Genomic DNA, 62,505 nt, shown 5'->3' with positions numbered 1-62,505 from the left:
CCTCCGACATCTCCTCCACGTTGCTGAACACCTCCTGGACCTGTAAGAGCAAAGAGACATGCACTAAGCCACCTAGCAGCGCTCGGCTGATATTAGGATTGTACCCGAGACTCACCCTGTCCCTTTTTGCTCCGCAGATCATTCCACAATTCCTCTCACTGTATATATTCGGGACACTTGTAAATAAACTGCACTTACCTTCAGCTGTTGTCTCTGTGTCTGGTTTTGGTCTCGTTCATGGACAAATTACCTTGCAATCTTGACAGAAACGGGCAAACGCATCACCACCCACCTTCACCTTTTGGTGGCGGGTGATAATAAATAGTGAAGCTGTTCTGGCATGAGACGCATGTAAGCCTTCTGATTAATAGATGTATTCCTCATAATGGACTCATAATTTATGACTCACTCGTACCTTTGGCAACACCCTTTAAGATTCCTGCTTAGTTCAGGACTTATTACTGAATTATTCCAAATAAATACAACCGTACTGACTCAGATTTTCACAGCGGTTATTAAGCTACATACCAAAGTATTTTTTAAAGGTCTGGAAACCTGGTTGCAGTGTTTTAACAAACAGGGACAGGATCAAAACCAGGACTCAGCGTGCAAACAGGCCCAAAGTTTAATCTGATTGTTTGGATCACTTCATTTGAAAGGCTGAAGTAATCTCTTACTGCATGAGAGAACTCTTAAAGCGAGGAAGAAATGTTGACCTGAAAAGCTTTTTAAAACACAACTATTACATTTTAAAAATAGGCTTCATTACCTTCCAGAACTTTTCACTTTTACCTGTAACGACTCACTGACTTCCCTTCTGTGTCATTCATAAAAGCAATAGTCCAGACCTTTTGAAGTGGAGTTCTGTAGAAGATTATGGATAATTAATATCTTATCTGTTGTTTATAGCTTTTTGAACGACCTCAGCTCGGTGAAATAAGGTTTTATTCTGACAAAATGATAAGCTAGAGGCCAAGACCGAAGTAGGTTGTCAGAAAACAGATCCAGCCTCAGAAATTTCAAAGCATTCGATGCCATCAGTTTGACATGACTTGGTTATTTCTGCAGAGATATTTTAAAAATCCTGCCAGAAGTGACTCCAGGCTGCGACAGAACTGCTACAGCTAACTGCTGCTACCTTATCTTTAAGACTGAGCCCGACCGCTCCTATAATGGAAGCTCATTTCAGCCGCTTGTATCCAGGAGCTCGTTCTTTCAGGTCATGATCCAAACCTCGTGATCAAAGGTGAGAGTTGGATCCGGGGTGTAAACTCCAGGCCTGGAGGGCCGTCCTGGGAGGTTTTCTGCTCCAACACACCTGATTCAAATGGTTTAATTACCTCCTCATCAAATCATCAAGTTCTCCAGGAGCATGTCCACAAGTAATCTATTTAAACCAGGTGTTTTAAAGCAAGAACACACCTAAAACATGCAGGAGAGCGGCCTCCGAGGAATGGAGTTTGACACCCCTGGGTTGGAACATAGACTGGCCAGTAAATGGAGAGCTTTGCCTTTCGACTCAACTCTTTCTTCACCACGACTGTTCGAAGCATTACTGCAGATGAAGGCCCCGATCCGTTGATCCATCTCCGTTCCATCCTGCCATCCCTCGAGAACAACACTCCCAGATACTTGAACTCCTCCGCATGAGGCAGAGACTCATCCCTGACCTGAAAGGGAGCATTCCACTTTTTTTTTTTTTTCCAATTGAGAGCCATGACTTCGGACTCAGAAGAGCTGACTCATCCCAGCTGCAAACAATCCCAGTCATGGCCCAAAGACTCCAACAGAACCACATCATCTGCAAAAAGCAGAGACGAGACGCCCTCCTCTCCACGACTGCGACTGATCCTGTCCATGAACATCACAAACAGGATCAGATGGTTCCGACCTGCACTGGGACCGAGGATGGAGGCGCAGCTCCTGCTCTGGACCGGAAAGCCCCTTAAAGCACCCCAGACTCCTGCAGGAAGTAAAAACAATAAGCTGCACACAACAAGATGTGTTAAAAGATGTGCTTCTTCTTTAACATGAAGAGCTGCAGCACTGAAAAATAAACTGTGGAGGTGATTTTTTCCAAAGGCGCCACTGACAAAATATGGTTTGATCAATTCTTAATTACTATAAACAATCAGGGTTCCAGCTGAGGTTTTCAACTTTATTTGAATTTCATGGTTTAATCTTTTAAACACCCATAGCTGCAGACAGAGGAAGTGAATTTGTGTGTGTTTGTTTGTGTAGACGACAGTTTCCAGGATGTAACGGAGCACTCGCATGTTTACTTCAGGTCCCAACTCTGGAATTAAAGCCACTCGGCCACATTATAAGCAAATCCAGGTGGAAATCCAAACATCCTGGCTCTATAAAAATCATAAACAAAACTTTTGTCGTCCAGTTAAACAACAGGCTTTAATAAATTCAGTTTAAGACTTTATTTTGCCACAAATGCAATCTCAGGAAAGAACAGATCAGGAGAAATAAAGAGGAAAATTGCTTTTTTTTTTGTTTTTTTTTCTGTTGACAATTAGTGAGCAACGTCCAACTCTAAACCCAGCTCAGTGTTTATCAGGATAAATAAATAAAAGTTCAAAAAACAAAAATAAATAGACTTAAATACAGAAGGCAAAAAGACAAGCAAGAAAATGTAGGCGGCTTTAGATGTGAACATAGAAAAAGAATCAGCTTGGAAACATGATTAATACTGAAGAAATATACAAAATTTACAGAATGAAACTCCAACCAAAAAACCAGAATAATAATTTTAAAAAATTATATAAATCCCTTTTCAAAAGTTGGGTCTCTCCGCTACAACAGACTCAAACATTTAACAAGACAATCAAAATTCAAGTAAAGGAAGGTGTTCGTCAGTAACACGAAGATTTGCAGTCATCAGTTAAGAGCACAGGGGGGTCGGCGCGGGAGAGCCGGCTTATTTAACGAGAGTCCCGCTCGAAGAGGCACTTTAAAACGGGTCAATGTCCAGAATGAGTCGAGCTCTTCAGCTGTAAAGCATCTAGATAAACCTGTCAATAGATGAACCCAAGCAGGACTAAATATTTCTAAAAAAAAAAAACAGTGAACAAGAAGTTGAAATAGCAAACCAGATGATTATTACTAGAAATCTGAGCAACTATTTTATTTTTTTTGTATTTGTGGGGTTTATGTGCTTTTTTCCCCCCCTCTTTTATTTCCAACAAACATACAACTCAAATCATCTTTAGCTTGGAATTCTCAAACAAACAAACAATAAAAAGTTATTTTTGAGCCAAGTGCTACATTACACAGCATCTTTTTTTTTAATCTCAGTGTGTTTTTGTTTTTTTTGGTAACAGGCAAAACACAAGAAAAAAAAAAGTGAATCTGTACACAGAGTACCTCTAACATGTCCTCTTTGTTTCCCCCCCACCCCTCCATATGAACATCATAGCTTAATTTCTGCTCAGAGCCAGCAGGAGGCCAGAAACAACACCAGGTCCAGTCCTGTTTTCTTTTCTCTTTTTGTTTCGTTCCTGGATGAGCTCAAGCTCATTTCAGCTCCCCGAGGCTCCGTCCTGACAGGAAGTGGAGCCAAGTGCCTTTTAACGAGAAATTCTTTGACATCAGCACCAACAAACTGAATCATGATTTGATTTATCACGTTTATACAGTTCTTCTACATGGTTTGTAAAGCTGAAGTAGATTATTGTTCAAAAATGGACAAAAAAAATATATATGCAAGCGCAATAAACTGTATCTTGTAAAGAAAGAAAGTAGACTTAAAAAAATAGATATTTAAATAGTAAATGTCTACGGATACATTTATTTTTGTGTATTTGCTCAATTCCCTGATTAAAAAAAAAGAAGAAATCAAACAATGTACAGTAAGTTAGTCTGATTCATTTGGCCCAAAAGATGGCACATTTCTCTCGGTTCTGTCGATCCAAAGCCGTCCCTGCAGTCCTGCTCCAGCTCAGTTTCAGAGTTCAAAGAGTCCGCCTGCCGGAGTTTCAGTTCCCTTCATGGCGAGGATCACACTGAAAACACGCTCAGAGTGCTGGTCTGGTCCTTTAAGCCCAAGATGCTGTAAGCTATTCGCTTCAAATGGCCGGGCAATCTCACCCCAATGTTCTTAATATCCCTGTGAAAGACAGACACAACAGTGTTTTCACTCTGGACTCGCTCCAAACCGTTCCACATGCATCCTTCCTGCCTTGAAGCAATCACTGACTCATTCCGTGTGATGAAACTCCAACCCGCTCAGCTAGGTGGGGTGCATTCCTCGTTCGTTATCTGCTGCTAAGTTTTTAATTCATCTTCCACAATAAGAAGTAGTACAGGGATTTTTAAAAACTTTTTTATAAACTCTGCATCAGCATGTGATGCAAACCTGCGAAAGCTCTGCATAAACACCAGCCCTCAGTCGAAGCCTTAATTATAGCCTTAATTGCTTAACGAGGATTCTCCCTGTTGACCATGAATCACTTGTCTGGCGAGCAGAGGGTGGATCGTAAATGGCTGGTGGTTTTTCGGAGAGTGCTACCAGATGCCCCGAGATGGAAACATGGGGCCCTGAAATCACACCATACGGTATGACAAACACTTCAAAAGAGTTTCCTCAGCTTTAAAAAGGTGCTCATCTTCTCAGGATCGACTGACAGACGTATACAATGACAAAGTAAGGTGGGGCTACGTCTCGGCTGGTCATGCGTGGTTAGAAAATGTTCCTATTCCTTAAAAGTAACCTTAAATTATGAGCTTCACAAAGGCGTTTTTTCCCCCCCAAAGGTTGAGTCTGTTTGGTTAAATTGCCTCCTGTAGCTCTCCTACACATCAGGGAAGATGTAATTGTCTTAAACTACCTTTTTGATGTCTTCAGGGGGTGCATGCTAAGCACACTTCTGTCTTTTAGAACTTATAATGATGTCCACCTATTTTAGGGCCTTGATTTCCTTAAATGCAGCTTTCTGTACAGGATAATCTCTCCTTCTGGGTCATCGTTGAGGCAGCTACAAGGAACTGTTTCTGAAACTCTTAGTTTTAAGGATTGAGCATGAATGCTACCCTATGTGTGTGTGGATGAAAGGGCAAAATAAAAGGAATTTAAATAAAAGCCTAGCATTCCTTGAAGGAATGAATATCGCATGCTTGGGCAAAAACATTATTGCTTCGCTTATAAAGGGAAAATTAGAATAAAAGCAACAAGCCCAGTTTTGGTTTGAAACATTTTTCAATTTGCAGCCATGTCGATGCAAAAAAGTTCTGTTTTGACAAGAAAAATTGGTTTGATCTTTTGCCAAATTATGCAACCAGATCAGTTACATTTTGTTTCATTGTGCGGTCCCAAAAAGTGACACTTACTCTGTCTTCATCTGCATGACCTGGTCCATGGTGATGATCCCGGCCCGGGTGAAGTTCTCGCTGTACTGGCTCATCTTGATGGACTCCAGCCACTCAGACACCGACCTGAAGGGAGAACCGTCTGAACCGCTGGTGCTGGGCAGCCGGATGGAAACACTAGCAAAAAAAATAAAAAGAAAAGATTATTGACAAGCTTTCCCACAACTGACAAAAAAAAACTAAACAAAGCAGATAACCAAGGTTTGTAATTACAGAGCAGGAAACCAGTTGGTGGTAAAACCCGTTTAGAGTCTGGGTGAAGCCTGACGGAGGCTTGAACATGACATCCTTTTGTTCTTTCTCAATACTTTCTCACAGGAGGAAAATTAAAGTATTCATTCACAGAATCACAAACAAAAAAAACATTTAACGCCAAGCTGACACCTCTCTTTATAAGCTTGGCTTTAAATGTTACTGTGTTCACTGCGGTTACCCTTTTGTTTCGCTTAACTCTAAACATTGAAGGATTAAAATAAGAATAAGTTTAATAAAACCATTAACTTTTGTCTTCTGCATGAATCCAGGTCAAAGCTCAAAACATTTCAAACAAAACCAAATGTAAAAAAATGTTTTAAACTGGGAGAAAAAAGTCAGTCAAGCCACAAAATACTGTATGTTACCCTATATTATATAAATATGTGTCTGTTTTCTGGTAAATGTCTTTTATAAGGAATAAATAAATAGGAATTATGTCTTCAGACAAAACTCCTTTTATTATTAACCAACGTTATGATGACCTTAGTTATAAAAGAATTAAAATACTTTTTGATTTAAAAGTTGTATTTTTCTTTTTTACGTTTTGACATAAAAAATAATTGTTTAATGTCATTATATTTAACTTCAGCTCTTCAATCACTTCTCCCAGCAGTAAATTCATCATTTTATTCCATTTGTGTAACAAAAGTCGACAACACTCCCTGCTACAAAAAGTATGTGATTATATTTTCTAATTCTCCCTTTAAGGGAGTATTTTTAGAGTAGTCTAAATAAATTAATAACAGACATGAATGTTAAACAGGCCAAAAGTAGTAGACAAAATTGAATTTATATTAGCTTAACTCCAAAGGTTTTGGGTTTTGGTTCCAGGTTTGTTTCCAAGAACTGGGTGTTGACAGTGGCAGATTCTCTGGAGTTGGAGTCAGCTCCAGAACAAATATGCTTTATGAGCCGTTTGCGTGACACATAAATAAATAAATCTTACCGTGGGTCAAAGTCTGCGATGGTCTTCAGCGAGTCCGGGCTGCGCAGGAGCTTGTCCAGCAGGCTGACAATGTCTCCGAAGCGCGGCCTCTTGGAGCGATCCTGAAGCCAACACTGAAGCATCAGCTGGTAGACGGCGGACGGACAGTCCATGGGTGCAGGCAGCCTGAACGCCTCGTTGATGGCCTTCATCACCTGCAAACGCACAGTCAGATCACTTAGATCTCTTTGCATATGCTAGCTTTCTTAAAACATGCCTAAAATTTGGCAGAAAGGTTTTCATTTAGGCTGGAAAAAGAAAAGCGCAAAATGTAAACGTGGAAACTTGCCTCGTGATTGCTCATGTCCCAGTAAGGCCTTTCACCAAATGCCATGACCTCCCACATCACGATGCCGAAACTCCACACGTCACTTGCTGAGGTGAACTTCCTGTAGGCTATCGCCTCTGGTGCCGTCCACCGGATGGGAATCTTACCTCCCTGCTCAAGAAAAATTGAGTTTGAATAAAAAAAATAAAACTTAGAATCCATAAAAATGTTTGCAAAAGCCCTGCTATGAGACTGAAGTCAGTCTTACACTTGTGGTGTACGTCCCCTCAGGTTCGTCCTCCAGCACTCGGGACAGGCCAAAGTCAGACACTTTACACTCCAGAGTGGTGTTCACCAGGATGTTGCGGGCAGCCAGGTCCCGGTGGACGTAGCTCATTTCAGAGAGGTACTTCATGCCTGCAGCGATGCCTCGCAGCATTCCCACCAGCTGGAACGACAAGAACTCTCCATCGTGGTCCTGCTGGGACAACAAAAGAATAGATTAGCTGTGACCAAAAATACAGCAAGCTCTGACTAAATTTTAAAAATAGGTTGTGGTGGACTTACCCTCAAGTATCTATCCAGAGCTCCATTCTCCATGTATTCAGTTATTATCATTGCATGCTTAACTACACAAAAAAAACAGAATAAATTATATAAGACCACACTTGCACAAAAAGGTAAGATTTAAAAAGAGAAAGATTTCGGAATGCAAAGACGTTCTTACATTTGGTGACCACCCCCTCCAGACGTATGATGTTCTGGTGGCAGAACTGGCCCATGATGGAGGCCTCGCTCAGAAAGTCCTGCCTCTGCTTCTCCGTGTAGCCAGGCTTCAGTGTCTTGATCGCCACCGCTACCTCCTTCTTCCCGGGCGCTTTCAGAATGCCCCGGTACACCTCTCCAAACTCCCCTGCAGGAGAAGCATCATCATCAGGATCAGGACAGTTGATTTAGAAAACAGCCATGAAATAAATGCTCGTGTCATCTTAAGTTTTTTAGCTGTAGGGGGCTTGGCAGCACAACAAAAAGAAAATGAGGAAGTCTCTGCGTCTGTTTTGCTTGAGGCGCTCTCACAGAGGTGTGTTCTCGTTCCGCGTCGAGAGAGAGGCAACATTGTGCAAATGGTTGATGGCCTGTTGTGTGGGAGCATGGGAATCAGCTGTCACATGAGAAGAAAAGAGGGCATACGGTCGTGGGAGCTGGGGGGGCTGAAATAAAGCTTTTGGTTCAAAGGGTAAAGGTGGTCACACTTGAATAAACGTATCCTCAATAAAAAATAAAACCCCTGCGAAGCCCGGGAAGGTGCTCTGATATCCTTCCAAAAACAATGTTTCTGCAGCAGTTTCTTTTGTGTAATTTTCGTATCAGCTTCAGCCAAAAACACAAAAGGTGCCGCAGCCAAGAGTTGCCACACAACAAAAAAAATATTTCGACTTGTTCTGTGAGATAGATGCAGATAGATGCTAATCTCACTGGAGTAACTACTGTCAGCCGGACTCTTTAAGCTGTTGAAAATGCACAATATAAACAGAGAATTTTGGGGGGATTGGAAAGATCTTTCAACATCTCGGAGTTAAGCCTCGCAGCAGATTATCTCAGCAGGGCTGTCACTCACCAGCTCCAATAACTTTCTGTTTGGTTACGTGGCTTGGGTGGATTTCAGTGGCAAACTTGAGGACAGCTATGTTGGGGTCCTCATATGTATGCGGATCCACGTAGGTCTTCAGAGGTTTTAATTGCTCTGCAGGCCACAGGGGAAAAAAAAGTAAGAAAACAAATCAATGAAATAAATAAATTAAAGATCAGACATGGAGATTTAAGAGTTTATTTTTGTAATACCTGGGCTTGAAAAGTAGGCGTCTTCTGGTCCTTGCCGGATGTGAGAGTTGCTTTTTCTGAGTGATACAAAAACATCAGCAGGTTAGTAGGGGTGGGAGTTAGAATTAATCACATTTACAATTTTAAATCAATTTTAAAATGTCAAAATCAATTATTTCATGTTAATCACGTCATGAGAAATGCAAAAGGAGGAATCCGTGTGTTTATGGCGTGCACACAATAAAGACATGACATACAAGCAGCATTTTCTGCATTAAAAGCCAGTGTTGGGAAATACTTCGGCATCTATGATTTGATTTGATTTATTTATTTGAACAGGGACAGTGCAATTAAATAAAAGTTAAAGGGAAAAATTATGTTCATAAGAGTCTTATTGTGTACGAGTTTCCACGCAGAGGAGGAGAAAAATGCTGGTCTAAAAAGGTTGCAACTGCTGGCTACTTGTTGGCAAACAGCATTCACAAGAGAAACTGGTCTGAATCTGCCGATGTTCACGTGTAATCCAGCAGATTAAATCGTAAACAAGGGAGCGACTGCCAAGGTGGGGTCAAAGCAGGCTGAGGCAGGTACAGTGAGGGAGGATGAGGATGTGATTTTAAAAAACTGGCTGCACAAAACGTGGCCGCACGGCTCACTGGTCACAAACATTCAGAAAACAGTGAGACTGCAACAGAAAATCCACCCGTGTTCTCACAAGAACAATGAGATACTACGTGCCATGATTGAATTTAGGATTTTATTGATAATTCAACTCCATCTTAAAACACCATCCTTCGTCTAGAACATTAGGGTCAAACAACCAGACGTTGTGAGATTTATAGTGCTTTAATTGAATGATTCTAGCACTTTGTTTTTAAAATTTCTTCATTTTTTGAGAGTTTTAGCGTTGACCTTAGAGCAAAATATTTAGTTTATTTTATGTCTGATGCATCAATATTTGTTTTATTATTAGATAGCAGCCCTCTGAATTGTAATGTGAGGTGCCTATAGATTCCCACCTTACATAATTTATAAAAAAAAGAATAAAATGGTCCATCTTTAAATCAGTTGACTGCTTTTATATCACTAGCACATACCACCCCCTGTAACCATTTCTCTCCATGTTCTGAGCTTTCAAAAGCATCCAGACACTGGCGCAATGCATCCATTCAGACAGAAGCGTCCCTTTGATAAAGCCTGGCTATAGACCGTGTTTGCCAAGCCAATTTAAACACAGAGAAGGAGGTGGCTACACAGCCTACAGTCTGCTACAGTACAGGCCCAGGTCAACTTCACAAAACGCCTGTGACCTCGTACAGAAAGAACCAAAAGCCTCTTATCAACAACAATGTGCCACTCTGGGCTAATTTCCTTTCAAAGGCCCGAACGCTCAGTTGAATGTAACCATTGCGCAAGGACAAGACACATTCAACACAAATTCCTCCCTGGTGAGTGCCGGGACACAGATCCAGATAAAGAGAAAGAGACAGTTGGCTAAAGGAGGACAGAAAAAACGGGGTGAGGAAGGAGTGAATGCAACGGGCATTTGGAAGCCCCACAAAGGAAAAGCAGAAGAATGAGACAGGAAGGCACTGAAGGATGGTGTTCTGTGACAGATTACCAGAACAGGCAAGACAAGACGGGCCAACGGAGCGGGCCGGGCACTCACTGTCTGCGCAGGAACAGAATCACGATCACCAGGATCAACATGATCGCTCCTCCAACTGCTGCAGCGAGGATAACTGCAGTTTTGTTAACTTGTCCTGCAAGAAATGTAAACCATACATAAGAGAGATTCTCTTCTAAAAAAACCAAACCCAAAGACTTCTGCTGTGGATCTACTCTGTACCTTCGGGAGACGTCTCAAACTGTTCCTCCACGCTGGGGACTCCAGACCTGCCGTCACTGCTGAAGGCCTGAACCTTGACCAGGTAGGCAGTGTCTGGAGCCAGGTCGTTGATCTGAACAGAGTTCTTCTCCAGCTTGAGCACAACATACGTAGTCACATCGTGTTTGTTGTCCTGGGTGGTAAGAAACAAACTCAGTCAATAAATCCAGTGTTACTGCTGAAGACAGAGGCCACAGTTAGTTTATGCTTCTGAATTAGTGGTATAAATTCATCACGACTGGTGCTTTAGTGTGATAACGACAGAGCGTGGAGCCTGTTCCTAGGTGGCATCCATCAAGAACTCAAGCTTATTTAAATTACAGTTTTAATCCCACATAACTACACAGTCCATATCCGTTTTATGTTATTTTACATTCACCACAGTTCATGTTTAAAGGTGGTGATAAAGTCATTACTATCGAGGCTCTAACAGGAAACATAAAAGTTGTGCTCACCCTTTTCCGGTAAGCGAGTTCATAGCGAACGGACGGCGACGAAACACGCGGCTGGGGAGAAACGTCCCAGGAAATGGACAAACTTGTGGAGTCCCGTTCAACGAGCCGCATGGAGGTGATTTTGGGTGGTTCTGGGGACAAAGAGAAAAGAACATTTGAGGTTTTTAAATTGGTTAGCTGTGGTGGCCATATTTAATTTAGTTGACCGCAAAAGATATCAGCTGTAGATGTACATCTAATGATTACATTCTGAAAGTTTCATTAAAATCTGTTATTTTGTTCATAAGATATTCCACTAAGAGAGTCACAGAAACACACACTCACCATTATCTGCCTTTTGAAGGCAATGAAGGTGAGAAAAAAATGGAAAATACACCTATACCCTTGTTCATGTCATTCCTGTGGCACAATTTGATTTGCAGAGCTGTCACTGAATCTCAGATAGCATCTGTCATTCCAGCAGAACAGATAGCATCGCAGGCCTGCCTCCTATCAGCGCCGCTCACCTGTGTAGTGCAGAGATGTAGTCAGAGTGGTGGAGGACGGCGGCCTGGCAGCCCGGGGTGCTGCCTGACTACCAAAACTAGACACACCACTGTGCGTCTCCACGGTGAAGGTGTAGTTGAAGTGAGCATCCAGCTCACTCACTGACACCTTGGTGTGAGTCAGGTCTGTGCTGGCTGGATCGTAGCGAATTTTCTCTCCGCAGGGTTGGCATCCAAAGCTCTCACATCGCTGGCACACAACACTGTAAGTGATGTCGGTTCGACCTCCGGTGTCTTCGGGAGGCCTCCAGGAGAGGAGGAGCTTTCCCGTAGAGTGGGGACTGGGGATGGCCACAAGATCTCGAGGGGCTGAGGGGAGGCCTGATGAGGACAGATGAAAAAAAGCTGTAATAAAAGCCTAGCATTCCTCGAGTTATAGCTATTTTTGTGTTTATTTAAAAGGTCATATGGCTGCAGTGGCAGTCTTAAATTGGGTTAACTTCAAAACTTAATCACTTATATATGTAAATCCAATGATTACTTTCGGAAAGTTTCAATAAAATCTGTCTAGTGGTTTAAGAGGTATTGAGGTTACAGGGCAGACAAACATGCACACACACACAAGGGTAAAAACATTAATGATTATGAAGCCCTTAACATCTGTTTTCTTGCACAATAAAGAAAAAAAAAATCAGAAAGGATAAAGTAATTTTCTTTTACAAATCAAAACTTATTGCACATATTTTATTTTCTGTTTAATCTTCACCTGAACATGGTCCAGTGATGGGGTCTTCGGGGGCCCGGAAGAAGCCAATCATACAGGAACAAAAGGATTCTCCTGATGTCAGCCCCTGGGTGTTTGCAGGACACGGCTCACACTTGTCGCTCTTGGAACTCTCAACTTTGAAGAAGCCAGGTTGACATTCTGCAAATTCAAAACAACATTTGTAACCGATAATCAGCCAAGGAAAGACAAAAACGACTTCCGGCAGCATCCCAAATGACACCAAGCAGAGCCAGTTCCTCCAGATCAATCAATCCTCTTTGAAAGACCAGCAATGGTTTGAACTTTTCACCTTCCAGTGCAACCCTCAGAGGTCGAGGGGGACACGTTATTATGTCAAGACCACATTTAGACAAGTGAGAGAGACGGGAGGAAAATCCTGTGCAGGACTCTGCACAGTGTTGACTTTACTCATTAAAACTCCGTCCAGTCCAAATAAAATGCTGCTCACATGAGCCCAACCCTGAAACAAAATCGCAGACTCCCTGTCTTGCTTGTACTCCTACTCTTTACTTTTTCAACCACCAACCCCCCACTGCTGCTGCTTTCATGCAGTCTCAGGAAACACAACCAGTATTCCTACATTCCACAACAATAAGTCAGTTTTCATTTCTGAAGTAGAAAAAAATAGCTAAACAGTCACTGAAGCACCAGAGAAGCATCTGTTGGAGCTCAATAGTGTGTTATACTTTTATTTCAGACACTTGTGTGGCTTCTTTGAAAGATAAGCGGATGCCTAATTTCACACGTCTACGGTAACGCTAAATAAAGAAATGCAGGTAGATTGTCCCGCTGTGAGTAGAAATGGTGAAATGTGATCTTAAAACAGTGTGAAATTTGGTTGAGAGTGCACCATAAAGGAGAGCGAAAATGAGACGGCTGCCCTTTAACTCTGCAAGAGCATTCCAGTGACTGCTGCTCACATCCTCACACATTCACACACACACACACACACACACGCCTATGTAGGCACTGCACACAAGCACCCATAGCCACATGTATGCACAAAATACACATACATGCATGCAAAGCACTCTTGGACACATGGGTATTCTGACATCAGGAGGGGGATTATGTCGACTGCCTGTCACCTGTTCATGTCCCTCTGCTGCACACGCACACACACACACATATATTTCCTTCCTTCGTTCTAAGTCATTTTGCTTGGGGAGTTTAAATAGCTCATGACAGATGTTAAAAGATGTTGACAATGTAAATGAGTTCCAATATCTGGGCCAAAGGACATCAGCAGATAACGCAACATGAACCAAAAGAAACAGACACAGGAAGTCAAGAAACTGTGGTAAGGAAGAGATTAGGTATATCATGCTAGCCAAATGAAACGAGGCATTCAAAGTGAGAGATTCAAGTTACAGCGATGCTGCTGTCTGGGAAAAAGCAATAAAACATTTAGTCAAAGGCAAACATGGTTTGAAAGGCCAGATTCCAACAGAGGCTAATTGAAAAGCAGCGCCAAGGACAAAGACAATATCAGACCCACTCAGGAGATACTGTCTGGGTCTGCAGTTGCCTTTCAGCGAGGCTCAGTTGAGCGGAGCTCATTTGGAAGCCACAAGTGACCACACACATGACAGAAAGCACAAGCTCCATTTAGGTCTTATAAAGGGGATTTACTCAATTGAATATGAGCCTCATTTCAACTTTGTTTGGCTTTTTATATAATTGCGGTTCACTGAGCTGATGCAGAGCATATGTGGGGAGGTGTGTATGAGAAAAGCATGACAACAATGGTGTCAAGAAACAAAAACCACTCTGCCAAGTAAAAGTTTGAATGTTTCTCCAATAGGATTGCATTAAATTCAGTCCTTCTACACACCATCTCTATTGGTTCTTGGCCAGCTGTTTCACTTATAACTACTGCTACTCATTAACGCAAGCGGGGGAGAAGACGGGCGAGGCAGAAGAGAGGTGGGGTGAAAGAACAGAAGGTTTAAGAAAGGAAGAGAGGAATACTGTATCCTGCTGAGGACTGAAGAAAGAAAAGAGACAGGCCGGGGCAAACTCCTGCTTTGAGAAGAGGGAACAGCTGTTGCCTCAAACCCTGATTCATTCCCCTACCTCTCCTCCTCGTAATCCCCAAATTCCTCGCTTCCTTGCTTTCTCCCCTCCCAGTCATCCCTAAAAGGGCTCCCAGCTAACCCATTAACATTGCTATTCACCACTGACCAGCAGGCAAGAAGAATGCTCTGCCATTCAAATGCTGAAAGGGAAAAAAACATACACACACAAGCGTTGCAGATGGGAATAGCTGAAATGCCACATGGCAACTGAATAGAAGAGGACGACCCTCCTTTTGGTGCTACAGTGCTGGCTGCAATGCATCATGGTCAGGCCTGTGGAGATGACGGCCTTAAAACTGTGTGTTGCCTCTATAATCAAGATGCATTCCAGTGCACACCACCCAACAGGACAGCCTGGAGCTGAGTGCCTCCAGTGCAGCTCCAGGCTCGTCCACATGGGAACAGCGTTTTTGTGGATATACAGAGGGCTTTTTTGATCGTTTCGGCCTTGTTTCCACATGGAAACAAATGTTTTAGGAGCCTCAAAACAGTATGTTTTTAAACTGGGTTCCAGAGTGAAAAAAATATTGAACCCTTGCGTTTTTTGTAGACAGCTAAAATGCAACTCTTTGAAAATGTTGATGTCATAGACTGCTTAGACCCCTAGTTTTAAAAGACTGACATTTAATTTGAACAGTGAGGACAATCCTTCTCTCCAGCTGTCCCTCGGTGGATACTGGGCCTAAAATCATTCATTGTGTCTGCCTGTTTGGACTGACGCAACCAGTTAGTAGGAGTTTAACGACACAAAGGAGAGAGTTCCACTTTGTCATCAGTACACAAAAAGGATTTGGTTTTTGCTCTTGTAATTACCTTCCTTGTCTTTTTCTTCATGTGTTTCCAGTCCGAAGCATCTGCTCCGCGCCTTGTTTCCAGTTTTTTGGTGTATTTCCATGGCGGGTTTACATCGCCACATACAGGCTTGGTATAGTTGCTACAACATTTCAGGTCATTTTCTTTGTTTCTGTGTGGATGAAGACATTTCCAGAAACAGGTGCCATGTTTGCCAGAATATCTTTTAGAAATGAAAAATAAAAAGATAAATAAAGAAAGGAAAGACGGTGTTTTAGTGTGAACAAGGCCTCAGCTACAGCCAACTTCTCCGTTTTTGCTATAAACAAGTTTGTTACTCTCAAATACGGGCCACAATAACAGTAAATGGAATTAGAGAACTCGTTGAGGGATTTAACAAGAGGATTCCTCGACAAAAAAGAAAAGTCCGGAGAAAGCAACCTCCCTTGTTCCATAGAGAAGGGGGGCTTGGATTGTTGTTGGACACAACAGGAAGCAGGAAGCATGCGGCTGACGCAGCCTTCCTTCCTAAAACAGCCAATCAAAGCATGGACGCACAGGGGAGCACGACCAACAGAAAAACCAGCACAGAAACTAAGAGTTCTGAGACAGAATAATAACCAAAAAGGAAGCTAAAATATGTTGACCCAACATGAACACAAGCACTGAGCACATGAAGGGGGTCCTGTGAGGAGTGAGTCTACAAAAAAAGGAAAAATTCAGTCTGAAAAAATCAGAATGGCCATTTTTTTTCCCTCCCACTTGCTACAAAGCAAGGAATTGTTTGTCATTTGAGAGGCCCCCTGTGCCTTGAGTGGTTCTGTGTTTGTTTATAGAGAATGAGTGCCAGGGCCTGTTACATTCAGGGAGCCCGAGTGGCTCTAGAGCCTCCGAGGGCTCCCCAGTTCGTCAGCGAACGTTAAGATGGATGAGACGGTGACAGTGATGAATGCCTGCTCGTATAGATGGAATAATGGGTAACATGGTGGCTTGACAGCAGAAATCACCCCCAGGACACAAGGAAGAAGTGGAAGGGGGCCCCCACACACCCCCAGACAATCGAGCCCTGGCTGGGCTTTTAAAAGGCAGAAAGGTCATGTCTGCCTCAGGGTAGCTGTGAGTTAAACTGTGCATGGCTTTACACAGAGTCACCGGCCAAGTAAAACAAACACATGCTCACACTGACGAGAAGGAAAAAGGAGAAAGGGTCAATTCAGAGGTACGACCAGAGAGTAAAAAAGATCTTGGAAAAATAAAACCAAGCAAGAAATAAACACAATGTCAGATCTATATCGGAGCAGGCCTCGGTCATTTCTGGAGGCCAGAAAGGCCTTCCTTTGTCTCAGTTATTTCACTTCCCCTCTTTTCATCTCTGAACTGGACAAGCCTGGCTGTAATTGCAGTATGTCATGTCGTGTTGTTTATATGAAGGGTGACAACACGTAATTAGCGATTCGGGGTACCTGGATTTGGGGAACAGAGGGGGTCTCTGATGGGGGAGGTGAACCTGGTAACATGAGCCACGGGGTAGAGGAGAGGAGGGGAGAGGGGAGCAATAAAGGTGCAGGGGCTGATGGAAGTGTGTGCATGCGGTTAGAGAGAGGGGGGTTTGGGGACATTAGTCAAAAAGATTAGCTGACCAGCGGAGCAGCTGTAAGGGCATTACATCTGTTTTACAATTACACCCAGGCTTTCATCTGGATTTGTTAACAAACACAATAAATTCCCCTGATCCCCTTTCTCCTCTCGCTCCCCATGTTGCCTTACATTCAGTGACAGGAGGAGGTATGCAGGGATGAAAAGTGGAGACGAGGGGATACAAACCCTGCTCGAAAAGCTCTAAAGTCATGCAGATCTTCTGAAAAAAAGAAAAAGAAAAAAAAAACAATGTTCACACAGCTTCCCAGAAGTCTCAGCCTGCTGGTTTGTTTTTTCCATGTTTCGTTGTCAGTTCCAGACAATCAGGTGGCAAACACAACACCATCACACTTCTGCAAGCCAACAGGTCACACACCTGATGCTAACGACTGCCAGCTTCCTGCCTGGGAGGAGGAAGTGACCAAAATGCACCAATAAACAAAACCCAAAAAAGAAGGACTTATCAGGCAGGACGACAAAAATTAAAAACAGCTGAGCTGAAGCCGCACAGCACCGAGCGACAATGAAAAGCCCTGAGCCAACGGGTCGGAGAGTCACCGGGGGATTAGGTGACCTCCGGTTTCCGCTGTGGGCTCGTCCTGTTAGCAGTGAAGCCTGGGTGGGTGGGTGTTGAGCTGCGCTGGGGGTGGAGGGTGGTGGATAACTGACTGATTGCAGGGAAGGAAAGTGCTGACCTCACACACCACCAGCAGTACAATACAATGCACTTCACATTGCTCTGCACCCCCTACCACAACACACACACACACATACATAAACATAGCCTGTAGGATCAGGAATGTCACTAAGAGGAAATATGTCCCAGCTTCCACAGCACAACAACAGGCACGCTCAAAAACTAAAAATCCCTGACGCTCCACGGTGGAACAAACACAAGACACATGGAACGGAATAAAGAGGCTGAAAATGCAGTTTTTTTTTTTTTTTACATTTAACCCGATTGGAGTTAAAATTCAAAAAGGCAAACACCACAATAAAGCTGCTCCAACCATCATTACCTACATTTACACCTTAGAAATTAAACTAGCATTTTATAAAACGCTGGTTTCATTCAGGAGATCCACCTAAGAACGATGTGCATTAAGAAAACAAACTCCTCTCTACGAACACTTTTAACCACCTATTTTTCTTCCAAAAACATTACCACTTAAGCTTGAAACCCAAATGTTTTCGGTTTAGGTGTGTAGTCATAAAAACCATCATGGTTTTCACACATTTCAAGCCACTGCTGCACTCGTCTCTGTGATCTGCAATAAATCATCAAAGGGCCCATCAGATCTCCTCTGTGCTACATTTTCTGTTATTGTTTGCAGTTATTGCAGCTTAACAAGACAGTGCATGACACCACTTGAAAGCGCCTTCAGAGGCCCCCCTAATCTAACCACCTCCCTTAAGTTCAGCCTGCTGAGCAGACGCCGCCTTGGCATGACTTCTGAGAAATCCACAAATTAAAAGTAATCACAGAGGTTTTCTAGAGGCAATGGAAATAAAAAGGGGATATATATATATATATATATATATAGATATATATATATATATATATATATATAAACATACATACATAGCTTATGCAGCGTTGTCCAATAAGACAGTGAGTCAGCTTGTTTTAGACCAGCTATGAGGACCAAGAGTCAAGGGAAATAGGTGGAGCAGAAAATTTCTGTGTGGGGATTATCCTGCTGGAGTGAACTGATTCCATTATGTGAAATCCACCTTAAGCCTGCTCAATCAAATCTGGGAGATCTCGAGGAGTGGTGCCGCATCACTTTGCACACCCAACATGAGATAAGCTGCCAAGACACTGATTTAATTATGATGAACTATTGCTGGCTGTAGATACAAGACGATTAAAAAAAAATCTCTACTCCAGTAATAAAAAAATCTTAAGTTTCCGAGTAAACAATTAGCCCTCAAAATCCTAACATCAATTATCAAGCTCCAAAAGACAAACAAGTGGCTAAATCCAGTATCTAATAGGGCTGTGACTGCTGGCGACACTTGTTGGCTTAAAATTGAAAAAAAAAAAGAGAATAGGCAAATGTTCAAGAAGTATCCAACTGAACCCTGAGGTTCATCCACTCTCAAGATTACGGAAACAAATTCAAGGAAGGTTCGAGACACTTGCAACAACTCTGTTACTATTTTGAGAGAAAGTTTGGAACATCAATTGTTTTGAAAGTGTTCAAAATTCAAGCGACGAGGCTGCGAACCTCTGAAGTGAGAAAACTGAGAACGCCCGAGAATGTTTTGAAACATTTTGGAGACTCTCTGGTGAATGTAGTTCGCCAACTAATCGCAATTCAGTGAAAAACTACCTGCATGTTTTAATTTTATCTTTAGCAAACGTTTATGCTTTAACCACTGTGCGAACTGTATTTGTCTCTCAGATTGGCAGCATTGCTCTGATTCAGCCTCTATTTATCTTTATGAGTCAGTCGGGGAGAAATACCTAAAGTGTACACAGTCTAAATAATCCCATCAGGGCCATGTGAAACGGGATGTTTAAACTCTTTTGGTGTCATATTCATGCCCTGCACATTAGCCAAAAATAACAGCCCTCGTGTGATTTTGTGGGCAACATGAACACAAAACAAGAAGGAAAAAAAAAGTTTCTGTTTGTGTCTTAGTTTGTTGTAGTTGAGGCAGCTTGCACAACAGTGTGTATCTCTCGAGTAAACAGCAGAGAGAGCTGAAAAATAATCACGGGAATAATGTGTTGAGATAAGAAATGACCAAATAAATAGTAGATGAGAGGCAGAAAATTGAGGCTAAACAGAGAGACGGGGAGGACGTGGGGTGAGGGGCAGAAAGAGATTACACAAATGCAGAAAAGGTAGCAGAACCAGTAGTTACTTCAATCAAAAAGCCCAAACACACCCAAGTCAATTACTACCCGTACAAATCACTCACCATAGTGTGCTGTTACACTACAGCTTAGTCACCAACCGTTTGTTACATCAGCTGAGTTTGGAGACACGGACACAGAAGGAAAGAGTGGGAGAGAGAGAGAGAGAGAGAGAAAATAGTTTACTGGAACCTCCTTTGGCGAGTAATAACTTTACTGGAATCCAGTGGACAGTTGTTCCACCGGGATGACATTTTCTTCAAGCGTCAAACTGTCCCCCTGCGCTCCAAAATGTTCCACGCCGTGTCTCCGTTTATATACAGAGCCTTGTGCAACCATAACGTTGGATTAGGTCCTGTTTGCCGAGGCTTTATGGGTAGCTGGTGAGGTGTTTACCGGGACAGTCCAACACAAACCCAAGGATCAGCTGAGGCAGGTCAGGATGAGGAGTGACACACGCTCATTAAATTGTACCAGTGAGAATTATGGCAAAAAAAAGAACATGGAGTCACATTTAGAAACTACAGAGCTTTAAAAAGAAAAAAAAAAAAAACTGGTTCAGTTATATGCAGGTACGCTTTTCCATACATGAAGAAAAAAAAACAATTGAAGTTGTGCAACTGATGTGAAGCAGTTGCCACATGAGCATAAGTCATCAAAAGAACAAAGTAATGTTTTTGTACACATAAAATACTGCAAAAAGGTTTAAACCACCCCTACTTCAAAGAGCCAGTTTTTCTTGAAACCTTTTAAAGTGGTCCTAATTCCAAGTCCTCTACTATTTCTGAAGCTCTTTTAACCCTCTCAGGCTCAAATTAAGTTTTAGTAACAGGAAAAATCAGATATTTGGGGAAATTATCATCTGAGTAAAATAAGGCTCATAAAATATGAATGTGGAGTAATTAGGTATATGCAATTCGCTGTTGCAAATCTGCAACGCCTGCCTTGGGTTAAAGTTTGGGGTTTTGGGGGATTTTGTTCATTTTTTTACTCATTTTCTGCTCAGTACTTTTACCTGACAATGACAGACATGTAATTTTTGCTTAACAATATATATCAGTAATTGCTTTAAGTAAATATGCATGTACTCAAGAACTCTTAGAAAAACTTTTACATGTAAAAACTATAAATAAAAGAGCATTTTATGCTTTAAAAAAACACAACTAAATTGTGGGATACAGTGAGCTGGCTGTAGCAGCTGCTGCTGCATTTTCATTTTCCTACTTGATAACTGATTAGGTACAGGCATGGTTGATTAATCGGTCTATTTGAAAGTCACGATTCTAAGAAACATTCAGCAAAACCTCGACACTAAAGCTTTAGTTGATAATCTACTGTAGGTCAAGTTTTCAGCCTTAAAGCTCTTTAGGAATCATTTGTTGGTGCAAAAAACACTGTTTTAAAGTCAAAATGTGTTATTGTCTGCATTTTTCATAGATTCAACTAAAAACGGAAACAAATTATATCTTTGTGCTGGGGGAAAAAAAATGTCTAAAATCAAACTTAACCTTTTTTTGCCAAGTTTTCTTATGTGCAGACACTACTGGTTCATGCCTTGAGTTAAAAAAAAAAGTTAAAACATTTCTCTGAAATAATCAGGTGCTGGAAAGAAAAAAAATGAGTCTAAAAGCAGTCAAAATTCTAATAAAACCTTTGAAATATCAACTGAATATATATTGTTCTTGACCAGCTTAAAAGATTACAAGAAAGTCTGGCTCCTTGAAAGTAAAATATAAAGACACATTGTCTGAATCATGTACTGTTATAGAAAGAAACATTAATTTAAAATGTTCAAACAAAAGGTAATTAACTGTATGAAAAGAAAAAGATTCAAGTTACACTCAGTAGTCCTTCAGTATTCTTTTGAGGATTGTGGTTGTGTATAAACACCATCGTGAGGCTCTGTAATGCTTTCACTAATAACAAAGCCCTTTTTGTGTTCTGCCACTGCCTCTAGTTATAATTTATAACCTTTGAGACTTTTATACGTCTTTGCAGCACAGGAAGTTTTCTTATCTTTAGTTTGTTCATCCAATATCAAAAGTTACTGAATGCTACAGAGAGAGGAGACAGACACGTTCAGAACCCTCAACAAAAAAGTTTAGGAGAGGGGAAAAAGAAAACTATAAGGTTTGAGAGACAAGCCAAAAATACTGCCGTGGTGAGAGCAGATGAAGAGTCGGAGACGAAAACCAGAACTCAGATCTCTACTTCAACACGTCCCGTGGGGTTGAGAAGCTATAAAACTGAGTGAATACATCGCAGAACATGGAAAATGTCAACCTAAATAAGAAAAAAAGCACCACAGTTGAAGTTTTTGTGGGTTTTCCCCTGAGCAGCTATCCATACAGGAAAGAAGTGGGGAGAATGATTAACTGTGCGTCTGTCGGAGATTCCTTTTAGAGCCCTCCTTACCATTTGTCTTGGCTCGATGCTGCAGCCCCGTGATTCATTTCCATCTTCATCTACAACTGCCCCCATGCATCTCAGACCTGTCATTGGACTTCATCCTGGTAATTCTCGTGAGGTGGTGGTGGTGGTGAGGGGAGGGTTCTTTGTTTAGTAGTTTTAATGTGAGGGCTTGACCCGGACTTGTTGCCCCCCCACCCACCTATCTCACCACCTCCTGGGAATTCCACAGGTTTGCAGTAATGTTGGGAGGATCTTTCTCAGCAAACTGGATAGGAATTTACAAACTGGGACGGAGGGGGGGGAATGGGTAGGTGGAGGGCTACATCTCTCTCTCCCTCTCTCTCTCTCAGGGAAAACACAGCACTTCATTGTTCTGCTACCTTTGCATTCCAGTCCTCACCTCCGTCCGTTAAAAAAAAAAAGAAAAATTACACCACTCCTCTAAACACAACCTCTCACTCTTGGATGCCTTCTCTGTCATCCCTCGCCTCCTCCCCAGTCATCTCACCTGGTGCTTTTCTGCAGCTAAAACCAATTCACTGACAGAAAACTTCAGCTCTTTTAGCTCCCCGTTCGCCAATGGGAGGGGAAACCAAGTGGGGAGGCGCGTCTATTATAACCGGGGCCCGTTTGTGAATTTATAGTCGCAGTTTGACGCGTGTGTGTGTGTTTCGGGTAATTCTTTGAGAGCGTTTCAAAGTTGTGCAAGTGTCAGTGTGCAAACAAAGGAGGTGAAGAAGGAATATCACTTGGGGCAGATGGGAGTCTTTAGGTGTTTTGTCATGGAGCAGATCTCAACAGGCCCTCACATGCCACCCGGTGCTCCATGTTCACATGAAGACACACACACACCTGAGGTTCAGTGTGTACAAAACAGGGGGATGGATGTGAAGACATGCGGGGGGTGAACATGCCTGATCACAGGAGAGATGGGTGGGGGGGCTTTCTGCTGTCTGTGATGCATGATATGAACAAAGTCAGCGAGGCTCAGGAGCTTCATCCTTTCTCCTCCCTTTTCCTCCCATCTGCCTCGAAAACACCAATCCATCAAATACAGTAACCCCTCTGCCTCTTTGATCAGCCTCACAACAATAAAGGCCTTCTCTACAGTGAGTTAAAGCACAACTATGACAGGACTACAAAGTCTAAGGCCTGAGTTATGACTCAAACTCAGACCGAGATAAGACAGCAGATGATAATGAGCGAACAGGAAATCACCTGGTGAAATGTGGTGCGGGTTATGAACCAGGCGAGGTGCTGTAAAAGCTGAAGTGTTTGAATAAAGCATTCATTAAACAGGGTTTAGAAGATATCATTTAAAATGTTGTCATGGCTAGGACCAAAATAAAGCACAATAAAGTTTGTAGGGCTAAACAGGTGTTTTTTAAGACCGTATATAGAATTTTTTTTGCATCAGGATGGAAAACAAGCAACAGCTTTTAACACTTTTTGAAACTTTACTTGCGTCCGACTTATTCAAAAGTGTTTAGGTTTAAAAACGCACAAAAACGGACCTCTCAGAATCTCAAAAAACAAGAAAAAGAAAAAAAAACCATTTCAATGATTTATAAAAAAATGTTAGAAAAGAAAAATGTTTTCAATGTGTTATCTCTGAATTATTCCAGCGGTTTCAGTGTGTTTTTAAAAAATGTAATATATATATTTATTGTGTTTTCTGCTTCGTGGCATGTGATTGTGTAACTTTTTTCCCCCTGGTGACACAAAACATGAAGCAACCTATAACCAAATTAGGATGCGCTTTCACAAACTGTTCCACAAATCTGCAATAATTACGACTGAAAATTTAAAGCATGTTTCCCACTTTTATCCATTTGCGGTCAGGGATTATGCCAGGACATGTATGAGAAGGGCTCGGCATTCTTCCCACTGCAGAGGAGTCGCGATAGCCAGGGGCAGAATTCCACCGAGAAACGATAATAGCACCTATGATAAATATTTGTCGTACAGACCTGTTTTATTATCTAGGGCAATTAGAACAAGGATAAAGCGTGTTTGTAAAACACACCATGAAGGAAGCTGCGTCCTTCAGGATAGAGTGCCTGAGGGAAAGAAGATGCCCTTACCTTGACACGAGTCTTCAACCTCTTCAAAGCCAGCTTTGCATTGGCACTGTTTCGCCGGTACCACCCACTCTCCGTGTAAAGTACAGTAGATCTGAGGTAGCTTCTCACTCTCGGCATTCTCCGTGCACGTCCCGCTCACCTCCCTGAGTGCCTGGTTCTCACTTCCGGCTACAGTCTCAGGGAACATTGCGAGGCTCTTCACGGTGGCCGGGCAGGTCTTGTAGTACACTCTGACCGTAACAAGAGCAATGCAGGCTCCGATGTCTTGGAAGGCCACGTAGAAACCTTTTCGAGACAGGTTCTCCACAACCTTCGTCTCTGTGTTGATGTACATTTCATTTTTCTTGGTGATCTCATCGGGAGCTATGGTGGCCACCTTCTTGAACTGGCCCTTGTGGAAGGTCGTGCCCACGTCTGAGTCCGACTCCAGCACGTAGAGGTTGAAGGTTTCCTTGCAGGTTAACGACAACTCGTCAAACGAGTTGCAGTCGCGGACGATGAAGGTAATCTCCACGAAAACCCGCGAGGCCGAGGAGTGCCGCTGGATGAAGGTGGAGCGCACCCAGTTGTCCTGCTCGCGCTCCTCAATGTTGCAGACGGAGTAGGTGTAGAACTGAGAGCCGTTCAGGGTTCTCTGCTGGACCTCCCACTGAAACAAAACCCCACAAACCAAAAAGGTTAGAGGTAGGAAAACTAAGGAGCTTCAAACCATTCCGGCTGAACCAACACTCAAAGGATCACCAAATAAAGGAGCAACCATTTAACCATGAGGGTTCAGCCACTGAAATCTGAGCCTGGAAACGAAAACAGCGAGTGTGTGCATTGTTAACTACTCCCCGTGAAGACTTTTATGGTCCATCACAGTAATAACACATTTTCTACTAACAGAACTCCACTTTTTGAGCCTCACAACACTACCGACCCCAAGCATTTTAACTGACAATGGACTTCTGACATTATAAAGAAACTAAATTATTTCCCCATTTAGATCTCTTTTTTTTTTGCATTCGTTGGCTTCTTCCCTCAAATAGCACTGCTGCTTGCATACTAACTATGTGCTGCCACAAAAATGCTTGGAAAAAAGTGACAACAACTTCTAACCTTGGCTCAGGAGGAACAACTGGCCTCCACAGAGGCAGAAGCTGTGGTTTGCTTTCTGTATGTAGCCACTGTGCTATTAATTAAAGGAATGTGCTTTGCTGGCGGAGTGTGTGGCGCTGCATATAAACTTTGATGAACAACAGCAAAATCTACAAATCCATTAAAACAGCTGGTGGTCATTTTTATTACCTAAAGCTCAGGAGGAAAAAAAAAACCAAAAAACGGAAAGTCGTGTAGTTACACACCGAAAAACGCAGTTAAAGAATAATCCAGCAGACCATAAAAAAGTGAAACTGAACTTTTAGAAAGGCACATTTAAGTGGTGACACATCTTTGAGAAAGTTAGGTGAACCACCGAGCAGCATGCCTGCACATGCCTTTGAATCATCAGCACATGAAATGAGGCTGTTTACAGTGAATCTGCATGAGCCTGACTGATCAATTACCCTAACCGCACCATGGAGGAAGGCACACATGTCTTTAGTACACTGGCAACCAGACAACCACAGCATTTGGGATGCATCACCAAAATGTAGACATTTTCCCCTGGTGTAAAGGAAAAGGTAGCCGTGACTGACTCGACTGGCTCCGTCCGAAGCCCCTCCTATCCGAAAGAGAGCTACCACATGCTGCAAACTTTAAAAGTTAATTGCTCTCTAACATACAATTCTGGAGCTGGAGCCTCGAAACCACAAGAAGCCACAAGTATTCCCAGTTCAGAGCAAGCAGCTACTCTATCTGCCTACATGTGCTTTTGGTGCAGCCCAGACATGCTCCTCGTGTGACACCATGACTCCCTTTTATATCCACACTCAAACAGGCTTTAAAATGTCAGGTTTTTACAGAAAACTCACATGTGCTAACACAAACACACACAGGGCCCACTCTGAGGAGAATTATGCAAGGAGCACCTTCCTGTAAAATTGCTCCACAGTAATTTCTCCTGAGGCGAATTCCAATCGGAGACGTGGGAGTTGAAGGAGCAGCCAGGGAGCGAAACTCACCCCAGTTCTCTCTTTCTGAGAGCTGTCTCCCTCACTTGGGGACCATGTCAACCAGCCCAGTTCTCGTCCCGCTGCCCTCATGTCCAAAAGCACCTCTGTGGAGACAACAAGAAGGTCAGGAGGTTAGAAACTGAATGAACTCACCTCATTTCTAAAAACAAATGACCACAAAAAAGTTACAGAACTAATGGGCATTTCTACCATTCACAGGTTCAACTTACTGACAAACTCTGATATGAGTTATCATAATGGTGACATAAAGAGAACAAACTTTTGACATAAGTAATTTAGAGGAAAATAAGATCCCAGATTGATCTGAAACTGTCCAGAAGCTGCTCACCTGCTGGGGTTGTAAAGTTTAGAGAAGCAAACTTTCAGCTTCATTAAAAGTGTTGAGAAATGAAAACACTTATGTGTTTCTTTTTTATTATTTATTTTTCTTACTGAATAAAAGCTCAGTGATCATTAAGAGTGTTAAAAAGTGAAATGTTTCCTGGTTTTAAAGTTCCTCCAAGCAGCTTCCCCGCATGGCACGCGTGTTTCCCTTCAGCCAGACGCAGAAAGGGTTTCACGCCAGCAGCTTCTGGTGCAAAAAAAAAAAAGAGTTCCGTTTCCACAGACGAACACTCACCTTCTCTGGCTTCCAGCGTCATGAAAACGCCGGTGAGGAGTACGTAAGAGAAGAAGAAGCGTCCGATTCCGCCGGAGAAATCCATCTGGAGAAGTTTTCCTTCGCTCTCCGTCTCTCCGCTCCTGGGGCTTCGGCTCTGGGACTCTGAGCGCTGCGCTCTCTGCGGCCCATTCACACAAACGGCTCAGCGCGAGCGCCTCACTGGCTCCGCCCATTGGAATGTGCGCGTGCGCGTCCGTGCGTGCGCGTGCATGTGTGTGTGTATGCTTTTAATAGATATATAGATAGATAGATAGATAGATAGATAGATAGATAGATAGATAGATAGATAGATAGATAGTAGTAGTAGCTGAGAGTCATCTCCAACACATACTCCAAGCACTACCTGACTGCATGAAATCTATTTTCAACATATTGCCATTAACTATTGTAGTCATTGCTGTTTGTCTGTTAGAAAAACATCTCCGGAACCACTGGACAGATGTGATTGAAACCTTCAGGAAGTAATCTTTGGGTGCACATCTACAAGTCATTACTTTATGGAGTTATCCCAATTCAAGATAGCTACCACAGCTAATCAAAATTAGCCAACACAAAAATGACTCTAACTTGGGCAGTTTTACAGCTAGCGAACTAAACGTTTTTGTGGTAGTAGTTGGGAGTTATTCCCGAAGCATATTCTGAGTGTGTGTGACACACTCAGCATCTTGGCTTAAATCTTTGACATTAACTCTTGGTGTCAACCCTGTCTGTATGTTACTAAAATATCTCAAGAAGCACTGAGCAGATTTTAATGAAACTCTCTGAAAGTAATCATGGAGTGTACATCTACAACTGATTAACTTTTGGAGTCAGCCCAGTTAAAGATGGCCGCCGCAGCGAAACGAGAGTCATTTTCAAAACCACACACTTGAAGCACAAACAGATCTCACATTATATGCATGAGATGGCACATAACATCGTTTACAAGGTTGGACCACAACAATCGCAGCTCCATCCCTTCTCGTTAGAGGGCAAACGAAATTTCAAACTGTGGCATGAAAGGCGTTCCTTCAAAGAATGCTACACTTTCAATTTCTTTATATTTTGCTTCAGTTTCTTGTAATCTTTTAAAGTAGATTTCAGTTATTATTCTTGAGGCTTTCTAAACAATATTTAATTTTTTCTTTGCACTTTTGCTGCTTTTTTACTCATTTTCTGTCCTTTAGCCTAGAAGTGTTTTCCTGTTTGTTAAGCTTCTAACTACCAAACCTATGAGTCATTTAGGTACTAAAAGGCTCCTAAACTTAAGGGATGAACCTGTGTTGTTTTGGCACGTAACAAACATCTTAATAAGAAACCAGTTTTGGATCTTTAGGCATGATCTTGATGGGATTGAAGGTTAGAGATCTTGTCCTCCGGCAGTCATCCATCTTCTCTATGAACTTTAGAAGGAGATCATTCTTACAGGACCATGTGGTTCAACATTTATGTCCTTTAACTCTTACCCATCTCCATTAAAACTCACCTCTGCACAATCAGAGAACTACTGTAGCTGGTATGAGCCTTAGTTAAATGGAAAATTTGAGGCGTAGTGTGAACAGAAGTGGAGACAGGACAGTCCCCTGTGGTGCACCTACATGCCGAGGCCTATCCAGCAACCTAAGAGACAGTAAACAGACTCACACCCGTCCTAAACAGCTTTTCATTTTCTGCCTTAAAATGAGGCTGAAAGTGAAAAGAATCAATAGCTGGTTTTCACCTGTGGTCCAGTAGGTCAGAACCAGTCTCTCCATGGCTTGACTCTGTTAGAGCCATTTGGGATGACTTTCTTCTTTCAGGGTGTTTTCCTGAGCTTTTCTTCAACAGACTCAGGTTGTTGTGAAGGTTGGAGTTGGGGGTTGTGATCCAAAGAGCCCAGCAAGAGATGGGGGGCAGAGTGTGGAATGATTTAATGACTGAGAAGGTGATGAAACTGGTGGAATGTGGGGTGAACCAGCAAAGGCTCCAGTGCTGAGCTTGTTGAAAGGCAGCTTCGTTTATTTAAAAGCTTCAATTTCCAAGCAGCAGTTAGTTGGACGTTCATGGAAAATATCGTTAAACTATAGCAAGCATCTTTGTTTGTGATAATTAGCATCATTAGGCTGTCCAAACGTTCTGCTTTCTTCTAGGGCACAAAGTGAAATGAGAGCTGACGGATTAAAATGGTTTTGTTTTACTTTTTCAATTACTGCACCGATTTTCTTCTGCTCTGCTCTTTACACTAAACAAAAACAAAATGTAATGTAAACTTGCCAAAAGAGAAAAGTAACTTTATTTTGGATACTAGTTAGAGTACATTTTCATTAGCTACTAGAGTAAGGCTTTAAATTCAGAAAATTAACTTGAAAAGATGTGTTTAAAAAAAGGTTAATATGGTAACATCTAATAGTTTGTTTCATTGGTGGTAAGGTGAGAGTGCTTTGGGGTCTTCTTGACATTTAAAAACAAAGAAGACACTTTAAATTCCATCCATCCATTTTTAAAAGTGATATTTGTGAATCCAGCATTTTTAAAGGTTTATGAGCTCTTACACGTGGACGCAGAGAGCAAAATGCTACTACAATTGTGATCATCAGTTTAGCCATTTATCAGTAAAAACAATTTTAATGGTTTTCATTCCTGTTTTAGAAATGTCAGGAATGTTGACTTGCTGTGACTGAGGTAAACACAAAGAGTTTGACAGTTGAGTAAAAATACCTGCTAACAAATCAGATTAATCATTAAACACGGATCAAATCTTGCCTACTTCACCTCTTATTTCAAGTCCTGGTTAAACAGTTACCTTACTCAGCATTATTGTAGCTTACAGAGAGCACTTGAAGGCATCATAAGACTGGTCAGAGTTCTGTCCATCTACCAAGCAGCCTGCAGGGCAGCAGAGTCATTTGCATGAAGATGCTGATTTCTTTGAATATTTCAGATGTGGAAAAAAACGGGGCTGCAGCCGCTTTACATGATGTGCCTTTGTTCTGAGCAGCCACACATACAGACGAAAATCATTGTGACAAGTAGAAAGAGATGTATTCTTATAAGCATAATAGCACCAAACATTCAACGGTACAGCTGGCCCACTGATAGCTGCTCATAATTCATGGGAAATATCCCAAAAATGTAGCACCCCACCATCCCCGTTGATTAACTGTGGTCAAGTTATGAACAAAAAAACAGATTTAATCTACATTTCATCCAGTCTCAGGAGGGTCTGTGGGAGTGGGAGTGGAAGTGGGGGAGTCCAGAGAGAATCTGGAGATGGAGAGGAAAAGTCTTTTACCTAGCAACAGCCGCAGAGTGGAATTCACCAAGCTTTCTCTGACTCGCTTTCTTTGTTTGTTGCACAGTGTTACTGTGGCAAAACGCTGAGCAATCGCTACAGAAACGATAAGGCGATGATGAGTTTTACATCTTGCCTCCTGTTCCTCTCCTCCCATCAGTGAATGCAATATTTTAACCCTAAGGTTGAACCCTAACAATTTATTCCCAGTTGTGTTTACCTTTGAGCTCCAGTCTGGTCCTCACAATAGCTCATTACAATACAGTGTGTAACTGATTGGACACGGGCTCCCCTCTCTTAAACACACACATGCATTGTTGTTCAAACACCTGTGATGCTGATTCTGCAAGAAAAGAGGTGGGCTTCTGCTGGTCAGGGCTGTGTCTCCGGCCCCCACCACCCTCCCCTGTGCCCTCTGGGGGCTCCAGTTTCACAAAGGGGGGTTTTCCAGCGAAGCGGCTCCAGGGTTAGTTTGCTGCCAGTGCATACCCAGCACCAGTTCTTTCTGCTACAGTATTTCCCCCTGTCAAATCACCAACTCCAGACCTGAAGAAAAAAAAAACACTGTACAGAAACATCACATTTTTGCCGGACCAGAACTGTTTTCTTCAGGGTAAACAAGCAAATCAACTAAAATGTTGTGACTTGTAGCAATTAGTGCGTTTTATTCAAGACAGAAGAATAAGAAAACTGAGATCAACATAAATGTAAAACAAAGCTGCAAGAAGAACATGAGCTCTTTTTTTCCAAGTTGAATGTTGATTGTAAATATGCATTCAGAAGAAAGGTTTTCAAATAAACTTCTTAAGTTGTTTTCAGCTCTGATTATGAACGCTGTTTTTTAATGTCCTCAGTTTCAGGTGGTGTTGCAAAGAGAGTTCAAAAACACCTGTTGTTAGCTGAAACAACTTTTATTAAACCACTCTGATGATATTAAGTCGTTAATTTTCAGAATTAATGAGACAAACAGTGAAATCTTCACAACATTTCTCCACAGAAAGTCTGAATACACAGAGCCGGCCTGTTCATCAAGCAGCCACAAATTCCCTTTTCAGATTTCTTTTGTCTCCACAAAGCAGCCAGAATCTTAAACTCTTTTTTTCTGAGTATAACGCTAAAACTATGCAATATATATCTGAACTACTTACAGACCTTAAGCGTCACACTAAGCTAGCAGAAGTCTGCTTCTGTCCAAAAGACAATCTTTGGTAAACCATGACAACAGAAAGGGGTGGGGTGTGTAAACCTTTGCACCTGCAAGGAGCTGATTGATCCATCCATCTGACCTGCGCTAAAGACAGTAAGGCTGTAGTTCAGACTGAAGAAAACAGCAGCAAAAGTCACATTACCATCCAGATGTCTCTTCCAAAGCTAAAAGGCTGGAAAGTAGATCTAGGAATCTGACAGTTTCAAAGAAAACGGACTCAAAAGTATCACTTTGCCAACAGCAACCAGTGCTTAATGAAGTCATTGCTGTGGTTGAAGAACACAATGTGAAAAGACAATACAAGTCAAATCATGCCTCTTTTTCTAAGTTTTTAAGGAAAAAAAATGGGAAGGTAAAGCACAGAAGCAAGTAACCTCAGCGTGAATCAAACAAAAGTGACTTTTTCTCAGAATCTGAAACAATGAGAGACCCAAAGCTTGTTGTCCTTAAAGAACTTGTATTTGATGGAAAACCTTTACAATTTATTTCCTGTTGCCCTCAAACCCCCAGTATTTTTTTACATATATATTTACGGCTCGCTTGCAACTGATGTTGGACAGCCATGCACTAAGGGGAGGGTGAATTCACGGCCCACTGTCCATCACAATAATATTTTGTGTGAAACAAAAGAAGCCAGAGTAACGGCCTGGTGGGAAAGTAATGTAGTGTAAAAATCAATAAATAGTGTTCGCTTAAACCACCATCAAATTTTTTTATATAACATTGTTTTTCCATCAGTTTCTCTAGCAATGCACATTTAACAGATTTTGTTTTGCAACATCTGTTGCACACAAAACATTACTGCAGAGGACAGTGAACCAACACAGACAGAATAATCATAGATTTTATGTAAACAACTGTCTAACGCAAAGATGGAAATAGTGTAAAAGTTTCCATGAACGGTTATGAAATCTTTGAGGTTGAAGTTTCACTTTTAGACGCTTCAGTTTGCGAAGCTGCTAGTTTGTAAAAACTGTTTTCTGATTCTTCAAACTGAGATTGTTTGAACCGTTGAAGATGAAAACCCAACCTAAAAATAAAATCTGATCTATTGTAGGGACATAAATGGCACGGCTCCACAGTTAATTACTAGCTGTGGAAAAAACAACTTGTTCTTAGCTCTTTTACTTAATATTTCCAGTATTTATTTGTAGAACCTGGTAAAAACTAATTTTAACACCAGCCCTGACCTGCTTTAGTGGAAAACCCCTAAAAGCCCACTTAAAACCAAAGAATGCCATGAATCCCTGAGCTTTAAACCCCTAAAACCCAACAACTTGTCTGAAAAAACTCCCCAGCTGCCTTCATGCTCCCTTTGATTCTCACACCTCGTCCCCAAGAGGTGATCAGGACAGAGATGGGAGGTCTCGACTATTCTACCTTTGGGTTAAATTTAGGATGAGTGAAATTAGAAGCTGCTTAGGGAGAGCAGAAAGGAAGAAGAAGCCTCTGATATCGCCTCATTACCATATTTCTATGACCGATAAGACGTGAGTCCGAGGGGCCTCATGTTCATCATCCAACCTGATACGGCTGTTGAATATGTATCGTTCTTTGTAGTGCAGAAACTAAAAGCTAATGTGGGGTGTAAACTGAGAACTGAAAGGAAATGGATTGAAATGGGTAGAGAGGGGGCTGATTTAGGTAATGTGTGTTTCTTGTTGGGGGTGGGGGGTGGGGGGGTACTGGGGAGAGTTGCCAAGCACAGGTGTAAAGCAACTACTGCGGCTGCTGCGGACAGGCAAACAGGGCGGCCTTTGTTTCCTCCAACACACACACACACACACACACACACTCTCAGCGAGCAACAAGTGTGGCCCAGACCAGCACATGTGGGACTACAATATCATCTCATCTGGTAGTCTGATTAGCTACAAAGCCTGGCTCCTCCATCTTCCACCCCTCCCACATCACCACCACCACCATTACCTGATCCTTTTCATCCCTCTCAGTTCAGGACCTGGCATGAGAAAGTAGCCTTGTCAGAGATTTACTGCCTCCTGATAAGGGAGATGCTGTGGGTGGAATTAAGAAGCAGGGTTAAAGTACGTCAAGCTGTTTGAACAGATGAATTGCAAATGACCAACAAGCCATGTTCGGCGTGGAGTGTTCACAGTTAAACAAAAGATAATGATCACTTTGACTTTTCACTTGAGAAACTCTCACTCCTTACAGCCTGCAACCACACAGCACTAATCACTGTGGTTGTTGTAGATGCTAAGCTGGATTTTCTCAAATCAACATACAAGTCAAACATCTGTAAGTTGTATATAATATGCATACAGTTTTTGTGTGTGTGGTAATGAGCAAAAGTTGGGGGGGGGTAATGTGGTCCTGGTGTGTGTGTGTTGAGATGCGGGTCTCCGGGGCATGTGTGGAGCTACGTGTTGATTTGTAATGTAAACCACCCGTGTGCGGTTGGCTTCGGTGTGGTCATTTGTATTTCAATCGGCTGAAGAGGCCAGCGCTGAGGGGAAACATTCAGAGGCAGCTGATGGTGACTAATCTCCTGTTTTATTATTCTTTTCAGAGTTGTATATGGTTTGTCAGTTTAATACAAAACACATTGAATGCTGTTTATGCTACAACAAACCTGGTAGGCCAACAGTTACTTCTACTGCTAGATTACCAACTTTTCACTGACAGTTACATTTTTATGTAGTAGGTGGTCTAATAAGATTTTCCTTAAAAAAAACAGCAGCAGGTAATATTAGAGCAGCAGAGGCCAAAGTACACTGACACTGGTTCCAAGTGTGGATTAAGGTCCAAAAACACTCAGCAAAATATTCAGAAGCAGCTACTCCCAGAATTGAGTTCAAATCAGGCGCTGATCAAACAGAGCATTATAACCACTGACAGGTGAGGTAATAAATGGCTAAAGGTAAAAAAGGAGCACGTTGGGTTTACAGTTTATTGCATTAGGCTGGTCAGGGTGCCCATGCTGACCTGTGCTCCTTCCATAAAGTGCTTACATTAGGCCCAAGAGCATCAGAACCGGACCAAGAAGCAAAGGAAGAAGGTGGTCTGGTCTGACAGCTCTCGTTTTATTTTAGGTCCATGTGTGTCAGTCAACTAGAATATTAGGAGAGGACTTCATGATGTATCATGACTATTATGTTTCGGAAAATTTGGTCCTGTTTTTCATATGGATGACTTTGATAGATGCCACCAACATAAATATTGTTGTTCACCAAATGCAACTCTTCATGAAAACTGTTTTCCTTATGGCTGTGATCACAGCATAAGACCAACTAGTTATCCAGCTTAACTGATAAAACAGGACATTTGTAACACAAACCAATACAATGTTAAAAACCATTGTATAGTGAGTAACAATGCTCTTCTTCCTCATACAATATTATGGTGGGAAAATGTGCACCATGGCATTCACATGCATATTTCTTCAAACGTTTATGCAGGCCAAATTACACCAACCAAACAGGCTTGTCTCATCCTCCAAGACTAAAATATCTTTAGCGTAAGGCTAATGTTACAAAGTCACACAGTTATTGTAAAAATCTGTAGTCGATTTCCTCTCGTGGTGGTTAAAAAATCAGCAGACATAATTTGCACACGTCCTCTTCTGCCCATTTCATTCAAGTTTAAAAACTTCCCTAATTACAGTGATATCACCCCTATTTAGAAGCTTACCTAACTATTAAAGCAATCTACCAATCTTTCTGCAAAACCTTCTCAACTTCCTCTTCCTTCCTGCCCCCACACTCCTCCCCATTCAAGATGACTGTCCTTGAAAAGTACTGATGTAGCCTGTGGGGCGAAAAGGCAGAACAGTTACACGGTACCATTCATTTAACTCCTTATCACAACATTATCTCAGCATTCCAATGCCCTGAGCTGGAACGTGCTCATATTCTGAGACAACGCCTCCAGTTTTTTTTGTTTTTTTGGGGGGGTCTTCTTCTTCTCATTGGAGACATGGGTCAGACTGGAGTGGCAGATGTTCCCATTTGCTCACCGAAGTAGAATGACCTGCTCTTCAAGGCACCTCCTTCCTCCCCTCCTTCCTCTCCTCCTATCGAGTGACTTCAAACCTAAAAGCCACTCCGGATGTTTAGGGAAGCACACAGAATAGAGCAAAAAGAGACAGAGGTCTGATCGTGGATTCCTAGGGGGGGTGGTATGGGGAGGGGAAAGACATCCTTTAGCTTTAAGAAAAGAGGCCCCTGGGCGGCTGAGAGCCTCCATTGAAAGCCACCTGTTGACTCAGTTCCAGATGACCCCACTGCGATCACTGATATCAGATGAGTTGGAGTGTGGGAGGAAACAGAGAGGTACATCACAAAGTGTGAGAAGAAGTGATATCGATCCATGTCAGAAAGTTCACATCAGTTTTAAATAAAATTTTATCAAATCAGTGTTTTTGAAATGTTGTGGATCATTTCAGCATTTTCTCTTTTTCCTTTTCTTTTATCTTTACAAACTGAACTCCAGCCGTGAACTGCTGCCTCCTCATCAGTCATCTGTCCTAACTTTAATTGCATCTCATCTCCTCCTGAAGGATGCCACGGTGTTCTCAGGTCAGATGGAAAATGCACCAACATGTTCTCAAAAGACCCTCTTTTCCCGAATCCTTTTCCCCCCGCAATCATTCCGAAACAGAAACTACGCACTGTGACGTTCTTTCACTTAAGGATGAAGCTGTAACTTGTCTAATACACTGAAAGCTTTGTTTCCAGCTGCATTACAACACCAGCATTCTCAGCCTCACAAATCCACCAGTCCACCCAGTGCCGCATGGCTGGCAGCAAACATTAGGAGAAGCCCGGTGTGCTGACAGTTTGTGGGAGAGCTCCTTCCCTCTCGGCTGGATCTGTCAAAATCTAAAATTGCTCGTCTCAGTTTGGCTGAGTACGAACTCGGGCTAAAAGGTGCCTCAGATGTTAAAAACTGCGGTAGGTAGGTTTAAAGATCAACAGCAAGATAAACATTTTTAGTTTCCGTTCCCCTCCTCGCTGCCAGTGGCAATTAGTAACAGGTGACTGGCAACACAGAGCCCAGCTTTCATGCTTCGCTGTTGATCACGGTTAGTCATGATGTTCGAGCTGCACAACTTAGTCAAAAGCAAACAGAGAAGTGTCAACCCTGCCAAGATTCTGACAGAGTCAACTATTTATTGATGATTTATCCACCTGCGGATCACTTTTGCTGAGTGCACAGAAAACAACAACTTGTAAAAACCCACCCAGGAGAACACACAGAGAATCTAGGGCTAATTTTTAAACAGTTCTTAAATAAATAAACAACTACATTCCTTGAAAGAATACATATTGCCCTCAGGCTTTCATGCAAGAGTTTTAAATTAAGATTATTTTATATTAATAAACAGTTTTAGCCATTTTGGTCAAACCTAAAAAAAAACACATACACAAGATGTCATAGAGTACATGTTGTAAATGACTACTACCACATCAAATTTTAACTCAATATCTGTAAATGTGACTGAGTTATATACATTTTTGTGTTCAACAATGTAGATTAGCTATGGCAATGATCTTCAATGGGATTGACTCCAAACGTTAATCAGTTGTAGATGTATGTCCAATGATTAGTTTCTGCGAGGCTCATTAAAATCCATCTTGTGGTTCGTGAGATATCTTGGTAACAGACAGAGACACGCAAACAGTCAAAAACATTATCGTCCGGTTTCACCCTTCATTGGCGGGTGATATCGATGTCACTTCCTTTTTTTTTGCTGTTACCAGGTAGAACAGATATCAAGATCCGCCTGAGCTCATCTCCACTTTAGCCGACAGGTCTCTGAAACAAAGTGAGCACAGTTTGGTTGTTAGCTTCCATTATTATGTCTCCATTATCTCAGAGTTTTATTTGTCGTCACCTCCTCAGTAGAGCGGCACCCTGAACGGGCAGCGTTGTTCACAGCCGCAGCACCTGTCCCGGTGGTTGGATCCCACCTCCCCACCGTGGCTTTTACTTTGCTGTAAAAGCTGACATCGAGCGGTTTGAAAATCAGGCCATGGAAATCCGAAAAGGTTATTTCATTAAACTGCACACAGCTTTTAGTGATGCAGCCAAGTCTCTGATATGCAACACCAAAGAAGCTAAAGGGACAGGAAAATTTAAAGATATAATTTCAGAATGCACACATGCAGCTTTCTCTGGACGGCGAAGAACTGATCATACCTGACATCAGATTTACATCTGAGCCAATCAAGCAGCCACCGCTGACATCATAATATCTGTCTCCATAAATTCAGGGCTCCATTTGTCTCTTTTTTATGCTAATATTAAGAATTGTTTCTATTTATTTTATACAATAATATTAGTTCCTTTTGTTTGATGAGCTCAAGGAAAAATCTAAAGTTTTCATTTCTACGACTAAATGGAAAGACATTAAAGAGCAACAGTAATGAGTTAATATTTACTCATGAAGAAACTATTTAAAATACTGGTAGGGCATTATTGGTTCATTTTGTTTTGAAGTTAATATTTTTAAAAAAGCAGCAGCAAAACATTCAGACTTCCCATCGTACCGAGGTGCAGTGAATGCAGCTCAACTTAAAGGTAAAGTTTAAGGAGATAGAAATAAAGAATAACATTTGATTTCTCTTCAAATATAAACTGCTCTATGACAAAGACTTTTCTTTACAGGCCCAAAATAAAGTGTGACAGGGTCTGGGTTTCTTTCTGAAATGAAAACAGAAGGTCATAAAGTAGAAATTTAATGCAGCTAAAGGGAATTTATTTTGTTCTTTCAGAGATATCAACAAAACATGGTCACCAAAAGGTTAAAAAAAAGCTTTGTTTTTCAACAACAATAAAGTCTGAAAAACAAAACTTTCACTGATGCAGTTTTTGGCTGCTTTTCTCTGCACATCTGAATTATGTTAAAAGTTATGAAAAGAGCTCAAAATCAGAGGAACATTTCTGCATGATAACTCAAACCCCTACCAACAGCACTAAAGACTTGAAAAAAAACTAAAAAAGTGGAAAATTATGACCTGGCTAAGTTTGCTGCCAGACTTGAATGAAGCACAATAACTTTGGGGGTAAAAAAAAAAGGCAAATCAGCATTAAATGAGCTGCTGGAAAAGAAAGTTCTGCAGAAACACGTGCAGCTCTGGTTTTCCGGCAGGGGAGGACTGAGTCTATCAGAAAAACATGTCAGCTATTTGAGAAATCTCAGTAATGAAAGAAGTACTCAGTTTGGTTGCATGGTGTTCTTGCTGCTGGGTCTATATTTTCCACATAGTGATAAGAGTTCAACACAGTGACAAAGCAATTAAATATTATTAAATAAGGAACAATAATGCATAAAAACGGAGAGGTTTTATTCTTTTTAACTGTAAGTAGAGCACGTTGTTGGTGTGGATCAGTGGTTTTCAAACTTTTCTTGGTGGCACACTCTTTGGAGGAAGAAAAGATGTAAAACTTTTAAACTTGTCAGCTGTCAGTTTTCAGAAGCATCAACATGTCTTTTTTTTATATCTCACTATGACCTTTTGCTGCAATTAGGTGTGCCGAAAAATATTTAAAAGAACGATAGCGAGTAAGGTGACGTTGCACCGAGTGAAATGTGGGCAGATTAACTTTGTCGAGAGATTTTATCACTTAATATACTTTTTTTCCAGATGAGTTTCCAGTGAAGCAATGCAACTTGAAACTTTGCCAGCAAAAGTATGAAGCTTCCAGTCTTTTAACCTTTTGACTTGCCTAAAATGACCCTCCAAATGGCAGCGGCACACACTCACTTTCGCAGGCTGCATTGTCAGGAATAGTGATGGCGTTGCATTGTTTAGACAGGCACCCAGCAGCTGTCACAGCCATAGATTGAAGTGTGGGAATGTGCGCTGAGTCTACAGGCAGGTGCAGGCAGGTGCATTCATGCACCATCCTGCCTCTCTTGTATTAGAGAATCAGTGGGCACCGACAATGAGGTTGCTGCCGGAGCCGGCCAATGTGGTTAAGGTGACGCAGCAGAACTATGCGTTTGACAGCTGTTTGTGGAATGACGGTTCATTTCGGTGCCTGCCTGTCAAGGCTGCTGCATGTAGAGCCTGTTCTTGCTTGTCGAACTCTTTCAACAGACGACAAATACCAAAGTCTGCCTCCACACCTGCGAGGCTGAGAAAACTTCAAGACAATGTGGTTAAGAATGAAAGAGGAAATAAACTTTGTGGTTCATTAGCGCCCAAACCTATAATCTAAAATGGGACTGCACCTATGGAAGCAGTTTTTAGGAACATATGTTTAAAGGAATAGTTAAGTTCTTTTAAGTTTTACTTGCAGTGGCCAGCAGTCAGAGCAATCTCAGTTTGGAGAATCAGGGAGAAATTCTCATGAAGGAGTCTCTTTGGAGATTTAATGCCTCGCCATTTTTGTCACTGTTGGTATTTTACATCAGTAAGAGTTTCTGCTGCCAAAGGCAAAAGGACGACTATGTTTTTGCTTGTATTTGTTTGTAACCGATAGTCATCCCCAACATATACTCCAAGTGCTAACTGATCTCACAAGATCTGCTTTTACAACTTTTCCATTACCTATCAGTCAGCTCGATCTGCAAAATATCTCATGAACCACTGGATAGATTTTAATGAAACTTTCTAGAAAGTAATCATAGGATGTACATCTACAACTCATCAACTTTTGGACAAACCCAATTCAAGATGACAACCACAGCTAATTAACCTTAGCCAATATAAAACTGACCATGACTCGGTCAAATTTACAGATACTGAAGCTAAATTAGGTGTGGTGACACATCTCTCAAGGTCTCACAATATCACATCTGATCACGCATGACGTTATTTACAAGGTTTGACTAAAACGGCTGTAACTCCAGCCACATCATAATATGTTTTTTGGCTAAAACTCTGACGTGAAAGGAGGTGGGTGATAAGCATTCGTTCAAGAAACACTAGGCTTTTAATTTGTGATGTACAAACTGTCTGCAGAAAGTTAAAGAATTAATTATTTAATTATCTATTTGATAGATAGATAGATAGATAGATAGATAGATAGATAGATAGATAGATAGATAGATAGATAGATAGATAGATAGATAGATAGATAGATAGATAGATAGATAGATAGATAGATAGATAGATAGATAGATAGATAGATAGATAGATAGATAGATAGATAGATAGATAAGCAAATCTATTTTTATATTTCTAAAAGGAGTGAAGAAGGCTTTTCAAAGCTGCACAGATTTCCATGGTGAGATATGTTCAAGAGCCAACATCTGCTAACCATTAGTGGTGCCGCACCTTCAGGCAGTTTAACCCTGATTTTAGCGGTGGCTGCTTGATTGGCTCAGATGTAAATCTGATGTCAGGTATGATCAGTTCTTCGCCGTCCAGAGAAAGCTGCATGTGTGCATTCTGAAATTATATCTTTAAATTTTCCTGTCCCTTTAGCTTCTTTGGTGTTGCACATCAGAGACTTGGCTGCATCACTAAAAGCTGTGTGCAGTTTAATGAAATAACCTTTTCGGATTTCCATGGCCTGATTTTCAAACCGCTCGATGTCAGCTTTTACAGCACCAAAGATCCCTTGCAAGCGATAAAACTGCTTTACTTTTAAGAAAGAATACACTCCTTAGTGCTTCTGGGCTACATGGGAATTTCCACCACGCAGGACACGGCCTCTTTTACTATGAATATTTCAAGCCACAACAGAGTGCTAACGTGCCTGAAAAGAGTGGGATGAGATGAAACGAGACTTTTTTTTAGCAAATGAGAAATTCTCTTGTCTCAGAAATGCTGTTTCTTAATGATGGGACATTTAAAAGAATAAAAGGTTCACAAGAGGGAAATAAATTCAGTCTGCAAAACTTTAACCATCTCCTTATGCAAAAATGGCCAACTATCAGGCACAGTGTTCCAGTTTACACAACTTAAAAGGCTCTAGAGTCCCTCACCGAGACATAAATCAATGTGTAAAAAGACTTTGGTAATTGCCCAAATCTCTGGTGAGACCACAGCTTTCCATAAATCATAATATGGTTGAGGTTTGAGGGCAGCAGTGATATTCCTGTAAACAGCTTATAGCTTGTTAGCGTGCTGGAAGCATAGCAGAGCAGATTCACAGAGCAGCGGAACAGTAAAAGAACAATTAGCCACCCAACAAACACAAACAGATGCACAATGGAAAATAATGCAGCTCAGGAATCCTGACTGCTAAATGCCTTCTTTATCTTCTCCTTAATTACACTTTTGTAGTTTCCAGTCTTTAAAAAGTTCCAACCCCGTCATTTTCACTGCAAGCGTGCCCGGCTCTAAGCAGGCAAACAATCAACACATCCCGGCCAGCATAAAGGCTCTTTGTGCTCACACAACCGACCTATTTGAGGGGGTCACATAGGAAGTTTTCAGACCTGCGCCCACTTCAAGTGACCCGAGTCCAGTTTTGCCACCCGAGGCTCAAACTCGACTCTCCCACACTTATTCACACGGGCTGACAGATTGGGTTCTGGAGGCGGGGAGTGGTTGAATTCAGAATAGATAGATGGTGAAAAGAAGACAGCAAAACAGAAGCCCGTCTTTTATTTTCCCTGAAAAGTGAAAGAACCGTAAATCAACTCAGCATCTCCCTGGAGCCAAATCACGACTCGAATTCTGCCGCTCTGAATCAAGATAAACACACAGATATGGACCATTATTTTTAACTGCTGCTAATTTTAATTTAGTGGCAAATTTTTTTGATTTAACATGTTTTATGCTTCTTTGACATGAGCAAATGCTTCCTTTTTAAAGTCGCTGACATAGAATGTGAACATAAAACTTTGGAACTGATGCATTTAATATCTAAAGCCGAGCATTCTTTGAAAGAAAGCTTATCGCCAGTCGCCTTTCATGCAGGCAGTGTTGAGTCTAACAGTTAAAGCCAAAGTTTTAAGTAGAGACTTCACCCAACGTGTAGCACTTGGAGTATGCATGACTCTCAGCTACTACCACACCAGATTTTGGCTCAGGATCTGTAAAGTTGTAATCATTTTTGTGTTGGTTAAAGTTGATTAGCTGTGGTGGCGATCTTGAACTGGGTTGACTCCAAAAGTTAATCCGTTTCAGATGTTCATCCAATAATTAGTTTCTGAGTTTCATTAAGATCTGTTCAGTTGTCCGTTTATTTGTTGGTTTATTTATGAAGGACAGCAAATCTTAATGAACATTGGATAATGTGAATGTACCAGAGTTAGACAAAAATCTGTTTCTCATCTGTTGTCCTTGGACAGGTTTTACAAGTCACTCCAAAACCAAAATACATCCAATTACTCTACATCCAACATTATTATACTGGAGTGGAACATTGTACATCACATGACACTGAAGCCCAGTGGAAGCTGCAGGCGGCTGACGCTGATCTTGTCTTATAATAACAACATTCCACACGCTAAGTTTAAGGCGGAGATATTTGTGATCACTTGCAGAACACAGGAGCAATGTTGGTTTAAGATCCCATATCTTGTTTGCATGTATATGAGAACAAAAGCTCCCACTGCACTTAAAACTCCCTCAGCTACTGGTAACAATAAACAAATAGAAGTGATGCACCGGCTGAAAAAAAAGAAAAGGGAGATTAGTTACCAGCAGCTGCCTTTAAAAAGATGGGAAATCATGCAATCATGTTAGCAAAATATTCCATGAACCACTGAATGGATTTTAATTAAACTCTTCAGAAAGTAATCATTGGGTGTGCATCTATAACTGACTAAACTTTGGAGTAAATCCATACCAATATGGCTGCCATATGATGGCTCTGATTCAGTCAGTTTGACAGATCTTCAGGTAAAGTTTGGTGTGGTAGTAACAGAGAGTCATCCTTAATACATACTCCAAACAGATCTACCACAGCGCTGCTCAAGATCACTTGTGATTCCATTTATAAGATTTGACTGAAACGACTAAAACTCTGTTGCTTAAGATGTTCATTTAATTACAAACATGGGTTGAAAAGTGGTAGATTTTAGGTCTGGACTAATTTTTCAAATGTTTCATAAAAAGGAGAGGCTTTCTCTCTTAACATTTTTCCCAAAAGACAGTAAACAATTTATTTAAGTAGCTTGTTTTAGTTTAAATTTTCATTTTTTAGATTGTTTTATTGATTTTTATTAACTTTATCTCTTTTTTTATTACTGAAATGATGCATCTTTATTACTTTGGTTTGATTTATTTATTGTACAGCACGTTGGTTTAGCTTGCGTGGTTTAACATGTGCTTAATAAATAGACATTGACATTAAATAATTCTTTGATTCATTTTTTTTTTTGCCTGCTGAGATTTCTCCGTGTTCTCACAAATCAAAAAGAAAATAAACTGCCAAAAAAAATCATACATTTTTTTTCTCTAAACATTCACTTCACTGACCAACAGTTTCACTTGTTTTTTCCCAGTTACAGTAAGCGTGCATGGAAATATTTCCATCAATTTTCTTCAGTTTAGACCCAGAATCCATTTATCAAATCACTTAATGGTCCACAGGAAGCCAAATCAAGCTACTTGGCTGACTCAGCTCCTGTCTGGAAACCACAATAGTTTAGAGAGTTATAAAAAAAAAAATCACACTGGAGTTGTTGTTAAACATAGATTTATGCTGTGAAGGTGGTATTTACTTGCAAACTGACGTGAAGTTGGACAGAATTCAGCTGAAGAAAAATAGAAAAGGCCAATTCTAGCCTTTTTCATGCTCTTGGTGTTTTCTGTCTTTGTTCATCATAATTTTGATGAAGACTACTTTAATTCGGTCAGAAATCAGCATGTCCTGGTTTCGTTTCGTCCTGCTGTGTTCAAGCACCTGATTCAGCTGCTGGTGAAAGCACAGAAAAATGAATCACTGGTCTTTGGTTCTTTGGAAATAAAACAATATCTCAGTGTTTCCAGATATCCAACAGCGGTGTTTTATTAAACTGAGCTGTGTGCAACAAAGAAATATAAAACACCGAGCATTAAATCCCATGTATCAGATTGCAACATAAAGCCCTGATGTTGTTGTGGAAACGAGGTCTGAGTCACCAGGGCGAGGCCACGCCGCTGCACTTCTCCCTGTCCACACCTAATGTGTACTGTGACCCCACCAGGCCCTGGATCTTATTTCTGACTGTTGCTCGTTTTGAAACGGAGCCATCGTTTCATTTCATTCACCGGTGTTTGTCTGACTCCGACCTTCCCCGCTCAGCCCGGGAGAGGCTTTCTCACTTTACACGGACGTCAATCACAAGTCAGCTGTGCGTCATTTTTTTTTCGAGTTGAGCAACTTCTTTTCAAAAGGTATAGAATAAAGCGAAGGTTAAAATGCAACAGGGAAAGGCTTTAGACTTTTATTTACAGTGAGAACCTTGATTGCTGAATAGAACCTTTGTGTACATATCTGCGTGACCTTTGACCTCCTAATCGTCCTGGTTGTAATGCTCTGCAAGGCTCGACACTAAAACACTAAAACAGCATCTTATCTAACACATTCCAGCCTGTGTTCACATTACATCGCCCAGATTATTACATTTAAACCAAGGCTCCGGATCGCGTTTGTCTCCCAGACATTCCGCTGGATGTTTATTTTAGAGTTTGCAAACAGTAAATGTTAAGGCAATATACAAATATCATATTTATACCGCTGCACCTTATCGTGTTCACATGGAAATCAGCCATTCGTGACAAAGATTGTTTAATGTTTCATTTTCCCACATTTGTCTCTTTTGTAGCACAACATCTCGCTGTGTTTTTGTTTGGAAACAGGAGATATGAGCCGGTGTCTTTGCCAAATTTGTAACAAAATAAAAAGGTCAAAGCAAAACTACATTTATATTTGTTGCACTGACATCAGAACTGCTCCCATTCCGTGTTATAACACTAGTTTTAAATGATGATTTTAACACATGGGGGCTCAAAAATTAAAAACTTGCTCTAGCCAAGGGTCAGTCTCTGTCACTATTTATAGGTTTTCAAATGTAATACGTCAAATGATCCATGTAGAGAGAATTATCTCTTCCTAAGATGAGATAATAATTTACTTAAACATCAATTTTGACAAGACACATCGTTAGTTTATTGTGCCTTGCTTTTATTAGAACAGTTTTTCATTTATTATTTCTTAGTAATGCCTTTTCTGATTACAAGTATAAAAAAGTCTCCAAAGAAAAATCCAAACTACTAACACTCACCTTTAAAATAATAAGAAAAACTGGAAAAAATAACAACTATACATGATTTAAGCAGCGTCTCTGTTGCACATCAGCTCATGTCCTGACATCTTATCTCAGCTGCAGGTTTAATCTGTTTCATTTAGATGCCTTTTGTTGCTTTCTCCACATCAAAATCAAACATTATTAATGAAATCCCAGTCGAGATTATATGTTGTCCCTGATACTGATCCGATCCATTTTAGATTTTGTGTTGTTTCATACAGTCTCAGTCTCATACTTGCATTATTTAGCTGTTTTTTTTACAGCACAACCTTAGAAATTCACCATCAGATCATTAAAGTAAAACAAAATCATATTTAGGCCACTTTTGCCTGCTGTTTTGTGAATGTAGATTCAGTCTATCACTTTTTTAAAATGTTCTCTCACGGGCCGGATAAAAATATTACAAGAGCCATATCCGGCCTGCGGGCCTTGACTTTGACACGTGTACTTTAGTGATCCGAGGACTGAAAACTAAGTGAGTGATGCCTGAAGTGCTATAATGTGGTCAGTTTTCTTGTTTTTAGTAAACAGTGTAGCAGTAGCGGAGTTTCATCTGATTTGGGTTTGCCTCAGCAGTCGTCTTCTCACACTCAGAGTTAAAAAGAGAAGTTTTTATTTGTTTTTTAAAGTTTGAATCTTGTAAATAATTTCACATTTTTTTGTTTTAAACAAGACTGCACTAGCTGATGGGAGAAAATGCATTTTTCATGTGCTGAATATTTTGGCTGCAATTAAGGAAAAAAAAAAGTAGTAAAAAAAAAAAAAAAAAGGACTGAAGCTGCAGAAGCCAAAAAGGCCGAAGGGGAAAAACAAACTTTTTAAGGACTGTCAAGATTACAAATGAAATGTTGGAAGTAAAATGAGACGTGAGTGTTTTTACAGTATAAAATTATCTAGTGGAAAGAAACTATTATTGCAAGGATAACATCTATTTGTTGTTTAACTGAACTAAAACCACAAGAGTTTTTAAAACAGTGAAAAAAAACCAACATTGCAACGATCAGTGTTTACTAAGGTTTCTTGAACCTGTGTCATTCTTCAGGAAGGCTGTTGGGTTTTTTAAGTCACATATCTTTCATTATTCCTTCAGAAGCTATCAGCCTGTTAAGGCTGTAAATGAATGGTTCTTCTTGTGTGTTGTGAAAGACTCTCAGCTACTACCACATCAAATTCTATCCCAGTGTCTCTAAAACTGACTGAGTTACAGCCATTTTTGTGTTGATTAAAGTCGTTTAGCTGTGGCAGCCATCTTGAATTGGATTGACTCCAAAGGTTGATGAGTTGTAGACGCACATCCAATGATTACTTTCTAGAAAATTTCATTAAAATCTATCCAGTGATTCATGAGATATTTTGCTAACAGGCAAATAAGGTTGACTCCAACAGTTTAGGCCACATACTCTGAGTATGTGTTAAGGATAATGCTCAGCTACTATCACACCAAATTTGAGCTTAATGTATAATAAATTGGCTGAGTTGTAGACATTTTTGTGTTTGTTAAGGCTGCTTAGCTGTGGCAGCCATCTTGTATGGGGTTGCCTCCAAAGAATAATCACTTGTAGATGTCAACCCAATCATTACTTTCTGAGAGTTTCGTTCAAATCTGTCCACTGCTTCACGAGACATTTTGCTAACGCCACAGACAAGCGAACACACACACAGAAAAAGGCAAAAACATTATCGTAAATGTAGGTTTTACACAGAATGACAGAGACCGAACAGAAGAACATTTCGTGTCATGTCACTCTTAGGGCCTTATGCTAGATGCATGATATATTTTATGAGGGTTTTATAGTTGTGTGAGAAATAAAAGAACCAAAAACGCAAAAATCCACCAACTATGTAGAAAGCTTGTTTTATTTTTCCCCAAACTTAACAACTGCAATAAAACAACCAAAGCCTGTTTCCCTTTTTAAACGAGGAAGTCGGTGCCCACAGAGGAGACAACAAAACCCTCCAAATGTTATGACTTGCAACAAATCACAGTTTTCCTGGACTGTTTCTCTGCCTGCAGCTGCTGAGCCAAATCACCGGATTCAGCCACAAATCAGAGGTCAGGCTCACAGCTGAGAGGAGGAGAAGAAAACTTTACATGATGTTTAAATTCTGGCCTCGTTGCTCGATCTCCTGGGCAGGTGTTCATTTTAAAACATTTAACTGGTCCAAATCGGAGAGCTTTTAGAGCCAAAATCTTCACATTTTGTTTAGTTATTTTAAAAAAAACTTATTATTTTCCTCATTATCGTCTAAATCTGAAGGCGAAAGGGTAATAATGTTTTTTCTTGTGTTTGTCATTTGTTTGCAGTGTCAGCAAAAGATCGTATGAGCTGCTGGATGGATTTTACTGATATTCATCTGTAACTGATTAACTTTGGAGATCAATCCAGTTCAAGATGGCTTCCACAGGTAAGTGGCCTCAGCAAACACAAAAATGGCTACAACTCAGTAGGTTTTACAGATACTGAGCTCAAATTTGGCGTGGTAGTAGCTGAGAGTCACCCCCAACACATATCCTAACAGATCTGCAGCAGTGGATAATATCTGGGTTTTTAAAGTTTTGAATTAAAAACAAGCGTTTTTATGATTTTTCCTTATGAAGAGTTTTGTTGTTTTGCTGTCAAAGGTGGTTAATGTGTGTTGATGTAAAATAAAATAAAAAACTCAAACTGAATGCACTTTAAGAGAAGTCTTCAATAAAAAATAATAATGTGGGAAGCATAGAAGGATTTAAAAACCTTCACAGCTTCTTTAAAAAATGCAGTTCTGTGCTTTTCAGAAGCTATATTTTGCAGAATTCTTGCAAACATTTTATTAAACTTAGCAGCAAAGTCCTGCTGTGTTTTGAGTTACCGTAGGGAGCGTTACATTGTGCACTGTCTGAAGAAAATGACTTTGATTAAACACTTTCTTTTAAAATAGGAGGTTTTTTTTCATCTCAGAATCTCTAAAATGATCCCTTTTTTCCCCCCCTGCGCTTCCAGTGAAGACAAATTGTTTGAACACCCACACGGAATGCAGAAAGCTCGCTGCCAGAGGGACACAAGAAAACAAGCACTTATCAAAGCCTGGAAAAGGAACCTCGACATTTTCAGCATTCTTTTTGTTTTCTGACTCAAACTCAGCTTTCAAAATGTCATCTTGTGGAATTCAGGAGGAAAACAGCTTTAAAATATAGATGAGGTCAACTTTAGGGTTAAACCCATGAGTCCTTTTCTGAATCACCCAAACAAAGTATATAATCTCATAAAAACAACAGATCTGAGGACAGAGTGGTGAAAAGTGATTTTTTTTTTTTTTTTACTCTTATGTACCAGTCTGATCTGCTTCTTCTCACACTGGGAACTGGGTGTCAATTAACATTCCTACTCCTGGCCTGACAGGGTGCCATAAATCACTTATGCCTCGGCTCATATGGTCGGGCTCTTTTATTTCTACTGTGAAGGCTTAATGACAAGTTACAGAAAATGAGCAGGGCTCGGCCATGACCCTCTCTGCACTTCTCACCGGCTCACGCTGCTGCAGCTGTCGACCTTTACTCGCAGGAAGCATCAGATTCCATCAGACCTGTTGGGGAAAGGTGAGAAACTGCAGACCGTGAGGCTTCACAGGCTGTTGTTTTGTTGCAAAATGTGACAAGAATTTACCGCTAAGGTTTACAGTGTCTCCTGAGGTCCTGACTGCGTCTGATTAAAGGGTGGGGGAATATTTATTTCAGTAAATGTATCAGTACCACAAAAGATGCTCTGTTTAGAAACACATTTGTAATTATTTACTTAGAAAATTAAAGGCTTATCATTCCTTGAAAGGATGCATTGAAAGAACTTTTTTAGACTAAGATTGTTACATTTTAAAATGGCGTTTTGGTCAAACCTTAAAGATAACATTATGTACAATCACATGTCACACTCAGAATGTGTGTAAATGACTCTCAGCTACTACCACATTAAATCTTCCCTCAGTATCTGTAAAATTAACTGAGTTATAGCCATTTTTGTGTGTTTTTTTAGGGTTAGTTGGGTTGGCTCAGCTGTAAGTGTGCATCTAATGATTACTTTCTGCAAGTTTCATTAAAATCTGGCCAGTGGTTGATGAGATATTTTGCCTTCAGACAAACATGGATGCCACAAGCAAACACATTATTATTCTAATTTAACTTCTTGCCAGCAGGGGATAAAAACTGATAACTTAAGATGTCCATAACAGATATCTTCTCCTTCATTTGATTCCTTTTTTTTCCTCACTTGAGCGAGTACTTCTAAATATAATGACAGATAATGCCGCTCTGACCACCAAATGTTCCCAAGTAGTTTTCTAATAGGCACCAAATCCCCACAGGCCTCCCTCTGGGGAATCTGTCAGCTTGCACGCTCTTGAATTGGACATGTGCAGCCGGAAACCCTAATGTTTGAGCCACAGTCTTAAAATTTCCCCAAACCATAGAGCTGTTTGCCTGGAAGGATGAGTCTCTAACTGCAGCTTTGACAGCCATGGTGCTCATTTCTCCTGGTTCATTTGAATCCATTTGTGCACCGCTATGAAACCCGAGGACAGCAAAGCTTCCAGTCAGAGACATTCAGGATTTGTGCTTTGCTTCCTTTAATTAAAGGTGCCATTACATAAGGCACTATTATTTATAAACTATTTTATTAAAAATGTCCTGTAATGTGTCACAGCTTTGAAATAAAACATCCAAATGTGTGTCTCGATCAGAAATAGCCTGCTATGATAGGGGTAGTGTTTTGTTGTACAAACTATACACAATTTGCAAAGAATTGTATGAAAAAAACATAATGGCAGTTAATGGGATTAGGGCAAAAAATCTCTTTGCAGCTCTGTAGCTCAGACACACGTTACAGTAGAAACATCATTCAAAGTTTAAATGTGTCACAGAAAGTTGGACTTCACATGTCTAAAGTTGCATTTTGATATGTTTTACACAATTACAGTTTATGTTAGATTATTTAACTAGTTCTCTAACTTTTTAAAAGTCTAAAAGTTTACATTTTTTGCAAACAAACTCTTCCTGCTCTCACTATTCTTTTTGCTACATATATAAATTATACATCAAAACGTAGGGATTTTTGTCTTCTTTCACCCAGTGTGTCTCTCATTGCTACAGGATTTACGATTTTCTCTCAAATCCCCCAAGAATACACAGAGCGCACACCCAGGCCTCCCAGACTCGGTTACATTTTAGCTCTAAATTCTCTACAAACTGGGAGTGAAAAGTGTTTTTAATTTCTCATATCTCCTACATAAAACACTGTAGAAACATCTTTTTAAAATCATGTTATATCAGTCTTCAGCCTCACAGTTTAAAAAAATTATGATTTGATCAAGTCTGTGTTTCTGTCTGCCTCTCTATTGGCAGCCAGGAAGTGACAGACACAGTGTGTGTGTGTGCAGCTTTAACACTTCTTATATAGTTCATACATCAACATGTAGGTATGTTTTTCTTAGCTTAGAATATTACAAAGTTAAGCTGGAATTTTGCGCAGTAGCTGCATTGGCACCGTTTGAAATTTCTTCAGAAATCTTCTAGTTTTAGGTGATATCTGCTGCCTTTTAAACAGAATATCACCCACTCTCCTTGCTGGTCTCACAGGAAACACAGGGTTCTTTAAAACAGCTAGATTATGCAGCAGTTTCTCTGACGTTGTGTGTTGGGGTGAAGAAAACACAAACACACAAAAAGCTCAAGAGGCTGTCAATAAAACGCTTATTCCCAAGACAGAAAAGGCTTTTTGTAGCTGCGGAGTCCAGAAAAGGATTTGAGCGTGATACAACATGTGGGAGGAAGTTAAGAGTGCATGCTCTGCTGAACAACAATAAGGTAAACAGAAAACTATAAACATAATAAAAGAAAAGAACAATCTAACAAAAAAAAAGATAATTTCAGGAATAATATGTGGAGCATCATTGGCATTAAGGGTGAGATTGATTTTAAAAAAATACAATTTAATCTTTACATTATTTGATTCAAAATGTTTATTTCCACTAGGATTTGTGATATGAAATCATTGTATTCAATAAAAACCAAGCATTAGGTGTTTATTTGATCTGAGTTCTCCAAATCTACTTTTAGGACTCAAGAGAGTCATATTTGTGCTGAAATATTAAAATTAAAATTGGTCCATAAAGCAACTGGAGAAACAGTGAATCAACTAATAATGAGGTTTATTTTCAGGCAGAGATGACTATAAGTTAATAAATCCTGCTTGGTGCAAATTAAAACAACAAAACTTACTGGGTTCAAAGTCATTTCTAAGTCTTAATTTGTTTAAAAATGCTGTAATAACTTTAATATACATATAAAGGCCTTAATTAAAAAAGCAATTTAAAATTTACACTTGTTATTTTAAGTCTTATTGATGCTCCCAAAGCATCAGAAAGGTGAAAACCTGCAGTTTAGTCACACACTGACATCTTCTGACAGCTGGAAAAACTGCAGGACTGCCTGAGATTACAAAAAGTGTCCTCAGATAACTGGTTTAAATTGTTGAAACTTGTGGTAAATGTTGTGTTTTAACATAGAGGCGTAAAAATATTCATTTGCTGAGCAGATTGTAGGAAAGAAATCTGTTTATCTTTAGGAAAATCTAAAATCTAAATAAAACCCCACAAAAAGACAGAGTTATGGACCATTTAATGATCTTCAGAAGTAAGTTAAACAACCATTTATGTTACAGTTTAAAATGTCCTCATGGAGGAACAGCAAAATACACTCAAAATGAAGATTGATCAAAAGACATTTTTTTTCTTTTTAATCATTGTTTTAAGACTGTTTTTCTCCTCATTTGTTTATCAAAACTTATAAGTGCCTTCAACTTCACCGTGATCATCTTCAGCCTGCAGTCAGAGAAAATATTTACACCACAAAACTGACAAGCTTGTTTTTCTTTTCTTTTCTTTTTTTTTTTACTTTCAGCATCGGTTTCACACCTCATCTCGGCTTTGTTTTGTTGCACAAAACAAAAATAAAGACCCTGAAGAAAAACGACCGTAAAGGGGGAGAAAAACACACGAGAGAGCACAGATTAAGGACATCAGTATTTACAGCTCGGCTCAAGGAGACAGTAAAAGGAAGAGGTGGAGACAAATGAATAACATCCATTAGCGGCGTGGTGTCAAGTTTAAGTCACATTCTTTGCCTTTATGATCCTACTTTACCCTTTAGGAGTTGAAAATAAAACATGCTGTTAAACATCTGACACAACTAGTGGCATAAATGAAAAATAAATGAAGTCCAACAACAGGGGGCAGTACAGGATCACATGGGGGAATGACAAGAGACGCACACCCAACAATAGAAAAGTTCCTTCAAATCAAAATAGTTTCATTGTGTAAAAAGCACTATAGTAACAGAATTATGTTGATAAACAAAAAAGGAAATCAAGTGTGCCTTCTGAGTGGCAAAATACAAAATCAAATATCAAAATAGGTTCTGATCACATGTAGTTTAACAAACATGAAGTTGAACATTTGCAAAAAAAAAACAATATTTTGGCACATTTTTTCCTTTCTTTGCAAATTTCCTTCCCACTTTTAAACATTCATTCCCTGTCCAAAATTTAAAAAAAAACAAAGAGAAAAATAAATTAAAAAGCACAAAAACCAAAAAGTACAAACCAACAAAAAAAAAACACGAATAATCTGTCTTGTAAAATAATTTGCTTGGTCTCTCCATTTTGCTTCAGTCTTTTTAAATATTTATAATATTTACAATTTCACAAATGTCCACAATACCTTTAGGCTTAAAGAAGATGCAAACAAAAATAAACAAATTAAATAGTCTTTTTTTTTTTTTTCTTTTTTTTTTTTACGTCCCCCTTTGAGGCATTGAGTGTAAAGTCTACAACTCTGAATGTCCCATCGTGAGTTCCTGGGCCAGGGAACAGTTTGCGATGGAGTCCGCGGATGGCGTAGAAACGTGTGGATGGTGAAGCAGGAAAAGCATTTATGATTGCTCAAGCTGAAATGATTCTTGATCATTTTATAGGCAATAATTTTCTTTAGCACAAGCATGACTGATCACCAGGATAAATCCATGACATGTTTCAATTTATACTCAAATCTGTACAGAGTTCACAAGTTTTCAAACATAGTGCAATGACTTTTCACATCGTCCCAAAAATAAGAGAGAGAGAACCACAATCACTTTTATGAAGGTAAAAAATGTCCTATTAAGGTCTCCATCCACAGCTTTATGAATGTTATGAATTATAAAAAGCTATGCATAACGCCTCCAAAAATGGCAAAAAAAAATAAAAACGGCAATCTGCAATGATCAAAAATCCCCACCCAAGCCTTCACATCTTGTTTAAAAAGGTACAGTTTTTGGAATTCATCATCACTGGGTGATTTAAGGACTTGGTGAAGTGAAGGAGAAAGGGTGAGTCCAACATAAATGAGTTTTTTGTTGTTTCTTTTTTAAGTCAAACTCATAAAAATGAGGCAATTCCAGTTTCCAAACTGGTAGAGTCCAAAAAGGGCTGGTGTTGGCTTTGTTTAGGACAAAAATAGAGGTAATCAAACAGAGGCAATAACAATCATGAGGTGAGGGGAAATGCTGGAGATGCTGTTGAGAAGGTCCGGGGCCAGGCGAGAAAGATGGCTCTCCGAGAATTCACATGGTGGGAATATTTGCACCACGTAAGCTGGCTGTGGAGTTCAAAATAATATGAAAATTAAAACTATTTTAACGATACAGCATTTCATGTTGATAGGATTCAAAAGACCACAAACCTGATTAGAGCCAGGGTTGGGCACGTTGATGATGCCAGCTGCCTGTTTGGCTTGCAGATAAGTGATGAAGCCACTTTTCAAGGCTTGGGTTTGACCAAGGACATCTTCTTGGTCTCGACCACAAGGTAGAGCCAGTAGCAAACAGTAGTCATTTTCCATCTGCCATAAATAGATATATTTTACTCTTTTTCTTGTAAATGTAAAACCACAACCCTAAAGCAAAATACTGTGTTGTATTTTAAAGATTGGTGTTAAACTAGACATAAATAATGCATGTTTTTAATCAATTATTCATGAAAATCAGTTCTAAAACTCAATTTTCAGAGAAAATAAACGCTTACAGTCATTCTGCGTGCTACACTGTCCAACTGGGAAGCCTCAAGCCTCATCCTCTGGACAATACGGAGAAGCGAACCTCCCTCTGGGGGCGGCAAGGAGCGTTGGGCGAGCATGGTGTTGCCGGACACAAAGTGCAACTGGACAGCAGCCTGGTCGTTTTTCAGTGCCAGGAGGCCTTGCCACACTATAGGATATTTCTGCAGAAAGAATACATGAAGCGTTTGTTTTAGTATAGTCCTAAAATTACTTTCCATGTATGTAAACACTGCTAATATCAATCCTCTTACCGTCAATAGCTGCACCATGTCAATAGACCGATGTCCTGAATGGTCCAGCTTAGTGTCGTGCCGCGGTTGTTGTGAACTCAAAGGGGAAGCTGTTGGCGGAGGAGAGAGGTGGAAAGCAGGAGGGCCTTTCTGGAGAGACAGGTCTGGCTTGTGAGAGAGACCCATTGCGGACATCAGGGGAGACTGGTAGGAAGGTGAGATTGTTTCTCCAGATATTCGGGAAATGTGGGAGGGCTCTGAAGAGGTAGCATGACGAAGATGAGAGCTCTCTGGTGTGGAGTCACTTTCTGCACTGTGTGACTGAGATATTTTACCTCTGTTACCCAGTTCCTGCTCTGGCTGGACCTGATTAAAAACATTCATACCACAATGAAATCATTAATAAGTCATTTTTTTGTGTTTGTTGATAACATTTTTACTAATAACCAAATAATAAAGACATATAGTTACCTGTAAAGACGAAATGCTTGGGTTAGCCAAGTTGTGTCCTGGAAACTGGGATGGGAAACCCCTCATGTCTCGATACACCTGAAAGGAGCCTGCTCCTCCTGGGTGCATCAGCTGAACCCCATGAGAGTGAGAAGACATCATGATGGGACTCGAAGCAGGGACTCCTCTGATTCTACTTTCACTTGAGGTTGGATGCATTACTTTTCCTTCAAGTGGTTTGAGAGGCTCATTCGCTGAAAGTTCAATACTTTTCCCCAGTAAAGGACTTTTTGCAGGACCAGAAATGTTGCTTGAAGATGTCGCTTGAGTCTCTGAGTTGCGTAACTGTCTTGCTTCCAAAGAGGCCTGCTCTCCTAGTTGCTTGTGCATGAGTATGCGCTGGTGCATGTCTCTGTACTGATCAATGCGTATGCTTGGATGAAGCCCTCTGGGATCACTGTGGACCATCATTACATCTGACTGTAGATGGGTAACTGAAGGTCTACCAAGTGCATGATTAAAGTGTTTGGGTTCTTCTTCACTTACACTGTTGCTACTGCCACCACCTGATATTGATGCTTTAGGACTTGAATGAGACTGCAATACAATATCTCGAATTACATTGGGCTGTGGTGTGTTTGAGCACTTTGCAGGCCCTGGATGTGGAGAAGACAAGGAGTCTCCTCGCCTTCCATAATTTATTCCAGTTATTGGTGGGTTATTCATTCTGGCTTCATGAGTCATTGACTGAGTGACACTGTGAGGTTGAATTATGACAGAGGACTGTTCCGAGTGTGGGTGATGCACACTAGAATGGTATGTAGACATTGGAGAAATACCATGACTAAGAACAACAGAAGTTCCAATGGGAGAGCTGCTTGGCGGACAGGCTTTGACAAAGGGTGAGGAAGAATGACTAGCAATGCGTGGAGACTGGGGCTCCTGTTTGAGGTGTAGAGTTGGCCGATCATTTGTGATGCCAGGACTAGAACTCATGCGAGTTCCCGATATTGATGGGTGGTGTGGACTCATGACTGGACTTAGATTAGACTGCTGAACAGCTTTACTAATGTCCATCTTTTTTGGCAATGGGTCTGTTACTAGTCCTCTCTTGCTGTGCTGTTGAATCACAGCCTGGTTGTACATCAGAACTTGAGGGGAACTAACTGGTGGCTGGAACATCTTTACCACACTCTGAGAAGATGTATGATAGGGGGCTTCAGATTTGTCACATCCAAGACCTTCCTGTTTAATACTTGAAATTACTGGTTGAGAATTATAAGACTGACTGGTCAAAAGGACGCCTGTGTGCCCATAACCTGTAGGAGCTGGAGCAACTTTTGGGGTAGGTGACTGGGATGATGAGAAGAGTGGCTCTTGCTTAATTTGAGATTTGGACACAGACTGCTGAAACTCTATATCACCAGCACTAGCCTGAGGAATCTGACTAATTTTGGCTCTCATCCTGTGTGGTCCTTCAGTTTTCTGACCAGAATAACTCAGAACAACAACACCCTCTGAAGTATTAACCCTAAGGCCAGGACTAGAACCTGTATGGAAAGGAGTGGGTTCAAGAACAGAGCGCCCTCTGGTACCATCTTCTACTAAATCCACACCATGGCAACGGTTGTTCTCATTAGAGTTTGATCTAAACTTTTGCTTTGGAATGGGCAGGCCAATGTTTCGGTTACTTAAAGAAATTCTTGGAGTTTCTTCTGTATCATAAGGCATTGGAATTCGACTTATTACTGAGGTAGCAGGAGAAATAACTGTATGTTGTATTTTATCTCCACAGTTCAGTTGGGATTCTGTTAGTGGAGATGGTTTATGGTGTATGGGTTGGGGTGGTAATGGTGGGCGCTGTTCAGGATGTAATGGTCTTGAACCACTAGTATCAGTGGGGTTATCATTCTCCGATGTCCGTGAAAGATCTGACAGGGCAGACGTGACTATAGTGCTAGGTATAGAATTGCTGTTTGATGCAGACACATATTTGGGTTCCATTAAGATTTTTCTTAAGGTACTGGAACTGGGGTCAATATCAGAGGCCTTTGTGTCAGGAGGCATTGGGGGGTTTGCTGAAGAGGTTCCGAGAGCAGTTGATGGAGTTAGAGTGGGAGTTACGACTGTGATATGACATGAAGGATTAACATAGATTCTGCTTTCTTCAGATCTCTGTGGCCAGTCAGGTGAGAGGGGCATTTTGGCAGGTCGGAGCAGGGGTACACTGAAATGGGAACCAGGTGATGGGTGAGCAGGGATGAAGGTAGGAGTTCTTGGCTCTGCTGCTTGGGGATGCTTTTTAGACACAGAGTTGTTTGTACTTGAATGAAAAGCCGATTCTTTGGGTACAGGCTGTTCAACCTCAGGCTGTTCTGCCTCTTTGGGGTTGTCTACGGTTATAGCACTTGTAACATCACGTCTACAAGTTGCAACAGCAGTAACAACAGAAGCCACTGCGCTCACCCCAGCTGTAACAGTGGCTGCTTTTGAATCTGTGGTTTCTGGATCGTCTGGGATTGACTCTGGAAACTTTACTGGGGAGGGCTCAGAATGAGAGGCCTCCTCATCAGTATCTCCTTTTTTATTAGTGGCACCTTTACGGTTTCTTGACTTCTTTGGGGTTTTGGCTCTAACTTTGATGATTTTCTTAGGCGCATCAAGTGGAATATGATCATCAGTTGCTTTAGATTCTGTCATTGATCCCTTTGGACTTGTTTGAGAATCATCATCTAAATCTCCTGCAAGAATATTATTGATCACCATATGTGTTTCAGGTTCCATAATGTCATTTGAAGAGGAGGATGAAGAGATTACAGAATCAGGGGTAGGAACAAGGGCAGTGTAAGTGGGGGCAGCTGTGAATCCATCTGCATCCCCACAGATTTCTTCACCTGTAATAGAATCAATAGCAGCTGCAAGTTCAGTTTCACTTGCAGGATTAGCTCGTTTTTCCTCCTCAACTTCACCTTCTGGTTCTACTATGACGGGGGGCGATACAGTAGGTTGCCCAGCAGCTGGTTCCTTATAAGGTCGTGAAGGCTGGTCAGCTGTAAGTTTGGCAATATTTTCAACTGCCTGCTCTAGTTCCATCTGTCGTGCTAAAAGAACAGCAGCGGGATGAGCAGGAAGTTCAGGTTCTGACAATGTGTCTTCATTTTCCTGTGAGCTGACCTCTTTATTATCTTTTGGAAAGTCTGCCATCTGTGTTTCCTCATTCTCTTGTACTACTGTCTTGGTTTTTGTAATGGTACTAGCTTCAAAACTCTCAGACTCAACATCTTCAGAACAGAGTAAACCCTTCACATCATCAACACTAACTCGGATTTCTAGATTTTTTAAACTGTGGGATTTTTCTTCAGTGACCTGCTTAGTATTTCGTTTCAACCTTGGTGATTTAATTTTAATAGTTTTTTCGGCTTGTTGTTTCTTCTCAGAGGAGCTGGCATTTTTCTTTTCAATATTGGCATCAGCAGAAATGTTTTCATCTGAATCCTTTAGATCTTTTTCTTTTCTGAGTACTGTTGAGCTTGCATTTTCTACCTTATCTAATGACTTGCCAAGTGGTTCAGAGTTGGCTTTAGGGTTAAGGTCTGACTCATCACTACTTATTAAATCAGGTTGATTGGCTAACATTAATTTGCTTCCAGACAATTTGTCTATTTTACTTCCTTTTTTGTTTACTGGAGTAGAGGAAGTTAAAGGGGTTTGTTGGAGTTTTTGTGTACGGGGTGAACGCCATCCCTCAGAGGCTTTCACAACTTCTATGGTACTCGATGCTTCGCTGACCTCTGTTTCCACATCAGTTATTTTCTTTTGATCTACTTTTAAAGGTGATACATCTTCAACTCGTTTAACACCTCTTTTAGGGGGGCGCCCTCGCCTTGTGTTAGTAGGTATTTGAACATCTTGTTGTATTTGATCTTTGTCAGCACCACGTTTTCGCATGCAGCGTGATGATTCTGCTGCTTCTTTCCCAGGTTGTTCATCTTCATGTAGCGTAGCATAGACTGACCTCACATTCCTCCGACGTGTTCTCCCATGAATTAAACTTGACTCGAGGTTTTGTTCTGAGTCTGATGCATGTATTGGAGACTTAGAAGTGGTTTTAGACTCAAGCATTAGTTTAGGTGCCTCTCCCCGAGGAGATGATGACCTTTTGAGTTTTTCCTTGTCAATTCGTTCACTCTTTCGTGTTGCAGGTGTTTTGGTACTGACAATGTGAGTTGGTTGTGTAGTACGCAATACAGACAGGGGTTTTGCCCTTTTGCCCTTAGGTTGTCTACGGGTAGGCAAGGATTTTACTTCAGCCTCTAGTTCTGGCATACATGGCTCACTATCTGTTTCTGTTTTCTGTGGTTCCTCAGAAAGTTCGGTTTCCTGATTTTTAACACTAGCCTCTGTTTTTATCACTTCAGACACTTCGGATTTTTCTTCAACTTTTGAACAATCTGAGTCAGCTAATTCTGCTGCCTCTTTTTTAAAGGCACTAAGGGAACCACAATGAGTGGGAAGCTGATCTTCCACAACAGGATCATGTTCTTCCACTGTTAAACTGTCATCATATTTAGTTTGGGACTCAGTGATCTCTGGTTTGATTTCAGTTTTAGTTTCTGCTTCTGAGACTGCAGGTGTAGAGGTTATGGTTACTTTAGGGGCACCTGATTTGAAGTCTTCCATAGGAAGAGAATGGGATGGAGAAATTTCAAGAACTGACTCCACTTTTTCATCTTTAACAAATGACACTGACTGATCTGGGGATGGGGTTAAAACTTCCTTTTTTTCTAGTAGAGATGTTTCTTTGGGGGAAGAAGTAAATGATGAAACTGTTAATGGGGGACTGGGAGATTTGTCATTAGCCTTCATAGCAGGCTCTGATTCCTTATCAAATATCACATTATCACAGTTTATATTTTCATCTCTTTTAATTTCCACCACTACGGAATCATTCTCAGTCTCAGATGGGGGGTGGTCCTTGTCCTTTTGTTGCTGAAACTCCAAAAAACGACTATGAAAAAGCACAATGGGTTCTTGTGGAAAGTCAGTTCCTCCAGATTCAGAATGTGCATCAGTAGCACTAGATTTAGTAAAAGGCCTGCTACTTCCAGTTTCTAAATCTTGGTCTTTCTGCTCAAGACGCTGCAATCGTCTTGAATCCTGTTCAAAGATTGAGCTGTGCAGGAAACGAGAGGCAAATAATTCCTGACGTTCTTGCTCCTGCGTCTTCAGTTCTTCCTTTTTTTCATGCAACCTTTCAACAGAGTCAGTGCGGATCTTTTTCTTTTTCAAATACCAAGAAGGAATAGGTCGAGGTGCTAGCTCTGCCTTGTCCTTGCCTGAACAACTGTGGGAGACTGGAAAGCGTGAGGGAAGAAAAGACCAATTATCTTCCCTCGAGGAATACAAAGTCTTAGCTCTTTCAAGGAGTGCTTTTGTATCTGGAGTTATTGTTTTGTCTAAAGCAAATGAGTAAAACTTATTTTTCTCCAAGGGGCTTGAAAGCTTGAAGTCTGCCATCCTCTCATCTTGATCCCTGAGGATATAAGACAAGGAACTACTTGACTTGGGAGAGGTGTGTTTATTTTCTCCATCATCATCTGAATCAGACTGTACTTCTCCAGGTTCCAAATCCTGGCTAAGGCGTTTACGGATGCTTTCACGTCTTGAAAGATCACTTGAAAAATTCATTTCCATTCTAGGAGAACCAGACTTTATCCTTCTTTCCCAATGTTGCATCAACTCATCATCAAATCTGAGCAAGGATGCTTTAAGCTTTGGGAGCTCATTGTTAGAAGACTGAAAATGTTTGGCTGTCAGGCCCAAACTATTTTTTAATGACTCTGTGGGTGTAAACTTTTCTTCCATTGCTGGAGAGAATTTTCTTTCTTTCTTTATGACTGATGAAGAAACACGGACTGTTTCATCATCCTCGTTTTCAGAAAACTGGCCAGCTCCGATGGTAGATGGTATATTGTAGATGTCTTCATTCAACTTTTGGGAACTTGCATAGTCACCTTCTCGTTTTACTTTGAGTATCTCAAAGTCAAAATTCTCTAGTTTTTTCCGTTTACTAGAGGAGATAGAAGAGAAGTCATCACTGACCACATCTTGAATTGATTTTCCAATATCATGCATGATGTATTCCTTTTCAAAATCAGCAGCATCATTGCTTGTTGATTTGACTAACTTATCAGGATCAGCAAGCTTAGCCCGGAGCCATCGACTCTGTTCAGTTTGTTTTGTACAAATATTAGCCTGGTCAGTTCTCACGAAATGTTCATCTCCATCGGGATCTCTGCACTTTGCTCTTGCATGTTCATTTTCAGACAAAATCTGTTTTTGTTCTTTCAATTCATCCGTATCAAGACTGCTGTTATCTGATATCTTTGTGAGATTGAAGTTGTTTGCACTTTTTGAGCCTTCCAACTCCATTTTCAGAAAGGGAGAGTCCATCTGTGCTGTAGTATCTTCATGCAGTTCCCCGAGATGAGATTGCTCCTCCAGTGGAAGGCCTACAGAATTGTTTTCAGTGTCCCGTCCATCTTTAGGACTATGAACAGAAGGCATGCGGACACATTTATCTTTGTGGTGTCTTTTATGTAGTCCTCGTATCAAAAGGTTCTTTTCTGAATCTGTCTCTTTTGTATTGTTCCACAGCATGTAAAGTCCAGATCTACTAGTATCCTCTTCATTAGCTCTCTTTTGTCTTTCTGTTCTCCCAGAATCTTCAAAACGTCTTTTTCTTGCCGCTAAACGGTCCACATCCACAGAAACAGTATTGTCAAATTCAATTTCTGATTTCACATGCTTTTTGGATTTGATTTTACCATCTTTTTCAGTAACTTCCATTAGATTGTGCATAGTTTTGTCTCTGGGTGTCTTTCCATGCTTGTCAGCTTTTGATGATTCGGAGCGGAATGGAGGACTTCTCTGGTCAGCTGTAGGTGATGCCAATCTAGGACTGTTACTTCCTGCTCTTTGTACTTGTTTTTCTTGAACTGCGTGACCAACCAATTTTCCTTCCTTTTCTTTTACTCGTGTTAACTGCACCACACAAGGCAGAAGGTCCAACCTTCCTTTACTAGAGCTTTCCTTTGGAATTTTGCTGGTCTTACTTCG

General features: G+C 40.8%; 2 protein-coding genes across 3 annotated transcripts in view; both read right to left on the bottom strand.

The window, feature by feature from the left end:
* Positions 1–2,413: 2,413 nt before the first annotated feature.
* Positions 2,414–27,089, bottom strand: epha2b (eph receptor A2 b). Of its 2 annotated transcripts, none has more exons than XM_025004877.2 (17): positions 26,927–27,089; positions 26,296–26,390; positions 24,191–24,839; positions 12,300–12,458; positions 11,555–11,914; positions 11,049–11,179; positions 10,555–10,726; positions 10,375–10,468; positions 8,727–8,782; positions 8,503–8,628; positions 7,612–7,797; positions 7,452–7,513; positions 7,153–7,365; positions 6,906–7,055; positions 6,578–6,771; positions 5,338–5,493; positions 2,414–4,117 (listed from the first exon to the last, which is right to left on the bottom strand). In XM_025004877.2, the coding sequence occupies exons 1-17, from the start codon at positions 27,009–27,011 to the stop codon at positions 4,009–4,011; spliced, it is 2,997 nt and encodes a 998-aa protein (XP_024860645.1). In that variant the 5' UTR covers positions 27,012–27,089; the 3' UTR covers positions 2,414–4,008. The 2 variants fall into 2 exon arrangements, with proteins under 2 accessions (XP_024860645.1, XP_017266834.1); XM_017411345.3 differs by having other exon boundaries at positions 7,153–7,362.
* A 25,126-nt stretch (positions 27,090–52,215) lies between these two features.
* The window catches only part of spen (spen family transcriptional repressor), a 25,508-nt gene continuing 15,218 nt past the window's right edge, over positions 52,216–62,505 (bottom strand). Inside the window, exons 11-15 of the mRNA XM_037976873.1 lie at positions 55,408–62,505; positions 54,958–55,302; positions 54,673–54,867; positions 54,332–54,490; positions 52,216–54,247 (exon numbers count right to left, since the gene is read on the bottom strand). The exon at positions 55,408–62,505 is cut by the window's right edge and continues 724 nt beyond it. Of these exons, the coding sequence (XP_037832801.1) occupies positions 54,116–54,247; positions 54,332–54,490; positions 54,673–54,867; positions 54,958–55,302; positions 55,408–62,505 (7,929 nt within the window). The 3' untranslated portion in view covers positions 52,216–54,115. The remainder of the gene's footprint in view (positions 54,248–54,331; positions 54,491–54,672; positions 54,868–54,957; positions 55,303–55,407) is intronic.

This window comes from Kryptolebias marmoratus, linkage group LG8, assembly GCF_001649575.2.
Source record: "Kryptolebias marmoratus isolate JLee-2015 linkage group LG8, ASM164957v2, whole genome shotgun sequence".
In the NCBI taxonomy this organism is placed as follows: domain Eukaryota; kingdom Metazoa; phylum Chordata; class Actinopteri; order Cyprinodontiformes; family Rivulidae; genus Kryptolebias; species Kryptolebias marmoratus.
This window is presented reverse-complemented; position numbering and strand designations above follow the sequence as displayed.

Coding starts and splice junctions, on each gene's coding strand:
- epha2b (XM_025004877.2), bottom strand. CDS start 27,011: ATGGATTTCTCCGGCGGAATCGGACGCTTCTTCTTCTCTTACGTACTC. Junction 11,915..12,299: donor CATCACTGGACCATGTTCAG/GTGAAGATTAAA, acceptor TGTCCTCATCAG/GCCTCCCCTCAGCCCCTCGA. Junction 7,056..7,152: donor AGGGGACGTACACCACAAGT/GTAAGACTGACT, acceptor TTTCTTGAGCAG/GGAGGTAAGATTCCCATCCG.